The sequence below is a fragment of the Canis lupus genome, chromosome 17 (genome assembly GCF_011100685.1).
Source record: "Canis lupus familiaris isolate Mischka breed German Shepherd chromosome 17, alternate assembly UU_Cfam_GSD_1.0, whole genome shotgun sequence".
NCBI classification, from domain to species: domain Eukaryota; kingdom Metazoa; phylum Chordata; class Mammalia; order Carnivora; family Canidae; genus Canis; species Canis lupus.
In genome coordinates, this window is record NC_049238.1 from 64,891,386 (window position 1) to 64,963,474 (window position 72,089).

The 72,089-nt window shown below is 41.5% G+C and overlaps 1 protein-coding gene and 1 long non-coding RNA gene across 3 annotated transcripts; both read right to left on the reverse strand.

The window, feature by feature from the left end:
- Window positions 1-22,782: 22,782 nt before the first annotated feature.
- On the reverse strand, window positions 22,783-35,729 carry LOC119864014. Its single transcript, XR_005372812.1, has 4 exons — window positions 35,331-35,729; window positions 27,733-29,668; window positions 25,267-25,386; window positions 22,783-22,839 (listed from the first exon to the last, which is right to left on the reverse strand). It is a non-coding gene; the product is annotated as an uncharacterized LOC119864014 (long non-coding RNA).
- A 224-nt stretch (window positions 35,730-35,953) lies between these two features.
- Window positions 35,954-38,593, reverse strand: LOC119864013 (nischarin-like). Of its 2 annotated transcripts, none has more exons than XM_038562391.1 (3): window positions 38,388-38,593; window positions 37,880-37,990; window positions 35,954-37,715 (listed from the first exon to the last, which is right to left on the reverse strand). In XM_038562391.1, the coding sequence occupies exons 2-3, from the start codon at window positions 37,973-37,975 to the stop codon at window positions 37,353-37,355; spliced, it is 459 nt and encodes a 152-aa protein (XP_038418319.1). In that variant the 5' UTR covers window positions 37,976-37,990; window positions 38,388-38,593; the 3' UTR covers window positions 35,954-37,352. The 2 variants fall into 2 exon arrangements, with proteins under 2 accessions (XP_038418319.1, XP_038418318.1); XM_038562390.1 differs by having other exon boundaries at window positions 35,954-37,739.
- Between the last annotated feature and the right edge of the window lie 33,496 nt (window positions 38,594-72,089).

Here is a 72,089-nt window from a genome sequence, read left to right on the forward strand (position 1 = left end):
GCACTTCGCACAGTGAATTCTCTCCCTCCTTCCCTTAGACTTGCCAGTAATCCATCGATCTTCTTGCCCATTTGAACAAATCAAGCCTGGAGTTCAGTGCTCCTTTCTGAGATACAGACTTGGGATAGGGAGGCAAAGAATGGATCTTGTTGCTCTGAATTTTTAAAAATATTTTACTTATTTATTCATGAGACACAAAGAGAGAGGCAGAGACACAGGCAGAGGGAGACGCAGGCTCCATGCAGGGAGCCAGACGTGGCACTGGATCCCGGGATCGCACCCTAAGCTGAAGGCAGACTCTCAATCGCTGAGCCATGCAGGTGCCCGATTTACTCTGAACTTTTATTTGTATTTCACAGTAGCAATAAATGTGGCCAATGAGCATCAATTTTGGAAATACAATGGGATTCTCTCCATGACCTAATGTATGTGTGATGTCTGCAAATATCCTCTAAAAAGTTATTCTTAATAAGGTACAACCCTGTACAATGCATCTAATAAAATGAATTTCCTAACCTTTGTGATAACATCCTTTATATATATCCCAATTAGATTTTGTTGTTGTTGTTGTTTATTACTTTGGACAGAAATTTTGTATCATTGTAGATTTGTAAAATTGCCCTTGTATTCTCATAGGTTGTATTCTTTTATAGTTGTTTTTGAGTCTCTTCTATTTTGTCATCTAAAAGGCAACAGCACTATCATCTAACATACTGTACCTTTCTTTGACAACTGTATTTTTCTGTTGAATGCAACGGTCTCTATTACCTGATATTTTCTAATCCTTGAGTTCCTTTTGCTTGATATACCTTTGTCTATCCATTTGCTGTAATATTTTCCTCTTCCTGACTCATTTCTTTCTCATCCTAAGTATCATGAACTAATCTGAGAATCCCCTTCAAACAGGAAAGTAACTCTGGTCATCAGATGTGAAGTACTGAGGTTTTGGACAGCTTTGTTTTGCTCTTCTTTTAGTCTCTTTCCCTTAAACCAGAACAAGGAAATTCTCTCTTGGCCTCAACAACTGTTCTCCTAGGTTTACCAAGGTCACAAACCCTGAACTCAGCAGAGGAGCAGAGGGCTGCCTGGGGACCAATGCTTTAGCAGACTCTTCTCTGGGGGGAAGAAATCTATTGTGAGTTCCATAGTGAACGATGTCTCTTTGCTCTGAAGCCAATTTCAGCTTCAATTTTTTTTTTAAATTTTCTCCTCTGATTTCTCCTTCACCCCACTTGTTGAACACATTTTAGAAATGTATCGAACTGTCTCATTTTCTGGGTGTATCCTTTCCTGCTTACCAGGATCCTTGCAGCCAGCTTTCTCCGCACATATATTTTTCTGCCTTTTCAATGAGGTTCGTGGAAGCATGGGGAGTTTAAACTATGTGTCACATGCCATTTTGAACCTCAAGCCAATACTATAAATTACATTTTCAGCTCTGAGTTTCCACATAGACATTGTGAAATAAAAACTTTTGCTCAAATTTATCCAAGTCTAGCTACTTCCATAACCAGAAGATTTTAACGAAGAAAATACATGTCCCAATATCAATAAAATGATTCAATTCTCATAATTTTTAACATAATGAATTCCTTGTCATCCATTTAAAGATCAAATGAAGAAATAAAAAGCCTGAATTGGGTGCAGAGAGGAAGCAAAATATCTATTAAAATACAACATTGGAGAATGATATAACAAAGTTAAACAAAATATATTTTTATTTCTCTATAGGAGAAATAAGGAAAATGTGGCATGACATAGGTTCATAGAGTCCTGTAGATAATCAAGCAGTGCAGTATCCTTCCTATCAGCACGTGGCCTAGAGTCAGACTGCACGGGTTCTTAGCTTGGATGCACCATTAGCTAGCTGTGTGACTTTAAGCAAGTACTTAACTTCTGACAGTCAGCTTCATCTGCCATATATAAAATATGGTAGGAGTGTATACCTCACTGTGCCTCTGCTCTTTCTCTCTCCAGGTCTGTCATGAATGAATAAATAAAATTTTTAAAAAGACCATATTTAATAAAAAAAAAAAAACCACTAGCTAAGAACACAGAGACCCAACACTCAACAGCGTCATCAAAAAGATGGCTTTCAATGATTTGTCCAACATGAAACCATACTTATAGTAACTTTCCTGGATATATTTACTAAGGGTTTGGTGGAGTAGAGCTATATTGCACACCATATTCATATTCAGCCCACGATAACAAAAACTTGAATACTGTCATATTCACAAAACACACACATAGATAATAAAAGTCTAGCTTTGGTGTGCCTGGGTGGCTCTGTTGGTCAAGTGTCTGTTCCCAGCTCAGGTCCTGATCCCGAGGTCCAGGGATTGAGCCCTGCATCAGGCCCCCTGGTCAGTGGGGAGCCTGTGTCTTCCTCTTCCATCCCCCTGCTCATGTTCTCTCTCTCCCTCACTTATTCTCTCAAATAAAGAAATTCTTTAAAAAATAAAAATAAGGAAATCTCTAGCTTCTTCCACATAGAACTCTCATATCTACATGCTTCTCTCCCAACCCCACTGCCACTACTTTAATCCATGCTCACACCACATTTGCCTGAATATAGCAGCCTTGTGTCAAAGTCTCCTGATTGTAACCTTGCTCCTGCTCCATGCCTCCCTCACAGTGCTCACGGCATGAGCTTTTTAATTTTTTATGTACATTTTTATTGGAGTTCAATTTGCTAACATATAGCATAACACCCAGTTCTCATCCCATCAAGTGACCCCCTCAGTGCCCAACACCCAGTCATCCCATTCCCTGCCCACCTCCCTTTCCACCACCCCTTGTTCATTTCCTAGAGTTAGGTGTCTCTCATGTCCTGTCTCCCTTACTGGTATTTCCCACTCATTTTCTCTCCTTTCCCCTTTATTTCCTTTATTCCCTTTCAGAACACTTTATATTCCCCAAATGAATGAGACCATCAACACAGGGGTGCCTGGGTGGCTCAGCTAGTTAATTACATGTCTTTAGCTCTGGTCATGATCCCAGGGTCCTGGGGTGGAACTGCTGAGGGGGGAGCCTGCTTCTTCCTCTCCCTCTGCCACTTCCCTTCCCCCACCTTGGCTCCTGCATTCACTCACACACAAGTTTGCACTCTCACTGTCAAATAAATAAAACTTTAAAAAAAATAAAAATTAAAAATTAAACATCAACATCACATCAGTGTCCTGCTTAAGCCGTTGAACTTCCAAACTTTATATATGAGACTCTTCCTGTTTGGTCTTTCCTCCTTTCACCATATACAATCCACTGCAGACATTCCAAAGCTCCGGGGCTCCTTCAAACGCACTGTTTACTTTACAATCCATACCTTCCCCCATTTGTTTATCTTCTGACTCCCTGCTAAGTAGTCTTACAAAATATGGCTTCAATACATTACTTCATTACTTATCCCTCCATAGAGCTCTGTTCAACCATCACCAAGTCCGGTCACATTTGTAATTACCTCCCTCCAAATCTAAGCATAGGTGGATCACAGTGTACTTCATTCCACTGTGCCTGCCAAGTACCCTCCACCAGACTGAAAGATTTTAGAGAGCAGATACTAAAGAGCTGTACTTCTACTGCCTAACCAGCATGAGTAGTTATTTGATCAAAACACACACACACACACATACACACACACACATACGCACACACCTTTAAGGTAAAACAAGCAACAGAATTTACACAGGCCTAAACTTGAGTCTAACTGCTACATTAGTATCACTTTAAACTCATAAGCCTTCCTAAAGAAATAACAGAAATGCTGCCCACCTTGCGATCCTCAAGGCCATGATCTGAGGCTGTAGCGGGACAGGTGCTCTCTTGTTCAGACACGTAAGTAAGCCTACCCACACTGACTTGTGGACACACCAATGGAGATGACTCACTCCCACAGGGGCACTTCTGAGGAGCTGCTGAACCAAAAGACTCTAAAGCTCACCTGAAAGGGAGAACATCTCATGATTAGTCTTCCATTCCCTTATATAACATTATCTCCACTAACAAAAAGCCTTTTCTGTCTGCCCAATGGGCTTGTTCATCTTAGGCTCTGCTCTACCTGCCATATATGATAACTAAACCATGGATTTTCAGTCTTAGTTATCTAAAATTCTAAATCATATTCCTATTGAATGACTATTATAAAAGAAAAAGGCCGTGGCCTTTTAAAAAGTTTTTATTTATTTATTTATTTATTCATGAGAGACACAGGCAGAGGGAGAAACAGGCTCCATATATGAAGCCCAATGTGGGACTTGATTCCGGCACTCCAGGATCACATCCCCAACTAAAGTCAGACGCTAAACCGCTCAGTCACCCAGGCATCCGAAGTCTGTGGCATTTTCATTAATAAACCTCATACATAGTTGCCTAACAATGTTAGCTATTCATTTGGTAAAGACTTTTTTTTTTTAAGATTTTATTATTTATTTATTCATGAGAGACAGAGAAAGGCAGAGACACAGGCAGAGGGAGAAACAGGCTCCATGCAGGGAGCCCGATGTGGGACTTGATCCCGGGTCTCCAGTATCACATCCTGGGCTGAAGGCGGCGCTAAACCCTTGAGCCACCTGGGCTGCCCTTGATAAAGACTTTTTGAATACCTGATATAAAGCTTTGAGTAGAGCATTCAAGAGTTCCTGGCCTCAAGGAGCACAGATAAAAGAAAGAATCATGTAGTAAAGTGCTAAGAAATGCAATCAGTCCTACATTGCTGAGTGGAATATGAAGTGGGACAACTTTTGACTGAGCAATTAAGCAATGCATACCAAAGCCACATCGACTATGACATTTTATGTCTAGGAATTAATCCTAAGGGAAAAAATTCAACGATGACCATAAAGATTTGCCAAAAGGGGAGATATGAACATGTAAGAGAAATTAGGCTATAGAAATTATGGCACAAACATGAAATAAAACACTATTCAGCTATTTTAAATCATGCTGTCAAGTACTACCCTTTGACTCTGAAAGATGTTTAGGACATTACAAAAAAGATTAGAAAGCAACAAATACATTAAGATGCCACATGGATCTCAAATACACACCACCTTCTGTGACCCAATCCCCAGCACAGAGTCTGCCTAGCCCAACGCAATAAGAGCTAAGAGGCAGGACCACCTGAAGAGAATGGCACAGTCCCAAGGGACAGGAAGCACTACTGTTGCTGCTATCAGCTGCTGCACCTGCTGCATGTACACGCTGCCATTTAGTTTCAATTCAGCCCTACTGGACAGAATTTTACCAAAGCCCCTCTTATTGCACAAAGTTCTGAATACCAAGCTGGGCAACAAACACAAAGAGAATCTCATTCTGAATTTTGGATTTTTAAAAAGCCCCAAAATCAAGACAGTGATATTGACAAAATCTAGTTAGTAAATTTCTAACCAATGGACACAGAACATTAACAAAATTGCTTCAGTCCTATTTTAGCATACACATGACATGTGTCTGCATGGGTTCCCATATGTGCATACATGCGTATGCGCAAACACCCAGACACACAGTGTCACACAGACAGACACACAGACACAGACACAGACACAGACACACACACACACACACACACCATGACACAGCACGAAACACGTTCTGGGTTATTGGTGTGATATACGGTATTAGCCTAGTTCTTCTTTTTTTTTTTTTTTTTTTAAAGAGAGAACATGAGTGGGGCTGAGGGGCAGAGGGAGAGGGAGAAGCAGGCTCCTCAATGAGCAGGGAGCCCAATGCAGGGCTCAATCTCTGAAACCCAGGATCACGACATGAGCTAAAGGCAGATGCTTGACCAATGGAGACACCCAGGTGCCTAGTCTAGTTCTTTGATTAAAAGAAAAATGCAGGGATCCTTGGGTGGCTCAGCAGTATGGCGCCTGCCTTTGGCCCAGGGCACGGTCCTGGAGTCCCAGGATCGAATCCCGCATCCAGCTCCCAGCATGGAGCCTGCTTCTCCCTCTGCCTGTGTCTCTGCCTCTCTCTATCATATGTAGTATTTATTTGAGGTTTTAAGCCTTGATATTGGTAAATACTAGAAGAATACTGATAGTTCACAGATTTTAACTGAACCTATAAACTAATTTAACCATCAAGTTATAAGGGCTTTTTAAAGCGTCATATTTTAAAAGGCTGTAATTTGCATTATTCGAAAATTGTCTACATATATAGGTATATGTGTGTGTATCTTTTGAACAGTGTAAATTCATTGCTTTATGAAATGTCTACATGTGTATTTGCGTGTAGATGCACTCGTGCACCTGTTGTATTTTCCTTCGTTACGTGTCCCTTGTCTCCTTGTTCCCGAATCCCTTCCCACCAGGGAATTGCTGTTATTAGTTTCTCAGGTATCCTAGAGTTTCCTTATGCCTGCCTAACCAAATATGAATATATATCCTTACTGTGGATGTTTGGCCATATAAGGTTACTTATTACAGCTTCATTTGTATTATCATCACTTTGGTCATGTGAAATAGGTCTATAGGGTAAGTTCTCAGAAATGAGATTTTTGGATCAAAGAGTATTTGTATTCCTGTTCATATTAAATTAGTAGAACCACTTCATAAAGGTACTTGTTTAGCTTTCCTAGCAACAGTTTTAGAGATGGCCTGTTTTCCCATACCCTCGTCAACAGAAGATTTATAAAACTTTTGCATGGTTGACATTTTGATAGGCAAAAGAAATAGTATCTCGGTATAACTTTAATTCAAATTTTTGGGCTGTGATTTTGAGCATCACTTCCTGTGTATTTGCTATGACTATCCACGTTTGTTGCTCCTTTTTTTTCATGGACTTTTAGTCTTCTTTGGCCTCCAATTTGAGTGATGTATTAGGGAGAATGAATAGCTATTTGTAAAGAAGGAGTTATATTTCCTAGTCTTCAGAAATTTTTTTTTGTTTTACTTTGCTTGTATTTTTTGCCATATAGAAATTTATTATTAAATTTCCCAATTTGTCTTTCATGTTCTTTTTTCTTTTAAAGCAGGCAGGGAGGGAGAGAGAATCCTAAGCAGTCTCTGTGCCTGCGTAAAGCTTTATGTGGGGCTCAGTCTCGCAACCCTGAGATCATGACCTGAACCAAAATCAAGAGTCAGACACCACCTGAGTTCCCTTGGTGCCACTCTTATGGCTTTATAAAAGATCTTTTGTATGTTTCCCTTTGGAAGATTTTAATGAATAGAAAAACTTACCTAAACAGTGACATTATCAAAAATGTTCAGTAATTAGAAACAAGTTGAAATTCAGTCTGACTTCAAGGTTACCTACTAAATTGTTCCCTAGTTGTCATTGGAGTTTTGCATATTTGTCTGAAATGGTATGGATAAGCTAGAATTATTAGTAGAGGGCTAAAATTCTTCCATGGTTCAGTGACACTTAGATACCTCATCTTAACACTTTTTCATATGCACAGCCTCATTTCCGCAATTTAAGTGTGTAACACATTAAAATTCATCTAGCCCAACGAAATTTGAACGTTACCTGTCCTTGACTTGTCATGACTGATGTCATCTACTGATTTTTCTTGGTCTCCCCTCTCATATTTGTCTGTAAAGTTATCTGAGCATTTATCTTTGTACTGTCCAATATGCTTCTGCTTCTGACATTTGCTTTGCCAGATTTTAAGTGATATTCTTTGACTCCCGTTTATTAGTTTCCCATGGCTGCCATAACCAGGTGTCCCAACCTGGGCAGCTTAACCACCTAAGATCTATAGAACGCATACGTCCCCCCCACCCCCCGCCATTTGCAGTCCTTTGCCATTTTCATGAAAGTTCTCCTGCTTCCCCATCCCTTCTCGACCACTCATTTTCTGATTTGTATCATCCTAATTTAGTTTTGGCTCTTACTACATTTGAATGGATTCATACATTTTTCTGTGTCTAGCTTCCTCCACTTCACATGTTTTTGAGATTCATCCAGTGGTTACCTGTACCAGTAGCTCCTCGTGTTGGAGGAGCTGTTGGAGTGCACCGTCGAGTGACTGTGGCCATGTTGTGTATCTGTTCTCCTGTCGCATAACATGCGTTGTCATCTAAGCCTCATTTCCAGCTCTGTTAATTTAGGTTCCTACTGCAGCTTTCTCTCCTTTTTTCCCTTATCACCTTGAAATGCCTGTGTCAGTTTCTTAGTTGGTTTTCCAGGATTATGATAAACTCTATACACAGTTAATTTCTTCAGCTGAGGAAGTTTTTTGTTTTCTGTTACTTTTGGTAATTGGCTGGGTTCCATCTATTATCTCTTCCTTTTGAGGAATGAATGGTTTCTCATTAGTTAACACTCCCTTCTCTAGTCACTTAGGACTGTTTTCTTTTCCCTAATTTTCATTTTTTATACATTCACTCTACTGCGGGGTAGCTATTCAAGGATTCATCATCCTCTGCATCACTGATTTTCTGTAGCACAAATCACGCTTTTTATTGCTGCTAACATCGACTTTGATTTTGTGTTTTTTAATTGAAGCCCTCCTTGTACTTTTTCATTATGGTAAAATGAGTATGGTATCTGTGTGGCTGGCGCCTTGGCAGCTGTGAATTTCTTTGAAGTTTGACATCTCAACTAAAATTTCTCTTTATTTACCTGTTGGTTTTTTAATCGGGGTGGCAGTGGGCATGGAAGAGTATCTTTATTTATTAATTAATTTATTTTTTAATAATAAATTTATTTTTTATTGGTGTTCAGTTTACCAACATACAGAAACACCCAGTGCTCATCCCGTCAAGTGCCCCCCTCAGTGCCCGTCACCCATTCACCCCCACCCCCTTCCCTCCTCCCCTTCCACCACCCCTAGTTTCCCAGAGTTAGGAGTCTTTCATGTTCTGTCTCCCTTTCTGATATTTCCTACCCATTTCTTCTCCCTTCCCTTCCATTCCCTTTCACTATTATTTATATTCCCCAAATAAATGAGAACATACAATGCTTGTCCTTCAATTGACTTATTATTTCACTCAGCGTAATACCCTCCAGTTCCATCCATGTTGAAGCAAATGGTGGGTATTTGTCATTTCTAATGGCTGAGTAATATTGCACTGTATACATAAACCACATCTTCTTTATCCATTCATCTGTCGATGGACACCGAGGCTCCTTCCACAGTTTGGCTATTGTGGACATTGCTGCTAGAAACATCGGGGGGAGGTGTCCCGGGGTTCCATTGTATCTGAATCTTTGGGAAAAATCCCAAACAGTGCAAGTGCGGGGTCGTAGGACAGGTCTATATTTAACTCTTTGAGGAACCTCCACACAGTTTTCCAGAGTGGCTGCACCAGTTCACATTCCCACCAACAGTGTAAGAGGGTTCCCTTTTCTCTGCAACCTCCCCAACATTTGCGGTTTCCTGCCTTGTTGATTTTCCCCATTCTCACTGGTGTGAGGTGATATCTCATTGTGGTTTTCATTTGTATTTCCCTAATGGCAAGTGATGCAGAGCATTTTCTTATGTGCATGTTGGCCATGTCTATGTCTTCCTCTGTGAGATTTCTCTTCATGTCTTTTGCCCATTTCATGATTGGATAGTTTGATTCTTTGGTGTTGAGTGTAATACGTTCTTTATAGATCTTGGAAACTGGCCCTTTATCTGATACGTCATTTGCAAATATCTTCTCCCATTCTGTAGGTTGTCTTTTAGTTTGTTGACTGTATCCTTTGTTGTGCAAAACCTTCTTACCTTGATGAAGTCCCAACAGTTCATTTTTGCTTTTGTTTCTTTTGCCTTCGTGGATGTATCTTGCAAGAAGTTACTGTGGCCAAGTTCAAAAAGGGTGTTGCCTGTGTTCTCCTCTAGGATTTTGATGGACTCTTGTCTCACATTTAGATCTTTCATCCATTTTGAGTTTATCTTTGTGTATTGTGAAAGAGAGTGGTCTAGTTTCATTCTTCTGCATGTGGATGTCCAATTTTCCCAGCACCATTTATTGAAGAGACTGTCTTTCTTCCAGTGGATAGTCTTTCCTCCTTTATCGAATATTAGTTGACCAAAAAGTTGAGGGTCCACTTCTGGGTTCTCTATTCTGTTCCAGTGATCTATGTGTCTGTTTTTGTGCCAGTACCACACTGTCTTGATGACCACAGCTTTGTAGTACAACCTGTAATCTGGCATTGTGATGCCCCCAGATATGGTTTTCTTTTTTAAAATTCCCCTGGCTATTCGGGGTCTTTTCTGATTCCACACAAATCTTAAAATAATTTGTTCCAACTCTCTGAAGAAAGTCCATGGTATTTGGATAGGGATTGCATTAAACGTTTAAATTGCCCTGGGTAACATTGACATTTTCACAATATTAGTTCTGCCAATCCATGAGCATTGAATATTTTTCCATCTCTTTGTGTCTTCCTCAATTTCTTTCAGAAGTGTTCTATAGTGTTTAGGGTATAGATCCTGTACCTCTTTGGTGAGGTTTATTCCTAGGTATCTTATGCTTTTGGGTGCAATGGCAAATGGGATTGACTCCTTAATTTCTCTTTCTTCAGTCTCATTGTTAGTGTATAGAAATGCCACTGACTTCTGGGCATTGATTTTTTTTTCCTGCCATGCTACCAAATTGCCATATGAGTACGAGCAATCTTGGGGTGGCGGCTTTTGGGTTTTCTATGTAGAGTATCATGTCATCTGTGAAGAGGGAGAGTTTGACTTCTTCTTTGCCAATCTGAATGCCTTTAATGTCTTTTTGTTGTCTGATTGCTGAGGCTAGGACTTCCAGTACTATGTTGAATAGCAGGGGTGAGAGTGGACATCCCTGTCTTGTTCCTGATCTTAGGGGAAAGGCTCCCAGTGCTTCCCCATTGAGAATGATATTTGCTGTGGGCTTTTTGTAGATGGCTTTTAAGATGTCGAGGAATGTTCCCTCTATCCCTACACTCTGAAGAGTTTTGATCAGGAATGGATGCTGTATCTTGTCTCTCTGGTTTCATTTGAAAGGGCCTTGAACATGGCAGCAAGTCGGGAAGGATCAGTACTCACTGATGCATCTGCAATGGCTGAAGCAATGGTGCTTATCCTATGTACAGAATCACCACCAGTTGGTAGCTTGTGTTTTGTCTCTTTGGGCTTTCCTACCCATGAAGAAATTGTCCTAGAGAGAAGAAAATTCACATCAGATAAATTTACTCAGTTCCATGAACATGTACATATTAGTGTAATCTTTAGACGTTTACATAAAATTTCACAGCAGCTAAAAGTTAATGGCATACCGATTAAATACCCTCATTAAATAAAGGACACTTGGTAACAACTTTAATGATAGAGTACTGGGTTATTCACAGTTGGATTATCAAGTAAACAAAAATCTTCAGGAGTTAAAGAGATGATAAAGAGGAGTTAAAACTGAACCAGACAGTAATTTAAAGCAAAAAAATTGGGGCGCCTGGGTACCTCGGTTGGTTAAGTGCCCAACAGTGGTTCAGTTCATCATCCCAGGTTCCTAGGACCTAGCCTTGCATTGAATTCCCTGCTCAGGGAGGAATCTGCTTCTCCCTCTCCCTCTGCCACTCCCCTTGGTTGGGACCTTTCTCTTTCTCTCTCTGTCTCTCTGTCAATAATTTAAAAATGAAACAGAAACTTAACATACTGAGATTGAGAAACCACTAAGCCATTGTGATTCCAAGTATAATTCTTGGTAATTTCATTCAATTGTTAGAATGATTTATAAACCAGACATAAATAGGAACCATTGGTAAACAACTGAAATGGAACCAAAAGCAAAGAAACATAAACCTATCTAATACTTAAAAATCCATGGTAAGACTTCTATCTCCAGTACTAGCAGACTAAGCAAGGCAAATTCTAGCTGAGAGCAATTAGAGCTGGATAGCATATCCAGTAGCATCTCTTAAAGGCATTGGAGAGCTAATAAATGAACAAAAAAACACTGGGCCAAAATCCAAGACAAGAAACGATATCAGTATTGTGGAGGCTCTTCCAGGGGCGGGGAGGGGAGACCTGTTGCTTCAAGATGATGCTGTGGATAAGACTTGAAGAAGAAATTCAGCAAAGCTATTCCTATGGGAGTGAGGGTATAAAAACAGAGTTCCATGCCCAAAAATGAGTAGCGGTAAGGAACAGCCGGGACAAACACCCATGCTTTTGGATGAGATCACAAAGGGCTACACACCCTCAGAGAAAAGGAAAACCAAAATTACGCTGCTCCTCAGAAGGAAGGAGGGCCAGTTCCAATCAGCTTCAATCTCAGAACTGGAATGAAGACATCTGAGACTGCTAGTATTCCTCATTCATGTTAGAAGCAAACAGAAGTCCCGTATGGAAGATTGTACTTCCCATGGCCTCAAACTATTTCAGGGACTTTTCACGTAAAAGTCTACCCCTCCATTCATGAATGACACAGGACGTTCCAAGATAATGTTGCCCAAATCCAAGAGAAACAGACTCATGAGCGATATACAGCAATGAAGTCATCAGAATCCAGGGATCCCTGGGTGGCGCAGCGGTTTGGCGCCTGCCTTTGGCCCAGGGCGCGATCCTGGAGACCCAGGATTGAATCCCACATCAGGCTCCCGGTGCATGGAGCCTGCTTCTCCCTCTGCCTATGTCTCTGCCTCTCTCTCTCTCTCTCTCTGTGACTATCATAAATAAATAAAAATTAAAAAAAAAAAAAAAGAAGTCATCAGAATCCAAAACACATCTAAATATAAAATAAGTATCTAAAATATAAAATCTAAAATATACTTAAGGACATAAAAGACAATAACGTGAATCAGAGGACTAGAAATTATTAAAAAGAATTTATTAAAAAGAATTAAACGTGGGATCCCTGGGTGGCGCAGCGGTTTGGCGCCTGCCTTTGGCCCAGGGCGTGATCCTGGAGACCCCGGATCGAATCCCACGTTGGGCTCCTGGTGCATGGAGCCTGCTTCTCCCTCTGCCTGTGTTGCTGCCTCTCTCTCTCTCTCTCTCTCTGTGATTATCATGAATAAATATAAATAAATTAAATCTTTAAAAAAAAAAAGATTTAAACGTAAATCATACAATCCAAACTTACAGTAATAAAATGAGAATCCAGTGGATGGGTTTCATAACAAACTGGATACAACTGAAAAAAGAATGAGACTTAGAATTCTGAAAAAAATCCAGAATAAACTATGAAAGAGAAAGTAACAGAAAATACACAACAGAACAGAAGAACCAGAAAACAAGCTACTCTGAGAAAACCTAACATACTTGCACATGAACTTTCAAAAGAAAAAGCAAAGATAATGGAACAAATGGTTTCTTGGAAGATATACAGGCTAAGAATTTTCTAAAATTTGTGAAAGTCAACAATTCAAGATGTTAGGAGGCCTACACACACTAAGCAGGATAAAACAAAAGATATCTAAGCACATCACAGTAAAATAGATCAAAATCAAAGTAAAAAATTTTGAGACCAGCCAGAGATAGTAAAATACATTATCTTTAGTAAAGTTAACAGGAAGATTGGTAACAGACCTTTAAAATGAAATGTGAAATGGTCTATTCAAATTGTTGAGTTATTTCTAACATGGAAGTTTGTACTAGGCAAACACATGCTTCAAAAATAAAGGTGTTAGCAGCCCCAGTGGCTCAGTGGTTTACCGCCACCTCCAGCCCAGTGTGGGATCTGGGAGACCAGGGATTGAGTCCCAGGTCAGGCCCCCTGCATGAAGCCTGCTTCTCCCTCTGCCTGTGAAATCCATCTGGACCAGTGGACCATTTCAAGCTCTTGTCTCTTTGGAGATGTAGTGTTTAGAAGATCGTTTATTAGCAGAAATTGCTGTGTGGAATTCTCCAACTATTAGTGTATTATTATCTAAGTAGGTCTTTACTTTGGTTATGAATTGATTGATATACTTGGCAGCTCCCACATTAGTGGCATAACTATTCATAATTTTTAGGTCCTCTTGTTGGGTAGACCCTTTAAGTATGATATAGTGTCCCTCTTCAGAGAGATAGCATTCTAATTTGTTTGTACCTAAAAAAAGAGCTTCAAAAATTTTAAAGTAAATACTACCAGACTCACAGTGAATATCAGACAAATTCATCATCATAGTGTGAGACATTAACATCTAAGTAACCGAAAGAACAAGTACAATAATTTTAAGTGTAGTTTCCGCACTATGATTTAATAAGTTTTACCTGAATAAAATATAGAGAAGAGAGCAACCAAGGATCACACCACAGGCATTCCTGTCACATGCATAGAAAATATTTTGAAAAACAGAACAGGGTATCCCTGGGTGGCTCGGCGGTTTAGTGCCTGCGTTCGGCCCAAGGGATGATCCTGGAGACCTGGTATCAAGTCCCACATCAGCCTCCCTACATGGAGCCTGGTTCTTCTCTGCCTGTGTCTGTCTCCAATGAATAAATATTAAAACCACTCTGGAAAACTGTGTGGAGGTTCCTCAAAGAGTTACAAATAGATCTGCCCTACGACCAAGCAATTGCACGGCTGGGGATTTACCCCAAAGATACAGATGCAATGAAATACTGGGACACCTGCACCCCGATGTTTCTAGCAGCAATGTCCACAATAGCCAAACTGTGGAAGGAGCCTCAGTGTTCACCGAAAGATGAATGGATAAAGAAGATGTGGTTTATGTATACAATGGAATATTACTCAGCCATTAGAAATGACAAATACCCACCACTTGCTTCGATGTGCATGGAGCTGGAGGGTATTATGCTGAGTAAAATAAGTCAATCAGAGAAGGACAACCATTGTATGGTCTCATTCATTTGGGGAATATAAAAAATAGTGAAAGGGAATAGAGGGGAAGGGAGAAAAACAAGTGGGAAATATCAGAAAGGGAGACAGAAAATGAAAGACTCTTAACTCGGGGAAATGAACTAGGGTGGTGGAAGGGGAGGTGGGAAGGGGGTGGGAGTGACGGGCACTGAGGTCGGCACTTGACGGGATGAGCACTGGGTGTTATTCTATATGTTGGCAAATTGAACACCAATAAAATAAAATAAAACCTCTCAAAAAATATAAATAAAAAATGGAACCAATTCTGAGCCATTTATCATGTTTCAAAACATTTCAAAAGACTAAAACCAAGGTTTCTCTGCAGGCCAACAAGCCTAGAATCAGTATTTAAAAATTTGGAAACTCCCCAAATGTTTGGAAACCAGGCAATACACCTGTAAAACACAATAGACCAGAGCTTTTGGGAAATACGTTAAATGGAATAAAAACTGTATGAGATATCTAAACATATAGGATGTACAAAACAGAATGGGACACAACATCCTTGCTTTAAGGGAAATGTATACCATCCGATGCTTATATAAGAGAAGCAGAAACGCAGACAAATTAAGCTAAACGAATTATCTCCAGAAGTTAGAAATACGATAAATTAAATCCACCTTAAATATATGGAAGGAAATAAAGAAAACATAATAATAAATGAAGAGAAAACAGAAAAAAAAAATAGTGAGTTAACTAAATTGAGAAATCACTGGTAAGAATCGACTTAGAAAAAAGAGAGGGGGGAAAAAAGCTAATACATAACAATGAAGATGTCCCTTAGAAACCTAAAATGAAATTAGGGACACCAGGGTGGCTCAGTGGTTGAGGGTCGGCCTTTGGCTCAGATCCTCAGCCTGGGGTCCTGGGATTGAGTCCCGCCATTGGGATCCCTGCAGGGGCCATGCTTCTCCCACTGCCTAAGTGTCCTTCATGAATAAATAAATAAATAAACTCTTTAAAGAAGAAATCTAAAATACTAAATGATCAAACAATCATGAGAGAACATTGTGATCAATATTTATCAATTAGAATGGAGTGACACATTTCAAGTTTAGATAAAAGATGTAATTCCTAGGAAACCAAAATTTCCTAAAACTGACACAAGATTTAAACATCAGAATAGTCCTACAACTATTAAAGAAATTGAAGGATACTTGGGTGGCTCAGCTGGTAAAGCACCTGGCTTCCGCTCAGGTCATGATCTTGGGATCCTGGGATCCGGCCTTGATCGGGAGCCACCTGGTGAAAGCGCAGGGGGCCACAGGGCACCAAGGCCGCCCCCACCCACACCCCAAACACCACCCCAGGCCTGAGACCCCGCGTCACTCACCAGCCTCCAAGACACAGAGCGGGCTCTGCCTGCCGCCACCGTTCCCGCGCTCCACCGACCCCGCGGGGTGGTGCAGAGGCCAACTGGCACCACGGCCACCCACACCCACACCCACACCCACACCCCAACCCCAACCCCAACCCCAGGCCTGCGCCCGCGTCACTCACCGACCTCCCCCGACACAGAGCAGGCTCCGCCCGCCACCCGCCAAGGCCGCCCTCGTCCTGACCCCGGGGGATGCAGGGGCCACCCAGCACCTTGGCCGCCCACCACCACCCCCAAGCCTGCGCCCACGCCCGCGCCTCACTCACCGGCCTCCGGGGACACATGCGGACTCCGCCCACTGCTACCGGGCCACCACCCGCCACCACGGGTGACAACGACCCTACCGCCTCGACCCGTGACCAACTGTCCCCGGAGCCAGCCGGGCTCTGACGGGCTTTCCCCTGGTGGCGCGGCGGCGCTCTCGAGGGCTCCGAGTGCGCATGCGCCGGGGCCGCTCCTCCTGTGGCCGGCCTCCCGCATGCGCAGTGGGGGCTCCCGGGCTCCGCGCGGACGGAGCCTTAACCCTGCCAGCCCGCGAGGGGGGCTCGGGGGCCTTGGGAGGGCGCGGCCGGCGGGGCCTCGTTGACCACGGCGGCCAGGCACAGGCTGTCTCGGCCCTGTCGGGGGCTCCCCACGCACGGAGTCGGGCCGCCACCTCACGCCCTTGTCCGGACCCCGGGGGGCCGCAGGACACCATCAGGCACCGCGGCCGCCCCCACCCCAGGCCTGGGACCGCGCCTCACCCACCGGCCTCCGGGACACAGGGCGGACTCCGCCCGCTGCCGCTGCCGCTGCCCCTGCCGCCGCCGCCATCGACGCCGTGTCCCGGACCAGGCGGACAGGGTGACGACGCCCCTCGGTCCTCGGCCTGAGGCGTCCGCAGCGAGGCCCCTAAGGCCCGACGGTGCCCTGAGCCGGACGGGCTCTGACTGGATTCCCAGCCGCGGCCACCGCGCTGGGCCGCCGGGGGGCTCCGAGGGCGCATGCGCCGGGGGCGCTCCTGCAGCCGGCCTCCCGCATGCGCGGTGGGGCTCCCGGGCTCCGCGCCGAGCCTTAACCCTTCCAGCCCCGAGGGAGACTAAGGGGGCTTGGAACAGCGCGGCCCGCACTGCGAAGAGCCCCCGGCGGCCACGCACAGGCCGCCTCTGCCATGTCGGGGGCTCCGGGCGCCCAGAGCCCGGCCGGGCGGGTGGGGCGCGACTTCAGTTCAGAAGCTCCGGAGGCCGCCCCGGTGCGAGCAGCCGCCGCCTCCCGCAGCCGCAGCACCTCGCGCTCCCGCTCCCGCCAGGGCCGGGCCAAGGGAGGAGGGCTCTGGCCGCAGGTAGCGCAGCCGCGGCGGGCGGTGCGCGGGAGGGGCCGATGGTCTCAATAAGAAGGTTAGGCTGCCCAAACCTGTTGTCCACACTAACATCTTTTTCTCCGAGAGCTACCTTGACTCCCGTTTTCCTTCAGCCTGCATCACCGGGTAAGAAACATTCAACTAGATGGCTAATCCTGGAATCAAAAGTAACACTCTGGAAGAGCTTCCTAAAATGTAAGCATCCTTAGTAATTGTCTCAGGATTATGCCTTACTTTTAGGTGACACATTAGCCATTGCTGTGGTGTCACTTAACATCGTGGGATTAGAATAGGAACAAGGAATGGGAATAAGGATGGATTGAATGTGAGAGAATGGGAATATCCTATCGGAGGACTGGCAAGAGGGAAAGAATTGCGGCAATTTCAGAGAAGATCCCCAGACACAGCTTGCTTCTTATTATTTATCCTTGTGCTTGAAGCCTGCCCTGGCCTACAAACATTTACCTAGGCAGCCTGATTTGTGCTTTTCAACATTGTCGGGCTCAACTCCTATGCCTCTTAGGTCCTAGACAATCAATTTCTTGTTTACTTTTAAGATTTTTCATGGAAGACTTCAGACTCCCCAGGATATCCTGTTCTACAATTTAATAACCTTCCTCCATGAAAGCTTGCATTTATTTGTCTCTGTTGGTTTAGTAATATCCAAATCCCCTGCAAGCTAACTTTGTTTATTTCTTCTGCAAATGCTGTTGGCACAGCTCTGGGAACATGCCTAACCTCCCTGTGCTCACAATGGGTTTTATTTTTTTTTAAGATTTTTATTTATTTATTTATTTATTTATTTATTTATTTATTTATTTATTTTTTTATTTGTGATAGACATAGAGGGAGAGAGGTAGAGACACAGGCAGAGGGAGAAGCAGGCTCCATGCCAGGAGCCTGACCCGGGACTCAATCCCAGGACTCAAAGGCCGGCGCTAAACTACTGAGCCACCCAGGGATCCCCTCACAATGGGTTTTAAAGTCAGCTTGCCAGTGTTTATATTCTTCTTTTCCCTTTATTTACCACATCTTTCTGAGAGTTGTACTACAACCAGCAGGGTACAATGAAATATGGAGTTAATATACTACAATCAATAGCAAATGATGCCAGAAGACACGGGGCAGCAAAGTGCCACTGTATGATCTAACACAGTGTAGTTGTTCGTTTCCTCGTATGAGGGTAGGCAGGTGCACTGTGCAGGCTTGACAGTTAACCAAGTTGTGCTGGAAAATATGTTAGATCCTGCTCTGGAATGAGTTTTCAATTTTCAAAACATAGTCTCCAGAATCTCTAATTGGTAAATTTCCAAGTTAGGTTCCCTAGGCCCTGTGGAGAGGAAGTAGGCTAGAAATTTTAAAGAGGGAAGGGCTCACAGCAGACAGAAAGTATCTTCTTTCCCACCTCGCTTGGGATGTGGCAAATTCCAAAACTTTGAGGAAATTAAAAAAGAGTCTCATGAAAAAATTTTGTGAAAATGTGACAGCAGCACAAGCTTAGGTTTTGAATATCCCTGAAACCATTTGTATAAATGTACAGGAAACCAGAAATGGAAGACAATATATACCACAGAACTAACTGACAAATCATCCCTTAGCATCACAAGATGTGTTCAGGTACAGAAAGCCTCAACTGTTCCACGTCCTCTGTGCATTGTTTGGGGTGAAACAGGAAAGGAAGAGGGTGTCTGATGGACCTAAGAGCAGAACCCATAGCAGCCAACTGGTGAACACGGGTAAACCCAGTGGGGCAATTTGAGAAGAGCAGTTGGAACTGGGGTGGCTGTGGCCTGTTTTAATTCATGAGAGAGTTCAGGGCATCTTCTGTAATATTTTAAGGGCTTGAGCAATCCAGGCCTCACCACCTGTAAAACTACCCAGCTGAAGATCCCTTCTGAGATAGAGCTCCACACGGAGGACATAACCTACTGGGAAGAGAGGCCATATGAGGGACAATGGGCAAAGAAATCAGAGGTTCAGATAAAAGTGTGGAAGGAGACAGAGCTTGTTGACTGCAGAAAGCACTAAACCAATGTGTTTACCTCTTTCACTAAAGCAGCAGCAGCAGCAAAACCAACAAAAACAACTGTAGATGTGAAGCTAAAAATGTTCTCCTGAACTCCCTTCTAAAAGTCCATGAAAACCAGTTTCATATAAAAATGAGTTAGAGCAAAGGATGATAGCTGAATCCCATATAATGTTTTTTTATGAGACAAATGCAAGGAACAGGATAACATCCTTACACTCAAAGAAAGAATATCAGAAAGACATGCTTGTAAAATACAGGAAAACTATGACCTCATATTTCAAAACCTATTTCAAAACCTATTTCAAATACTTAAGGAAATGTAAGATATGAATAATCAGTATAAAAAAAGGATTAGAAAATCTCAGAAAGGAGGCAATGAAACTGAAAAAGAAGTATAGAATTTTTAAATGAAGAAAGAACTACAAGAAACAGAGAGGCTGAAAAGGAGAAATTAATCTTAATCTTTAATTTACCGAACAAGCAGTAATAATTTCCAAGATTGTAGATCAAATTGTGAAGAGTAAAATAAAAGAGCTTCTAGCATGCAACATGGATTATGAACACAGGTGCGAAGGCATGAAACACAGAGCAAAAGCCTCATACATTGGGCCACATTAAAATGTTTTTCAGATAGACCATTACCAGAGTGAAAAGGTGGGCCAGACTGTAGGAGAAGATACCTACATTATTTATGTTACAAAAGGCTTTTATCCAGAGTTCATATAGAGCTTTTCAAATATGTAGAATAGAAAAAAGGGGGCAAAGTACTTTGCATAGGTATCTCATAAAACAAATATCCAAATAGATAATAAATATATAAAAAGGCACTCAAACTAGTTTTTCATCAGGGAAATGCAAATTGAAGTCACAATCAGGTAACACTGCGTACTCTCCGGAATGGGTGAAACAGAAAACGTGCTGCTGTCAAGTGTTGAAGAACACATGGAACAACTGGAATTTTCATTCCTGAGGGATTTGGAGTATGAGTTGGTAAAGCCAGGAGGAACGCTGCCTGCTGACCCTACTAAAGTGCGTGTTTCGGCTATGGTGATCCAGAAATTGCCCAGCAGAAACCCAGGAACAGGTACCTAAGAAACTGCTACTACCACCAACGGTAGGGATGTGTATCACCAAGGAAGTGGTGAGAAACAGAAGCCAGACACGGAGGGCAATACACTGCTTCTCAAGATCTAAAACAGCCAAATGAATCTATACTATCTAGTCCTATCACAAGTCAGGACTGCATTACCTGGGGAGGGACTGTGAGTAGTTACTGGGACAGGAGAGCGGATTCTATCTATGGTTCTTGGAGGTGGTTGGTCACATGGGTGTGTTCTCTCCGAAACTCACCTGAAGATGCATCGATCAGTACGCCTTTATGTCGGTACTTTACTCATCAATTTAAAAGTTTAAATAAATAAATAAATAAATAAAAAATAAAAGTTTATGAAAAAACTCATGAACCCTGAAATACAGCTCAGTAACTCTGGGAAACTGACGTGATTGCATACCCTATTATGGACAAAGCATCCAGCCAGAAGTGATTCATGAAAAAAGGTTTTTACTGCTGACCCATTTTTCTTTTGTTTCTACATGCTCAATTGTACTTATGGATTTAAAGTTAGATTCTTCCTCCTACTTGGATTATCTGCTGCTCATTGTAGACTAACCAACGGGTACTGCCATTAAAAAAGTAACCCAGACAGCTCTATTATGTTTCTATTATCGTCCTCCTTAGAATTTAAGCATATATTAGTCAGCAACCCATTAAGAAAGGTTTTTAGATGAAGATTTCAAGGTGTGAATTGATCCCTCAGGGACAATTGAAGTTCCTTTCCTTTTGTAGTATCTTTGAACCTTTGATTGGCTTCAACAATCTAACCATTGATGTAGGTAGAGTCCCTGATTTAATTGTTTGAATGCATAAAAGATCTTAGTGAATGGGCTTAGTGAATGTACAGAGAGACATTTAATGAACTGTATAAAGTCCTGTATTGAACGGACTTTATAAAGTTTCTTTCTTTCTAAGATTTATAAATTTCCTTTACTCTGTGGAATATTTTCTCAAGACGATGGGGGTATGTTCTAATTCAGAGATGGCCACCGGGTCATACAGTGTTAGAAGCTTTAAGTGGCCTTGGAAGCCGACACCCTACTGTAGACTGAGTACATTATAGGATGGGATAGTACACAGCCTCGGTTTGCAAATGTCAGGTCAGTGTAGACACCATGTGTAGGTAACACCATAAGGGATGTGGGCTCTAGAGCTAGGTAACTTTTGCAGTTAATTGCCCTGTGGATCTATTGCCTAAAAGGGATTTATTTTTATATTTCCATTTCAGAAGTAAGATAAATAACTTACAACTGTTCAATAATCATAAACATTTGCAACTCCCTTTTATTTATTTATTTTTGAACAACTCCCTTTTATAAAGCCAAGGCTTCACCAGATTCCGGGGATAGCCAAATGAACAGATCTTGTCCTCAAAATTCATAATCCTGCAGGGAGGACAGACAAGCACCCTTGCAAGTGGGTGCTTGCAGAGTGAAGGCTCTCCCCCATAACGGACTTATATACCATTTAGTCCCCAACTGCTTGACATCCCTCATCATACCAGCAGCATGAAATTTCCCACATTTCAGAGGGTGGAGATGGAGGACTGATAGCCTGAATTTGATACATCCGTGGCCACTTGGACGTTAGCCATCCTGAGTCATGGACCATATGCTGCCTTCCCAGTAATGACACAAGTGCCCTCTTGGAGATGACCCTACATAACAACCCAGCAAACTCATATTGAGTGTCTATTACGCAGGATCTATGTTCGACAAGGAAGTGTGAGAGCGTGTGTTTACAACAAAACTGCATTAATTCTAAAACTTTTTGTATGAATTCTGGTTCTATTTTCAGTCTTGCTGCTTGTAGGTCCGCCTTATGTACCTCTTCCCAAAATTCATATGTAATGTATTTCTTTTTCTTGTCTTAGACACTGATACGATATTCAATAGCAGCAGTCAAAATAGGCAAACTTTTCTTGTTTTATTTTAAAATAATTTACTATAAATATGATATTTGTTTTAGGGATTAGATATACAAAAATGGCAAGTTCATATGATTCAACATACAGCTACAATTTATAAGATCAATGATGCTTCTTTCTATTCCTCATTTGTTAGGATATTTTCCATCATGAATACAACTTATCAAATGCTTGTTAAATTTTTTTTTATTAAAAAGTCATGTAGGGGATCCCTGGGTGGCTCAGCGGTTTGGTGCCTGCCTTTGGCCCAGGGCGCGATCCTGGAGTCCCAGGATCGAGTCCCGCGTCGGGCTCCCGGCCTGGAGCCTGCTTCCCCCTCTGCCTGTGTCTCTGCTTCTCTCTCTCTCTGTCTATCATGAATAAATAAATATCTTTAAAAAATAAAATAAATTTAAAAAAGTCATGTATTTTTTTGGGGGGGGGTTCTGTTGAGTTGCTTAAGTCCTTTATATATTTTGGATTTTAACCTCTTTATCAGATATGTCATTTTTCCCATTCCATAGGTTGCCCTTTTGTGTTGATATTTTCCTTTGCTGTGCAAAAGCTTTTTATTTTGGCATGGTCCCAGTAGTTTAATTTTACTTTTGTTTCTCTTGCCTCAGGAGACATAGCTAGAAAAGCGTTTCTACTTCCAATGTCAAAGAAATTACTACCTATGTTTTCTTCCAGGAGTTTTATAGTTTCAGATCTCACATTTGCCTCTTTGATCTTTTTTGAGGTGTGTGTGTGTGTGTGTGTGTGTGTGTGTGTGTATGATGTAAGGAAATGGTCCGGTTTCATCTTTTGCATGCATTTGTCCTATTTTTCTCAAAATAATTTGTTGAAGAAAATGTGTTTCCCATTGTATATTCTGTTTCCTTTGTCATAGATTAATTGATTATAAAAGCATGGGTTTATTTCTGGACTCTTCTTTCTGTTCTATTGATCTGTGTGCCTATTTTTGTGCTATCCCTGTACTATTTTAATTACTACAGCTTTGAAGTGCATCTTGAAATCAGTGATTGTGACACCTCCAGTTATGTTCTTCTTTTTCAAGATTTATTTGGCTATAAAAAGAATGAATCTTCCCATTTGCAACACCATGGATGGACCTAGAGGTTATTATGCTAAGTGAAATGAGTCAGCAAGACAAAGACAAACGCCATATGATTTCACTCATATGTGGAATTTAAGAGACAAATAAACAAAAAACCAAAGAGACAAAAAAAAAAAAAAAAACCAGAATCAAATATGGAGGACAAACCAGTGGCTTCCAGATGGAAGGTTGGTGGGGAATTGGGTGGAATAGACAAAGGGGATTAAGAATTCACATCTTGAGGGACACCTAGGTGGCTCAGTGGTTGAGCCTCTGCCTTTGGCTCAGGGTGTGATCCTGGGGCCCTGGAATCGAGTCCAACACCGGCCTCCCTGCAGGGAACCTGCTTCTCCCTCTGCCTGTGTCTCTGCCTCTCTGTATCTCTCATGAATAAATAAAACATTTTTTTAGAAAAACGACTTCACTTATTGAATCATTATATTGTACACCTGAAATTAATGTAACACTGTATGATAGTTATAATTGAGTTTTAAAATTATATATTCATATATATTTAATATATATATATTTATATATTTATTCGTGAGAGACACAGAGAGAGAGAGAGAGACAGAGGATTATGCCCTAGGCTGAAGGCGGCACTAAACCACTGAGCCACTCGGGCTTCCCTATATTTAAAATATTTAATACATTTATTAAATGTATATTATATCTATTAAAATATAGTCGATACATTAATATTAAATATATTAATTAAATTAATATAAAATAAATACCAATATTTATTTTAAATGAATATTAAATATTATTAAAGTTCAATTTAAATAATACCAAAATATAAATACTTATTAAATATATTTATGTTAGTATATGTTATTGAATATATATTATTGAATATATATTATTGAATATATATTTATATGTAAATTTTTCTATATAATCTATTATACCTCTATATATTTATAATATTGCATTAGATTATATTCTAAATATATTAAATTATATTATAATATATTATACTTATAATACTATATATATGTATTAGGTCAACTGTTTGCTTGAGACCTCAGTTTTCTGACACATCTAAGAAGAGTTGTTTTCAGTTTGTTCAGCCTTTTTGCTTATTGTGAGGACAGGAGCAATGAATTCTAAACTCTTTATGTGTTGGCCTGGCAACGGAATTTGAATATGCCTCTTTTCTCAAACCCATTCCTGTTCCAGATTTCCTTTAGCCTAGAGAAAGTGATGATTTTTCTTTCACTTACAGGGGGAAAAAAAAAAAACCTGTCATAACCTGGGGGCACCATCATAATTCAACTCATCTATTTTTGCTTGGCAATGGCCCCATTCCTAAGTGTTTGTCCTGGAATTGGGTGCATGGTTTTCCTGCCCACCTGCCCTAGATTTAGCAACTGAACTTTCTATCAACACAGAATGGATTCATTTCTCGAAACTCCATCGCAGTGTAATCAATGGCAGCTTACTCTCAAGTACAATCCCTTCATTCACACTTTACTCTGAGTTAACCAGCTCATGCTTCTTGTTGAGGTGCCTGGGGCTACATGCAGAACATCGTACCAAGTAAACTCATTTTGGTTAATTTTGAAACATTCAGGACCTTCTGAACCCTGTGGGTTTCATTGGAAAGCCAGTTTGATGGCCTAATTTACTAAAATTCACTTCATTTATATCATTAATGAAAATGTTAACTATAAAGAAATATATTCCTTTTGTAACTGACCCCAAGTCTGTCTGTGCAATGTGCAGCAAGGTCAATCACTGAGACATCAGGTGTGCAGTAAGGAAAGGGTTTTTGAGAGGCAGCCAAACAAGGAGAGCAAGCTTCCCCTCTTCTGCCTCCCTGAAACAGGAGAGAACAAGTTTTTTTTATAATCATAGGGGTTTGTAGTTACATATATATTGATGAAAAGGGCAAGGAAGCTTATGATAATTCATGAGGAAAGATGGAGTATGTACATTGAGTCAACATATGTGTAACATATATCCATTGTTCACTCTGGGGTGGACACAACACCAAAATTATGCAAAATTCAGCCCCTGATGTCAGAAGGTTGTCTTAGCATAAGGAGAAAGAGCTGAGGGCATGCTCTGAGAACTAGTATAAACCAGATGGTGTCTTGGGCTGTGTAACAACACCTTAGGTAAGGAATTCAGGGCCTTGCTTGTTCACAGGCTAGGACCATATCATTGACCTTCAGTTCTGGCCTCTGTGGAGACAGCTCATGTATTAGTGGGGTTCAAAAAGACACGATAGGTGACTAGGGAGAAACAGTTCTCTTCGAAACAAGCTTTACATTTTCTACTACTTTCAACCTTCACTTGGGTATAGTTTTTTTCCCTTTTTAATCTTTAAGAGATCTTTGGAAGGCATAAGCCAATGCTCATCCTTTTCCCAAACACCTGCTAAGGTTTAGGGAGCCAGAACAGAAATGTAAATGAGGCTTCTGCTATCAAAGGACCTGAGCATTAGCCAGAGAATTATGGTACAAATGAACACCACAGTCCTAGGCCTCAGATGGGAAGTGATGAATAGGTCTTATAATTATTGCATGTTGAATTGTCAGAAGAGGGAAGATAATTTGTTGTTTTATCTGCTGATCAGGAAGCCTGACCAGTTGGGTGCTGACGTGACCTTTAAAGGACAGGCAACACACAAAGACACAAAGGAGAAGAGACTAGTGAGGACGCAGAAGGCACAGGGTGTGTGTAGGAGAGTGAGGGCCAATGTGACAGAACAGACACTATGTAAGAAGGTTGAATTAATATGGGGCAGTACTTGGCATAGAAGGACTGAAAGGTCTACGGGAACGTCTGTGACAGTCATCATCTGGCGAGTCGGGCCTGCATGGCATGGGGAATCTAGTGCAGCCTAGAGCAGCTGGCAGGGATAAGAGGGCAGGCTCGGGGGCAGAGGGGCCCACACAAGTGTCAAGGAGAAACATTCCCATTTTTCCGTACTGCCAAGGGCCCTCTTGGGAGAAGATACGTGTTTCTGGGGCTGACTGGTTTGTACTTCCTGCTCTCTCTGGGTGACTCTATGCCCCTCTCCACATTCAGCAGCTAAGTGAGTATCTCTGTGAGACCCAAGTAGAGGAAGTGTGCACTAGAGATATGTGGTAGCCCTGGGATGGAACCCCAGACTGACTCCTTAGACCTGCATCTGCAAGGTTACACAGCTCCTTCTCCTGGGTGCCCTCCCTCCCACCCTCCCTCAGCTGCTTGCAGCAGGCTCCCAGCAGTCAGCTTGGGCCCCAAAGACATCTCTCTCAGTTCAGAGGAGCTCCAGTGTGGGGGCTCAACTCCTAAGGGGATGCTAGCTTCCCCATTGGCTGGAGGGCCTAAATGTCTCTATTTTCAAGACATTTTGCTGTCAAGAACACTTTGAAAACACATTATTAGCCTACTGTGCCTGACAGGGATCTAGATACAGTTCTCTATCCCTTCTCGGCAGTGTGCCATCCCTTAGGGATGCTGTGGTTTCCTCCCCACAGCCATGCTCACTCCCTCTCTTACCGGCTGCCCTGGTTAAAGAGGGACTCAGACCCAGATCCCAGAGCAGGGAGCAGCGGCCTGCCATGCTCCTGGCTAACGCACAGTCATGAGCTGTCCACAGAGCCCCCGAGTGCCATCTGTCTCAGCCACGTCACAGGCAGATACTGCATCTGAGAGAGCAAGACCACTCACCCATGATGTGCACACTCGTTGCCTGGAGGCCTGCTGCATACAGAGCCATGTCTGACACCCTAGGGGACAGGGAAACCTTCAGGAAAAGCAGCCCAGGGGTTTCGTTTATTGAGAAGCTAAATCCAGACACTCTGCGGGCATTTTCCCAGCATTCCTTTGGGAAAACATCCAAAGGCCCTCAGGTCTAGCTCAGGGTCCCTTCTCTGTGTTTGTTTAACACCACAGTCTGTGAGAATTTCCTAGCCTTTCACTGTGCTAAAATCTCCATGAGGGCAAGAAGCAGATCAGTGCCTGTCTCAGAACAGATTATTAACACATTTTTGTATAGAGTGAATCTCTCAACAAGTCTGAGTTATGGGTGTGATTAGCCCTACTGGAGACTTGTTGTTGTTGAATACTCTGAGTAGGGACTCTTAGGTGTCTGACTCAGAGGATCAGGCATTTTCATTTGCCTGTGGTGCCCGTAATGAGACAAGGGCCGGAAACAGTCTGGTTATTGTACCTCCAGGAGAGGATGTTGTGGTGGGCTGCCTGGCTGCCTTTGAGACTGACCGCATGTGCAGACGTGTTGGTTGATATTTCATTGACTCTCTCCAGTAATGACTGTCTCCTGAAGGAAGCTGGCCCACTCAAGATTATCCCCTCCCAAGGGGACAGATGCATCCAGAGATTCATGAATCCAGCTTTACAAAGGCCTTTCTGGTTTCTGTGGGGACATCTCTGAAGAGCATCTCAGCTCCAGAGCTTCCCAGTAGGATAGGCTGATGAGATCCCTCTTGCAGTTGCATCACTGTTTAACTTTTGCTTGTACCCACAACAATTTCTCTCATCTCTTAAGGGTGTTGTTTCAGAGCACCTCTCCATAAACTTTCTGTATGCAAATCTCAGAAAGTTGGTGTCTGTTTCCCTGGGAACTCAACACACATCAGTTGATACAGGATGTGATCTTAGGATACCAACTCTAAAATGGGATTCTGGAGATGCATCATCCCCTGGAGGCTGCCAGCGAGGGCCCACTGTAGTGAGATATTAAAACTCTCACTGGTGATGATCTGCGCTGGGATGCTGGAAGAGAATACATTTGTGAGAACATTTGCACACACTAGAAATGGCAGTATCAGGTATTATAAACATTTGGAAGAAATAACAATTATTTTGAACTATGGAATTTGATAGCCTTTGTTGGGATCATTCAGTGCATTGGAAGAAGACAGTTAAAGGTAGGTGGTGATTAATCACAGTAGAAAGAAACACGTGGAAGCCAGAATGTCTCCTTGGCACCATATGCAGACACTTTTCCTCTATAGGCAGGGGGCAGGAAATGGTAAAAATCAGACCCAGACTTTCTTTAAGGAACAGAACTCCAGAAAAGTTGAAATTCTCAACACTGGCTGAGCTTTTTTTACCCTGTTCACGTTGTCTTGGCTTGGTAGGACTTGATTAGAAAGGCATGGGGCCCTGAAATTGGGAGTCGGGATACGTAGGTAAATTTCATTCGAGGTTCCTTTGAGCCTTCGGACTCTGCAGAAGTCTCCCATTCCTCCTGGCAGAAGGCTGGTACTTGAAAACATTATAAAGGCTGCTGCCTTGCAAGGCAACAACTCTAATACCTCCTCATCATCATACCAGGCACTAGGGTCCAGTCCTGATGCGGAAGTGTTGGAATGGCTAAAGAGAGAAAAGTACTATATGCTGAAGTAGCTGCCCCCAATGTGTATGGTAGGCTCTGGAAGTCATGAGACCGAATCAGAATGGATTGAATCAAGGGGGATTGCATGCAAAGTTAGTGAGGAAGAACGTAATGAAATGGGAGTAAACTCCTCTGGTAAGAATCTCACATCAGGGCTCAGGGTCCATGGTCCTCCTTTGCTGCTCAATTTGCTAGAAGTTTTGGAAGAGTGATGGTCCACGTGAAGAGAATTGAAGTGTCAGGATTTCAGAGCATGTAGCAGAAGAAGGATGAAAGACTCAGAGCAGTGGGAATAAAAGTGGATAAAGCAAAGAGGTCAAAACCCCACCAGTTGACTATGTTTGAAGAACACTCCAAGGACATTAAATTTATTAACCTAATAAGAAATGCACTAGTGAGAAGGTGTTCTGAAAGACACTCAGTGTTATTTAGGTGTCTAGAGGTCTAGACGTGCCTGAGCACCATCTCCAAAATTAAGAACAACTTATTAGGACAGTACTTCCCAGCACCAGGAAGAAACACAACACTTGTCAGGTTTCCTCAGGCTCTTCAGGCAGCAACTCCACACGTGGAAAGTCCTGTTCTTACTCAGTACTGAGTGTGGCCCAAAGAAAGGCTGTATGTGGTTCTTCGCAATGCTCCATCATGATGGGGACACCCAGGATCTGGGACCAAGGACAAACCATCTGCAGCACGGAATCACATGCACATTTGAAGAAGAGATTTTATCTGGGCTTGCGGCTGTACCCTGGAAGAGACGGGATGTAACTGTGGGATAACAGATGGGCACTCGCCGGGACCAGCCAACATGAGCTGGATCTCCTTAGATCCACCAAGTCCTACCGTCAGGCAGAACCAAAGGCAGACCCCGTAAGATGGATCGCCCTACCATCTGGACATGGTGCCCCCAGGACCAGGTGAGAGCAGGACCGGAAAGTGAAAGCGAGCTATGTAAGCAGGCCAACCGCCATATCAGGCCCCCAGTGTCCTACCTGTACCTTCCTTCCATATCACACCCAAGGATACTCCTGGGTGACCAGCCAGTGGAGTCTGAAGAGGTCAGAATTGGCTCACAGACCCTTGGGTAAGTGCAAGATAGAAAAGGACCATGATACACTCTAGGACCACATAAGGTGTCCTTGAAGAACAGTGGTCACAGAAAAGGCTGGCGCTAGGAAAAGCCTTCAGTGGCACACCTGGTCACCTACCTTGTGCGGAGAGGAGAGGCCGGGGAAGATACATGGCTGCACGTCCTGGGGCAGGGGCCTGGAGCATCTGCCACAGAAGAGACTAGCACACCATGCACGCCGGCGGGGGGGGGGGGGGGGTTCTCCATCTTAAACCTGGCTTCCCAAACAAATTTATATTAATGAAATCATTAAATGGTACTATAGCAGTTGTTTTACCCTTTGAAAAATATCCACAAGTGTACTAAAGTACAGATGAATCAAAAAATAAATATTTAACCAAAATTACTAAATGGGCATCTAATTTAAATATTTGTTTGAACTCATTGTGGCTAGGCCATTTATTAGATGAACTAAAAAGAAACCATGATAGGTACAGTCTGAGATCTAGATACATAAAACTTTCTGGGCAAATGCTTTGGTTTCAACCTCTTAAAAAACTGTCGGAATGAAGACATTTTATTTGCTATTGCTCATATTTTACTATTCTAATTAAATGTTATTTTGGAACATTTTGTTGTGACGTCTTTTGCATCCTCTTTTCCAGAGTGGAAATAGAATGACTAGGTTTGTTCCCATGTGAGATAAAGCTTGGATAACTTTCTTCACATTTATAAATTCATTACCTTGATTGTATATTTAATAAGTGCCAAACACTAAGCACAAATAATAACTTATTTAAAACCCAGCCACAGTCCAATTTAAGTGAGGGACCTGAGTGGGGAAAGACCACGGTATACCCATTCAGAGTCTTGTGGGGAAAAAGTGTGTTTGGGGGACATCTCTCCCCACCCCTTCTAAATCGTCTGGAATGCATGGTCAAAGGAGAGACAGGAGATATGATAGGTGTTAAGTAACAGGTGATGTTAAATGAGATAGGGATGAGAGGGTGGTGACTCTGAATTGGTTCTGTATGTGTTTGGAGTCTTTGCCAAGAAAGGAATGTCCTCAGTAAAGATAAGAGTATTTGGGGACAGTTTTCAACTTGGTTTCAAGCCCACCCCTCATTTCGTTGGAGAGTAGCAGTTTTGTCTCCCTTTGGTCCCTGTCAGCTAACCACACCGTTGTCCCTTCCCAGTATGAGTTGCTCCAGTAGGACAGCCTTCTTCAGAAATGTCCAGGTGAGAAGAAATTCTTAGCATGCTTTTCAGCCAACTTAGAGAAATGGGATAGTAGAAGGAGAACTGGATCCGGTGGTATTGTGCAGTTTTGGCACACTTGACTAGTTGGGTGGAAGGATCTAGCCCTGTTGCAAGTAATTCTCTTTAAAATGAAAATTACTTACAGCTTCCTTTGGGTTTTCATAAAAAGTTGTTCCTATGCTGCCAATTGTTGGCCAAAGGAAAAAGTTCTGCTCAGCATCCTTTAAGTTAGTAAATAGTGACAGTTTAATAGAAAACTCTGCAGGAAGAAAAAGATTTAATTGACCAAAAACACAAAATGCTTTGAAATAACCTTGAAGAGAAATGTTAGGACCTTTATTAAGAGCATTGTAAAAAATAATCGGGTGGCATTTATTTATTCATTTCATAAATGCTTATTGACTGTTTATTATACAAAATTTGAATGCTGTTGTCCTGGACAAGAAGAGTGAATATTAAAAAGGGAAAACTTTTGTTCAAAGTGATCTCAAAAATTAATGCAATTAACTAATCAAAAATTAATCAAAAGCACAGTAGACCATACAGGCAGTTATATAATCAATGAAATTTTGACACACTGCTGTGTCATAGTGTGTAGGGCACAGAGTGTATCCAGTTTGTTAGTTGAAAAAAAAAAGAGTAAAGAAAAAACTTAGAACAAATAGGTTACATATCTTTATATACCATATATATTTATACTTTTAAAGCAACCTTTAAAAAATCTCTAAGCTTTCCTAGTGTATCATGAGTGCTCTATTGTGAAAGCTGAAGAATCTTTTGAATTCTGTTGAGAAGATAAATTAGAAATTTTCTAACATTGTTTCGTACATCTTGTAGGACGTTGCTTTCACAGTAAAACAGTGGTTCTACAGGGTAAACCCCCTGTTTCAGAGTAAAGAATCTTTTTTTTTTTTTATTTTTAAGAATCTTTTCTTGTTAACAAAGCAACTGGGACCTTTCTGTTTTCTCATTCGTGTAGGCACAGTTATTGGAAGTTGATGTAAACTCTACAGAATTTTGTTTGGAATTAAGCATAGTTCTCCATAATCTGGTGAAGAGATATGAAATAGTTTGTCTGTCATCTACTTTGCCAGATCCTATGTCCACTTGCCTGTCATATGACATAGTGAAGCCACACAAAGGACAATAAAAGCTTCATTATAGATGTTATGGACATTAATAATGATCTTAACCAATATTTATTGAGCTCTTCCTATGTGTCTCATATATTTTACTGCTTTACATTCTGTGTCTCCACCAACCCAGGCAGTATCCACAAGTTAGTATTATTATTATCATTCCTGTTTTTCAGATGCAGGAATTGATGTTGGTAAGGACGTCACGTTAACTTATTAACCTAGGTTACACAGCTAGTAAGTAGCTGGAACTCACACTACCAAGTGGTGTGTTGGGATAGCTTATGAGTTTCATATATTTAGTAGTGGGGAGGGGCAGTCCACCCTCATTTTGTAAGCCTGTTTACCCACATTAGCCCCTGTTTCTGCTGGCATAGTGGTCTTTCCAAGCACAAACCAGGGGAAGCCCTCTGAAGCCTCGACCCAAAGAACAGCTGCAAAGAACCCACCGCCCATGACCTCTCAAGATAGAGCGTGTGGTTACTCAACCTCTGAGGTCTGCTCTACTTGTATCCCAAACAGAGTTTTTCATCATACCTGGAATCACGGACCAGAGTCCTCTTTCTATTGTCTGATACTTTCTATACTCTATTTGGCAGAATTTATTTAAGATCCAGAGTTTAATTCATCCCCCCAGCTTTTTAAATAAGTTTTTGCCTACTTCAGGGAATTCTGGTAGGGTGCAGGTTTAGATAGATGTACTAATTAACCACTATTCAAGACGTATTTGTTATTATTTGGGACCTGTTTTATAAATTGCTGAGCAAAATATGAAATAACCTGTATTTGGTGTTGATATTATCCAGTGAGCTGAATCAGGTTTCACATTAAGATTGAAATATGTAACTCTTCATACTGATCTTGTCAACTCAACCTTTTTGCCCTCAGTACAAGGTGTTAAGACTCAGGGATGGCTTGAGTTATAAACTCTGATGGTGTCAACTGGCACCTTCCTCATATGTAAACATCATAAATGCATTGTCTCTACAATATATTCCAAAATTGAGCTTACTTGCCCTGGATGAATAGTCACAACTTCACAACTTGTAGCTTTTAAAGATGTGTGTATTAATTAACTGGTAGTGCTGTCTACAGAGCTGCCCCTCACTGATCAATGACCACATGTCTCTTTAAACCATGTCATGAATTCTTGTCTTATCACATTCTCTCCCACCCTGTCATTAATGCCTCAACACTTCTGTCAGGATTATTACCTGATACACATTATTTTAAAGAAGTAACTTAACTTTTTAAATTAAATTATTTCACTTTTTAAATGTCATGATTTCCCATGTTTTTTACTTAAGTGTCTGACTTTTTATCAAAGATGACATCGCTCCATTCCAGGGGGACAGATGTAACTCCATACATTACTAGCAAAGCTTTCAAATAAATATAGAGTGCCTGCTATGCTAGTCATATAGGTCACAGTGAATGTATAGAATATAAAGAATAATGTCTGATAAGAGAGGAAATCCTTCAATATATTACATTAATAAAAATTATTTTTCCTTACTTCTCAAACATCACAGCCATAAATAGATAGGAGAGTTAAAGCAGGCACCATGACTTACCCAGAAGCAAGGCTTGTGTATTTATGGCATGTTGAATATGCAGGACTAGCTGCTGTCCCCCCGCCCAGAGTCAGGCAGATCTGAGAAGAGTTGCCTGATTTCACTTCTATTTGATATAAACATTTCCTTGAAAGCCATATTTCTCTATAAATTATTTTCCTGTATCATTTTTTTCTCCCTAAGAGGTTCTTCTTAGCTTTTTCAACATATGTTTCAAATTTAGCTCAGTCCTAAAAAGGTGACTACACATGTTCTTAAATCTGTAGTAGACAATACTTGGGAAATAAAAAAAAAAAATCTCAACAGCTACCTCTGTTCAAACATCAGTATTAATAACTGGTAATAGCAGAAATTTCCAGCATATTTTATTCAGGTCTTTATTTTTACTCCTCTCTTTTTTCTTTTAAAAATTGCGTTAGATATTAATATTGATTACATAATTACCTTTCTACACTGTTCTTCTTTGTAATTTATTTATAGGTTTTATACAAATGCCTATGTTCACCAGAAATAGTCAGTGCTGGATTGATGGAAAATGTATGCGTCAACCCAGATTGACCTTACGTGTACATATGCATATGCATATATGAAGTGCTCATGCATTTTGACTATGAAGAGACCCCCTCCCTGTCTTCCTTATTCTCTGCACTTGCTTCCTTCATTCTACAAGGCCATGGAAATTTTGTGGACGGAGTGGGAGCGTAAAGTGATAGAGCCATCTTGGAAACTTCTCCAGCAGGAGCTTTGGGAGGTAAACTTTATGATCTTCATACTTTCAGAACCAGTAGTTCTGCCCCAGGATATATAGCCAGTGTATACTCTTCACCAAAAGACTAAAATATTTGTAGCAGAGCTGTGTGATAAACTCCAAATGAGAAACTCCCAAATTCTCATTAATGATAGAGTGCTTTGTGTTTATTCATACATTGGAATGCTATGTAGCAAAGGGAATGAATGATGTGTAGCTTCTCGTAGCAGCAGGGATGGATTTCACGAGTATGTTGAATGAAGTAAGGCAGACTCAGAATACTGTGCTGTATCTCTTTGTATGTTTCATATGTGCCCTGCTCTATGGAGTCACAAGTCGGATAGTGGCAGACCTCTTCACGATTAGTTTATACAGTGATTAATTGTTCTGATGGTTTCAGATAAAACTTCACCTGTATTCACAGTGACTACTTTAAATCAGGTGTGCCAAACTCTTGAAAAGGTAAAATTAATGTGAATCTTGTACAAATGGAAAGCTTATATTTTAAGGCCTTTGTGAGTTAGGACAGTTAACTGATAAAATCATTAACAGTAGAGTTCATTACCAGATGATTGAAAACTACAGACTTACATTTTTTCTAAGGCCTGGCCTGAGATTATTACCTTAGGGCGCCTCCTGGCAAACACCCTGAGGCATGGGGTGTGATGGTGAAACCAAAGGCTACAGCATGTGAAAGAGCCACCACGTCCCTGGGCTTTCTGGAAGCCATAGCCCCGGGAAGTCAGCAGGCAGTAATAGAACATCTTTCACTAGCAGATGTCTCCAGCCAAGTGAGCCTGATGTGAGGCTGCAGTAGAATGTGGGTGCCTGGTTGCAGGGGTTCCGAGTTCTGTTGGGCTCTGTTGTCAAAGAAGTGACCTCACTGCCCTACCTGTGTCCACTCCTGGTTGAACCTTCAGTGTTGTCTTTTCACTTTCCCTCTATCCCTACACTGTGGAGTTTTTTCATCAAGAAAGGGTGCTGTACTTGGTCATGTGCTTTTTCTGCATCTATTGAGAGGATCATATGGTTCTTGTCCTTCGTTTTATTTTATTTTTTTTAAATAATTATTTATTTATTTATGATAGTCACAAAGAGAGAGAGAGAGAGGCAGAGACACAGGCAGAGGGAGAAGCAGGCTCCATGCACCGGGAACCCGATGTGGGATTCGATCCCGGGTCTCCAGGATCGCGCCCCGGGCCAAAGGCTGGCGCCAAACCGCTGCGCCACCCAGGGATCCCCTGTCCTTCGTTTTATTGATGTGATCTCTCACATTGATTGATTTGCAGATGATGAACAACTCTTGCAGCCCAGGAATAAATCCCACGACGTGGTGGTGAATAATCCTTTTAATGTACTGTGGGATCCTGTTAGCTAGTTGTTTGGTGAGAAATTCTGCATCCATGTTCATCAGGGATATTGGCCTATCATTCTTTTGTTGTGGGGTTTTTGTCTGGTTTTGGGATCAAGGTAATGCTGGCCTTCTAAAAAGAGTTTGGAACTCTTTTCCTATTTTACTCCATTTCTATTTTTTGAAACAGATTCAGAAGAATAGGTAGTATTTCTTTAGATGTTTAGTAGAATTCCTCTGGGAAGCCTTTTCTTTGATCAGGAGGTTATCGATCTTATTCTCTTCAAGCTCACAGGAATCTCTTATAAGCAGCATATCAGTCTTGTGATCTTGTGTACAGTCTTTGTTTTCTGTTTCATCGATTCCTGCTCAAGTTTATTATTTGTCTTCTCTTGCTGGTTTTTGGCTTTTTTTTGCTGTTCTTTCTCTACCTCCTTTTGGTATAAGGTTAGGTTGTGTATTTGAGACCTTCTTGTTTCTTGAGAAGGGCTTGTTGCGGTATACTTCCTTCTTAGGACTGCCTTATCTCCCTGCTGACTGTATTGAACAGTTGTGTTATTATTTTCATTTTCTTCCATGAATTTTTAAAATTCTTCTTTAATTTCCTTGTTGACCCTTTCATTCTTTAGTAAGATGCTGTCTAGCCTCCATGTATTGCAGTTCTTTCCAAATTGCTTCTTCTGATTGAGTTGCTTCAAAGCACTGTGGTCTGAAAGTACACTGGTCTCCCTGTGCAACACTGGCAATAGACCTAAAGTACCACGACGTGTAATTTAAAAGCATCAGAGTTAGTTTTTGTCCGAAGTTAACTTATCCTTTATTACAAACAAAATGCATGAAGGAATTATAGACGTTGATGACAACCACAACAAAAATTAGACAGCGCAATGAGAGGGGAGGGGAAGCCTTCTGTTGGGGTGCAGCCATGATCAGCTGCTGCTTGGGGGCAGAGGCTGGCTGCTCCAGTAAGGCAGGTGGATGCACCGGCCCTTCGATGAACTCGAGGCCGGGCACTGAGGCCTGCCTCACATTTTGGAGGGGCCAGGGGTGCAGGCAGCACCTCCAGGTGGGGACAGTGAATCAGAAGTGTGACCAACACCTGCAGTGGCTTCGACTCAACAGGTGCCATCTCGGCCCCTGGCAAGCACTCAACTCCAGCAGCCTTGACTGGCTCAATCACCTCTGGCCCTGAAGCTTCAGCAGGCCCCGTGGTAGGAGCTGGGGCAGGCTGTTGAGGTGGTTTGGGATCTTGCTCAGGAGCAGAAGCTAGTTGCTCCCCTGAGACAGGTGGCTGCTACAGCATGTGGGAGAACCAGATTGCATGTGCCAGGACGTGATCTACCTCCAGGGTAGCCAAGGTTGCAGGTCGGTCCTTCTTGTCGGGACGCTGAATCAGAGGTGTGACCGCCTCGTGCATTGGCTTGGACTCAGCAACTAGCATCTCGGATCGGGCCAAGCACCCAGCTGCAGCAGCCTTGACTGGCTTGATCAACTCAGGGCCTGAAGCTTCAGTAGGCCCCACAATAGTAGCTGGGGCGGCTTCTTGATGTGATTCAGGGTGTTGCTCGAGGGCCGAAGCTGGGTGCTCCACTGAAGCAGGTGGCTGCTCCAGCATGTTGGGTACCCCAATAGCCTGCACCATGGTGAGCTCTTCCTCCTGGGTCGCCAAGGGTGCAGATAGCTATTCAAGTTGGAACAGTGAGTCAGAGATGTTACCATCACCTGAATTGGCTTGGACTCAGCACCTGGCTTCTCGGCTCGAGCCAGGCACTCAACTCCAGCAGCCCTGCCCAGCTAGATCACCTCAGGCCCTTCACTCACCTCGAGTCTGCGCTGGTCTCTTTTAGCTGTGCAGGGCACTATCCCATTCCTCAAGGAAGTGGAGCAGAGGTTCTCTTCCTCACACTCCTGCCCCATCTCCTGTGTGGAGCTCTGTAACGACAGTGCCCGGCACCCAGGCAGGAGGCCTCATCGCCCGGTCTGGCTGCTTTGGCTGGGCCGCCACACCCAGCTGACTCCATTCCAGACACACCACTCCACAGTCAGCACACATCTCCCCCAAAGAGAGAAAAGGGATGCAGCTCTAGGACCTTGGGTTAACTCTGGGATGGGTAAGAGGCACCTCAGGAGTCGTCTTTCCACCCTCCCCACCATGACATCAGTGTGACCATGCAGGGATTACTGGGGAACCTGCTGCCCTGCAACCTCCTCCAGCCTAGGTGGGACCTGCCCACACATCCCTGGTCCCCTGAAACTGAAGAGGAAGGGATGGGGCTTCCCAGGATACTGGCACAGGTGGCCTGGCCTGGCCTGGGCTGCTCTATATTACCTAGGGCACCTCCTGGCAAACGCCCTGAGGCGAGGGGTGTAATGGTGGAACCAAAGTCTACAGCATGTGAAAGAGCCACATCCCTGGGCTTTCTGGAAGCCAGAGCCCCGGGAAGTTGGCAGGCAGCAAGAGAACATCTTTCACTAGGGGATGTCTCCAGCCAAGTGAGCCTGATGTGGGGCTGCACTAGAATGTGGGTGCCTGGTTGCAGGGGTTCCAAGTTCTGATGGGCTCTGTTGTCAAAGAAGTGACCTCACTGTGTGGGATCCCCTACCTGAGTCCACTACTGGTTGAACCTTTGGTGTTGTCTTTTCACTTCTGTGTCTAATGGACATCTCAAATTTAACTTATGGAAGCAAAATGATTCTCCTCCACCTCAGGCCCCCCACCCCAGTGTTCCATGATAGACTTCTTTATTCCACTTGTGCTTATGTGGACCATCCAACTTGGAGGTGTCCTGGGTTTCTCCCTGTCCACATCCCACATCCTGTCTATGAGATTCACAATATGAATTGTGCCCTTGTGCTATCCACATCATTCTTGCCTCGTTTCCTCTGTGCTGTCCGCATCATTCTTGCCTCGTTTCTCATGTCATGATGTGCCTGAGCCAGCTCGGACAAGGCAAGCTGATGTGAAAGTCCAAGGAAATTTTGTGAGCTGGTTGGCATCATTTTGGGAGCTTAAAATAATTAATAATTGTAGAACAGTGCACTTTATGTATTTGTTTCCTATCTATGGTCTGTGTCCACCCAAGTGCCTACAACAGTACCTGAGGCAGAGAAGGCCCGCAGATTTTTTTCCTAAAGGTACATTGTTGTTTTGGGGCCTTGTGCACAAGTTTTGGGAATTTCAGTGATGAAAGTCACTGAGAAAGAGATATAGGCAGTCCTCCAGATTTCCTTTTAGATGCAAGTATCCCAAATGTCACTTAAAAATGTCAGGTTCAGTCGAAGCTGGGTCCTTCATTAGTATCTCACGAGTAAATTTGCTCCCTGTTGCTAGGGCTGCAGTCCTAAAATTGTAAATGTTGTTTCTCTCATCATAAAAATGTACTCTCCAGATTATAATTGTTTATTATGTCTTGGACAAATTTCATAATTTTTCTTCATAGTCTATTGTTTTAGGAATTAGAATTCTTTAATCTCTGGGTTGTTTCATTTTTTATTTTATTTATTTTAATTTTTATTTATTTATGATAGTCACACACACAGAGAGAGAGAGAGAGAGAGGCAGAGACATAGGCCGAGGGAGAAGCAGGCTCCATGCACCGGGAGTCCGACGTGGGATTTGATGCCAGGTCTCCAGGATCAAAGGCAGGCGCCAAACCGCTGCGTCACCCTGGGATCCCTAATCTCTGGGTTGTTTCATTCAGCCATTGATGCATTACTATTTTTTGAAAAAGTTGCTTAAGATTTTTTTGTTTACCTAATATGCTAAATTCTCAGCTCTTTGAGATCTTCTTTGATAAATTGTTGAATTGCCTAACCACCTAGCAAATGTGATAGAAATGACGGTATCTAGTAAAAGTATCCTGAATCTAATTCAATAACCAATTTCAGTTTTATGTATTGGCCCATAAATTTACAGCCTCTTCGAAACTCCATTATAACATTGTTACATGTACTTTTTCATATTTGAAATACATTATTTCATAATTGCTTATGTAAAAAAAAGTACTGTGCCCAAGATTTAAAATTATTATTTACGAATGCATTCACATCATTCTCATAATGATATACGGCATTTAATGTAGTAGTGAAATTGTTCATGTCGGTGTCTCTGGCACCTTTTCCTTCTGTACTTGTGTTGTTCCTGTTTATATCATTTGGATATCTTTTGAAAAACAATGACATTCTTTAGACCCCTGAAGATTTCCCTGGTTGTCTTTATGTTTTTAATGTCATTTATTTCCATCTATTTGACTTGTTGAATACATCAGTTAAACAAATGCTTGCTTATTTTACATAAACGGTTCTTTTTCTTGTTGTACAATTTCATAACTAAGTCTTAGATAGACAAAGATGGGCCTTAGATAGGAAAATTCTTCTCCCATCAGTCTACAAAGCTGAGCAAAGTGGGTGATGCTTTAAAACATAACCTGTTGTTGGATAACTGTATCAGGCTTATGTGTTTTATATTTTTGTTTTTGTAGTAATTTAATTACCACTTTTGGAGCACTTGCTACTTCATCTTCATTAGAAATTAACCCTCCAGGCAGCCCCGGTGGCCCAATGGTTTAGCGTCGACTTCAGCACAGGGTGTGATCCTTGAAACCCGGAATGGATCCTACCTTGGGCTCCCTGCATGGATCCTGCTTCTTTCTCTCTCTCTCTCTTTCTCTCTCTGTCTCTCTCTCTCTCTTCTCTCCGTCTGTCATGAATAAATAAGTAAATAAATCTTAAGAACAAAGAGAATTTAACTCTCCACTGAGGTAAGCCAAAGAGCTTAGTAAGTAAAAATAAATATTAATTCTAAATTCTGTATCTTTTGATCAACTTTAATTTATCAAATCGAGATTACATGGGGTTAAAATTAATTTCCAACAGGGAGATGTATCTTTTCTGATAAATTAACAAAATAGAAGATAGTCTTCCATCTTTACCTTTTTATTTGTTTAAAAGTAATAATTATAAGTGTTTTATAGACTACAGTAGCCCAGTGAAGGATTTCTGTTTTCCACATTCTTCATACGCAGATAACTACAAAATCTGATTTTATTTAATAGTATGGTTTACTCAAGTCTGTAAAACTTTATATCTACCATGGGTGGAATGAAATTGTACTCAAAGAATCCCAAAATGTTGCTTAGGTCTTTCTCTCCCCTTTTCCATGACCTGGGTCTGGGCTAGAACAGTTTAATAAGTGTTAAATGTCTGAATGGATGTGCAGATTTCACCTTTTAGGGTAATAGCTCCTCAAAGAGATAAGCTTTGTTTTTCCATTTGAGTTTATTTATACCTCAAATAATAAATGTGACATTGCCTCAGCAATTGCCTGGCCAAAAAAAAAGTTAATTTCATCTTTTGTTAAATATACTGTTTAGCCTAAATAATAAAGGTAGGTCAGGAAAAAAATCAGTATAGATAGAGGTATTCGATTTCAGGAAAATGAACTTGGTTTGTTTTAGTTACAAAATGAAGAGTGTAAAATGGTTACACTCTTTATTACCCTCTCAACTCAAGTGATGGGCTAAGGAGCTTTTGTGATCTGACCTGTTTACCTCTTCATCTTCCCTTTCATTCCTGCCTTCGTCCTCTCCCTGTTAGCTAGAGCCATGCTAAATTCCGTCCAGTTCTCTTACTGTGCCTTGTTTTCTTCTATGTTCTTGCATGCCTAAATTCTGCTCATCTTCCAGAAATGCTTCTCAGAGGCCTTCCCTGAGCTTCCACAGATGGACAAAGTGCCCGTCCAAGTGCTGAGTGTTCCTGAGTATGAGGTGTGTCACCCCCTCTGCTGGGGAATGCAGTCTCTCTCTGGACCCTAGGTTACTTACGATACAGATGATTTCTTTTCCTCTTTCCTTCACGTAACATGCATTCATATCATTAGACAGACAAATATTTTTGAGGAGTGACTAAATTCGTCTGGATGATACATTTAATATTTGTCTATATGTTTATCTTAGAATGGATTTTGGAATAGGTATTGCCTTATTTCTCAGTCAACCTACACTTCGAAAAACATGGATGTTAAATATATTAAGTGATGGTAATCTATTTTGTAAGAAATACTGAAAACAAAATCTTAACAGGTTTACAAAAAATTCCAATTTCTTAAAATGTGCTTAAAATTACAGATTCAGAATCCTATGCTTAGAATTGTCAGCATGGGAAAGTATGAGAAAAAGCGATAAGAAGATGTTATTTTAAGGTCCTCATTCATAAGGAATGTGAGAGGACCCAGCAGGTACACCTTCTGAATGAATGCTCAGAAGGCAGTTTTGAAAGTTAGCCAGTAAAAGATATTCAGAGTTTTGCCAACCCTGGAGGGTTGGCCCTAAAGCAATGGAGGGGGGATAGGACTAGGATGAGTCTAAGGGCATAGAGTCACAGGACTAATGATTGAAAGGCAAGGTCTGCAAGTGAAATACCAGAAGGAAGAAAAGCCAAGTGGTGCTGGATAGATGACAGTGGAGTAAAGCATGTGGCTCAGGCCATCTGTGACCCATATAAAGAGAACAGGGTGCTCTACTGCCTTCAGGGGGCCAGGCTCAGAAGGCGACAAGAAGGGCAAAAGAGATCCCTGAAAGAGTGGAGGGGCTTTACTTCATTTTAGTCAACCTTCAATCTCTGCCTTGTAACTTCAAATGTCTAGTAATTGAAAAGAATTGGAGAACCATGAAATGAGAGTGGCCTTTGGTTCTACTTGTTGGGTTCATGTTGTTGTACATGTGTGTGCAGCCAACCAGCAGTGCTCATTATGTACCAGATCATATACTAATAAGGGATCTTTTCCTGAAAATCAGGAAAGAGGAGAGAGAAAGAACTAGTTTCGATAGCTTTCTGATTTGGAAAAGCATTATAAAAATCATGATTTAAAAAAATAAAATAAATAAAAACCATGATTTTCATTATACAGTAAGGGAGTAGCTTCCTTTCTGTGTTCATTGTCGTGAGGATTAACCATAGAGCGAGTCCTGTGAAATGAAGAATGGTTGTATTCTAATTTAATTCCTTGAATTTCTTGTTTCCTGTTTTTAAGTGGAGATTTTGGGGGTTTTTTGTTTGTATTTTTTATTGGGGTTCGATTTGCCAACATATAGCATGACACCCACTGCTCATCACATCAAGTGCCAATCTCAGGGCCCATCACCAGTCACCCCATCTCCTCACCCACTTCCCCTTTCACTACCTCTTGTTCATTTCCCAGAGTTAGGAGTCTCTCATGTTTTGTCATCCTCTCTGATTTTTCTCAGTGATGTTTTTATGTATTTATTTTAATTTTTTTACTATTTTATTTATTCATGTGTGAGAGAGAGAAATGCAGAGACACAGGCAGAAGTTGAAGCAGGGTCCATGCAGGGAGCCCAAAGTGGGACTCGATCCCGGGTCTCCAAGATCACAACCTGGGCTGCAGGTGTCGCTAAATGGCTGACCAACGGGGCTGTCCCTAGGTGGAGATTTTATTTTATTTTATTTTTACGTTTTTAACATTTTTTATTGGAGTTCAATTTGCCAACATATCACATAACGCCCAGTTTTCATCCCACCACGTGTCCCCCTCAGTTCCCATCACCCAGTCACCCGAACGATCACCGACCTCCCCTTCCACTACCCCTTGTTCATTACCCAGCGTTAGATGTCTCTCATGTTTTGTCACCCTCACTGATATTTTCACTCACTTTCTCTCCTTCCCTTTACTCCCTTTCACTAATTTTTATATCCCCCAAATGAATAAGACCATATAATGTTTGTCCTTTTCTGATTGACTTATTTCACTCAGCATAATACCCTCCAGGTCCATCCACGCTGAAGCAAATGGTGGGTATTTGTTGTTTCTAATGGCTGAGGAATATTCCATTGTATACATAGACCACATTTTCTTTATCCATTCATCTTTGATGGACACCGAGGCTCTTTCCACAGTCTGGCTAGACTTTGGACATTGCTGCTAGAAACATCGGGGTGCAGGTGTCCTAGTGTACGACTGCATCTCTATCTTTGTGGTAAATCCCTAGCAGTGTAATTGTTGGGCCATAGGGCAGATCTATTTATAACTCTTTGGGGAACCTCCACACAGTTTTCCAGAGTGGCCTGTACCAGGTCACATTCCACTAACAGTGCAAGAGGGTTCCACTTTCTTCACATCCTCTTGAACATTTGTTGCTTCCTTTCTTCTGTTTGGTTTTTACACAGTTTTTACTGACATTCAAAAAACATAAAACTTCAGGCTCATAACTTTGTTGCATTTCTAAGTCCTTTCAACAACAAAAAGAAATCATGTATTATGACTAGAAGTTTAAGTGAGTCCTAAACTATTGGAAGAAAATTCTAAAATATACATTGATGTTCTACAAGGAAAAGATTGATTTTAAACAAAAGAGCCAGAGCTCATTCTTCCAGAAGGTTTGTTAAGTTGAATACAGAGCCCTTTTACAAGTATATTAGAAAAATAAGTAGTCCCACAGTATCAGTCAATTCATGTATAAATGAGAAGAGAGCTACCATTAGTGAAACTAACTCTGAAGTATTTGACTGCCAAGCTGATTGTTAAATTGGTTATTATTAAAACAGGAGAACAATCCCACACACTTAGAAATGAGGTCCTAGATTGGAAGAACTGGTAAATGTAGCTGCTCATAATCTAAGTTAAATAATTCCATCACAATTTTAGTAGATATATATCAACATGGCAGTCTTATATGTAATTTATGGTGTTTAGGAAATTATCTAATGGACTTCATGTTTCCCTAGAGCTTATTTTTTAGAGATGCTAGTGAATATGGAGGGAGAAAAATGAATGCTCAAAAAAGTCCTATTGCCATCTTATACATTTGGGGAAACTGTAAGAATATGTCCAAAGAATCTTGGTCTTCAATACTTTTATATACAGTAATAACTAACACCATAAAATAGCACCCGTTTAGATAGAATTGATGGTAGACGTGGCAGTACTACATCCTTTTCTACAATGTCTGAGCCTATGTAGTACTTAAGACCTTTCCTCCAGGCATCAACATTATATATTGAATACCTCTAGAAAGCGTGAAAATAATTTTGTCTTTGGAAGTAGTTTACGTGAAGTTTTCCTTCATATCCCATTGGAGATTTGCGAGGAGCCTGCTTCTACCTCTGCCTGTGTCTCTGCCTCTCTCTCCCTCTCTGTGTCTCTCATGATTAAATAGATAGAGGGATCCCTGGGTGGCACAGCGGTTTAGCGCCTGCCTTTGGCCCAGGGCATGATCCTGGAGACCCTGGATCAAATCCCACGTCGGGCTCCCTGCATGGAAACTGCTTCTCCCTCTACCTGTGTCTCTGCCTCTCTCTCTGTGTGTGACTATCATGAATAAATAAATGAAATCTTAAGAAAAAGATAAATAAATAAATAAATAAATAAACCTTTAAAAGAACTAAATAAAATAATCATCATTATTTTATGATATTTATAAAATGCAGTAAAATTTAAGGAAATCATCCTGAGAGGCAGGAAGCCTCTCATTTGGCCATCTTTTTAACATGTTATACTTATTTTCCTCCCTTGTTTAAGGCTTTTTTTTTGTACGTATGCCATGACTTTTTTGTTAGCTATACTTTTGAGGAAGAAGCTCTTCAATTTAGAGGTGCTGTATCCTTCTCTAGCTATTAATTCATTGTCTTCTAGAAATACACATTTGCTTCAATGTATCCCTTAGAGTGCAACAATCCTGAACTCCTATGGGATTTTTCACCAATGACCGATGAAAGTTGTTTTTTCAACTTCCCTGTTTTATTGAAGCAGGTCTGAAGACCAGGAAGAAAGCTGACTAGTGATCTGAATTGCAAAATGTTGAGAACTAACCAGTGAATTGTCATGGTGCCTAATGATTCTTAAGCACAAAGGAAGTTTATTAATTATTTGAAGTAAAGACAACACAGTCATTTGTCGGAGATCCTTAGCTAGAAAGTTTTGATATTCTTTGAAGAAAATTAATACAACAAAACCTTAGAAAGTTTTAGAAGTTACAAAAACATCAAAACCTGAGCTGCACAAAAGAAAATCACGTATCTGTGGTCACAAACGTAAAGGAAGCAAGTAAGTGCAGGAAAGCCGGGAGCTTCTCGATTGGTTGTGGCCATAGAGAGTGTGGACAAGACAACAGGATGCCACTTTTATTTTGTAGGGAAGTGTCATTTGTGACCATCATTTGTAAATGGGTTTTCCATTGGTTTTGACGTCCACAGTGTTTGCCACTTTTCTGGTCTAACTGAACTAAGACATCCCTCACTCCTGTTACCACTAGTCCATGTTTTCAGTGCTGTTGGTTGGCTTTGGAAATGTGACCTTTGTGGATAAAACAGGGAAGTTTCTCTGGCATAGAGTGGAAAACAAGGAGCTCACACAAGGCTCTGCACAGTTGGTGTGTGTGCATGCATGCATGAGATACTTTCATAACAGGATCTGTTATGAAATATTTTTACATATATATTTATATATACAAAATATACTGTATCTTACAATGAAGTGAGCTGTGGAAAAGACAATGTTATTAAGAAAATCCGAAGGAAGAGGGGCGCCTGGGTCCTAGAATCATTGGGCTCTTGGGTGATGCAATTGGTTAAGTGTCTGACTCTTGGATTTGGCTCAGGTCATGATCTCATGATCTTTGGATCAAGCCCTGCATCAGGCTTCATGCTCAGCAGTGAGTCTACTTGGAATTCCCTCCCTCTGTCCCCTACTCATGTTTACACACTCTCTCTCATTCTCTCTCTCTTAAATAAGTAACTAAATCTTCAAAAAAGGAAAATCACAAGAGTAAAGATATATATGGTACTGTAATGTACAAAGAAGTGGACCCATGCAATTCCAACACCTGTTGTTCAAGGAACAACTGTATTCTTATCTTTACATCTCCCACTTATTAAGCCGCGATCCTTAGAAAGCCATCAGCAGTTGTCCCTAAGACTAATGACCTCTTTTTTTCTCTCTCCTACTCCTAGTCTGCATAGCAGGAATGCTGCCCTTGTCTTCTGTATTAGTGGGAAAAGATCTCTGAGGGCAATTTAGAAGACCCGGTATCTGTTTCCATGATTGCCCTTTCAAGCTGGGTCACCTTTCCTCACTCCATGGGGCCTTTGTTCTTTTATGTATGCTTGAATAGTAGATGGTCATCAAAGATTCTCACACAGTATAATCTAGTTGAAAAATTGTGCGTTTGCCACTCTGTATGAAGAGGTAAAACATGGATGTGCAGTCACATATGACTTTGGATTCCTGGAGTGGCCCTTGCTGTAGGATTTGTTTTGCTAGAGCTCGTGTTCATCTCTAAGTGTCTGCTGTATTGAGGACTGTGGGGAGTAAATGAAACCATATGTGGAAATTTCCGAGAGTGTCTACCTGGGAGGAAGTACATATGATCCCGGGTGGGGCCGTGGGACTGGTGAGGTGGTGGGGGTCTTGACAGCAGTCAGACTTGGTGCATTGAGGTTTCCTCTGCAGCAACGAGCAAAGCAGAACAACAGAGGTGCCACGGTCCCCAGTAGCCCCACTGTCCTATGTCTTCAGCATATCCCTAAATGTTACTGGGCACCTACTTGGACAGTAATCATCCCAAATAGGTGGTCCTGAGCAAGCAGCTGTAGGGGTGCTCTGCAATCTTAGCATGATTAGCCTGTTTTCCTGGGGTCATGGGTGCTATTTTCCAAAGAGAATACAAAAGTGGAACCTGCTGTTTGTACCCATAAGCCGTGACATATTGAAATTGCTTTGTATGACATTGAGTTCCCTTTAGTGCCTTTCACGTAAGCTAACTGTCAAAACCTATTTTATTTTTACTGTTCTTGGCCTATTTCTTTAATGAATAAGTAATTTTTTGTCCCTAAAGAGGCTTATCGTGAAAGAGGGAAAGCTTTTAGGCATCAACTCTTATGTTAAAATTAATGGAAAAAAGAGAGCCACATTCATGAAAGTATCTTAAAGCTATAGAATATACAGTGAGAAATAATTTACAGAGAGACGAAACTAGTGGCTTAATTAGGTTTAGATACATGAAATTGCTGACTTTGTTTTTCCTATAAAAACCAGTTTTATTTAGTTCAAGGTAGTATTTTCCATAGATACCCTGATTCATGCTTTATTCAATTTTGAATACCTGTTGATGGTAGTACTCAGCTACACTCGTGGCTGTTTTGTTTAAAGTAATGTCAGATGTCGAAAATAATCATCTTCTTGGTGGACCCTTTTATTTTACAAAGAGTGATGCCGTTTTATTTATTTATTTATTTATTTATTTATTTATTTATTTATTTATTTTCATCCCGAGTTGTAGAATGTAGCTTATGGTGTTTATTCTCGTAGATTTTTCTTTTTCCTTCTTTTTTTTTTTTTTCTCGCAGATTTTTCTACTGAAGCAACTGAGAAGCTACATCTCTGCTGTCCTAATGTCTTGTCTGGTAGCCCCTTTTCTGTCTTGTAAGTGTTATCTATATTTTGTACAAAAACTCATGTGGTTACCTTATGCATAGTATGTCTTCACCATAGTTCATGGCTGAATTTAGAATACTTAGAGACATCGAGGTCAGTTAGGATCTTTCTTTTAATTATTCAGAAAATGGATGATGAAATCATTAAGTAAGGGAAGAAGGATGGATGGGTAGAGGAGGAGAGACCCAGGGGATGTGGAGCTGAGACTTTCTCACTGTTGCCATGAGTGTGACGTGGCATGGTGAGGGTTGACTTTAGATTTGTGATTTGGATGCATCGTTAGAAAGTGGTGTTTTATTAACCAAGATAGAGAACACAGAAGAAAGAGGAAGTTACAGGGATTACGGATTACAGTGTGGGATAGAAGATGACGCTTTCAGTGTTTGTGCTGGATTTACAATGACCGCCGTGTATTCAGATTGAAGATACATAGCAGGCAGCTGAAAACCAGAGTTGCAAACTTGAAAGATGGGTTTGTCTGTTTGTATGTCATTTTTACGTGGTGTGGATTCACCATATAGAGGAACGATATTAAAAAATGAGAAGAGCATTTTTTTTCTCTTTGATACTCATTTTGAAGGAACATGAATGTGTTTGGTCAGGGTTTAAGCTGTCATAGGAGGTGTGTGTGTGCGTGTGTGTGTGTGTGTGTGTGTGTGTACAAGGCATACCCATTCTTGTTGATCGTTTTGGTTACTCATTAGTTAAATGCAAGATCATATGATACTCTGAAGTTTTCATATTTATAATATAGGACATCCTCTCTGAGGTTTTAAATTACTAAATCAGATGAGGACCCTTGGAAGTTTATTGGAAGTATATAATATTCCCAATAGGATAGGTAGCGATAAAATCCTAATGAGTTGTCACTGTTTTAAGATCTGTGAAGTTCCCTAATTGGTATTCATACAGGTATTGTTAATGGAAATAACCTCTTGCACTCTAAAATGTTGTGAAAGAAATATTACTACCCTCCTTCTGCCTTTATCTGGAATATTCTGCCTTTTTAGGTATTTGTATATTATGTCTATTGCCCCTAAAAGCATAGATATATTATGATTTATTACCTCTTCCTGCTTGTAAGATATGGTTTTTCCATATTTTAACATTTTTGAAATTGTGATGTGTTTAGAGTCACCTGGGACATTAATTTGAGTTTTTTCACCTTTGGAAAAGATATTAGTAAATTAATTATGTATCTCAAAATCAATACTCAGAATCAGAATCAAGTAAATTCTACACACTAAATTATCATAATGCACTACCCCAGGCATTTACTATTGTCATGGGGCATTTTCATTAGTTTTTCCAATTTTGGCTCCTTAGTTATTTTGTAGTACTGAGTTTAGTGTTCAACCCCTGGCTAGAAACACTGATCTTTCTGATCTTCAGGCAATAGATTAACACTGAGAATTTTTTTTAATTTTTATTTATTTATGATAGTCACACACACACAGAGAGGCAGAGACATAGGCAGAGGGAGAAGCAGGCTCCATGCGCCGGGAGCCCAATGTGGGATTCGATCCCGGGTCTCCAGGATCGCGCCCTGGGCCAAAGGCAGGCGCCAAACCGCTGCACCACCCAGGGATCCCCAACACTGAGAATTTTTTAATGAACTCATGATTCCTCCAACAATCTTTGTCTATCTGTCACCTACTTAGGGAAATGATCCCTCAATTGTTATGTGCTGACTTCCCTTCTGAAGCTGGGAATGTCTGTTCATCTTTGTATTTCCTGAGCGAACCTCGTGAAGTGGCACATGCTAGATGTGAGCATGGAAATGGGCTGGTAGCTTGACTCACAAATTTGACCTGACCTATGGTCCAGTACCTGCTTTTCTTTTTGAGAGTCCAAGATCCTATGGACTCACTGAACCTTCACCCCTGTAGTGGACAGTGCTGGAAGGGATATCCAGAAAAATTCACTTCTTTTATTTATTATGTTTTTAAGATTGTTGAATTAAGACACTAATTAGAGAATATTTGGAAATTAAAGAAAATCTTTAAAATTCTAGCATAATCTTACTGCACAGCAGTTGTAACGGTGAATATTTAATTGTATATGTATTTATTAGATAATTTTGTCTACATTTACATATAACATAAAATTGAAAAGTCATTTTTTTCCAAATTATTCTAAAATGTTTCTTTAGTTCTCTTTAACTAAAACACCACACATTAATATATTCTTTCTTATAGAAGTCTAATTTCACTTGTCTTTTTTTTTGGTCTGAATAATAGGTTTATTTATATTTATATTTTTATTTTTATTTTTAAAGATTTATTTATTTATTCATGAGAGATGAGAGAGAGAGAAAGAGAGAGAGGGGGGGGGGCCAGAAGGAGATATCAATGAGTGTACATTTTCATGAGTATGTTGCACAAAATAAAACTACTATTTCTTTCAAAGAAATACAGCAGTGGGAATTATTATGAGTATTTGTTGAAATATTGAATTCTGTCTCAGTGGATGTATGTGAGTGTGACTTTTCCTAATTTAAGAATGTACATTCAAGTTATTGCTGTCCCTTTTTTACTTCTTGACTGAATAAAAAATGTTGATTTTCTTACTACAGAGTGTCAAATAAATAGGAGGATGAAGTTTTCTCTTTGGAGGGAATTCCAGTTTTACTTTGTACCTACTCCTTTTAATCTGAAAATTGAAACAAAGTTGTGTTCCGAATCCCCATTATTGTAATCGGGACTAGTTAGAGTATACTGTACTTGAGGCTATTAGGTCTACAAATGCCATCCTATAATTACATTATAATTATTATAATATTAGTAGTAGTAGTAGTAGTAGTATGGCTTTGGAATTTTTAAATGCTAGGTTTCTCCTTTTGAAAGCAGATGTGGATGTCGTAAAGGACTGGCCGGATTTGTTTATTGAAGAGGTACAGTTTTTTTTTTTTTTAATTTCAGGTTTCAGATTCAAGTAGAATTTTGAGGAAAAGTATAATATGTGGAATTGATCTTTTTATTCTTCTGGTGTTATTGGTGTTTCAATATAAATTACAGCTGAATTGCTGTTACAGTTTTTCTTTTTTTAATAATAAATTTATTTTCATTGGTGTTCAATTTGCCAACATACAGAATAACACCCAGTGCTCATCCCGTCAAGTGCCCCCCTCAGTGACCGTCACCCATTTACCCCCCACCCTCCACCCTACTCCTTTTCCACTACCTGCTAGTTCGTTTACCAGAGTTAGGAGACTTTCATGTTCTGTCTCCTTTTCTGGTATTTCCTACTCATTTCTTCTCCCTTCCCTTCTATTCCCTTTCACTATTATTTATATTCCCCAAATGAATGATGTTTGTCCTTCACGATTGACTTATTTCACTCAGCATAATACCCTCCAGTTCCATTCACATCGAAGCAAATGGTGGGTATTTGTCAGTTCTAATGGCTGAGTAATATTCCATTGTATACACAGATCACATCTTCTTTATCCATTCATCTTTCGATGGACACCGAGGCTCCTTCCACAGTTTGGCTACTGTGGACATTGCTGCTAGAAACATTGGGGTGCAGGTGTCCCGGCGTTTCATTGCATCTGTATCTTTGGGGTAAATCCCCAGCAGTGCAACTGCTGGGTCGGAGGGCAGATCTATTTTTAACTCTTTGAGGAACCTCCACACAGTTTTCCAGAGTGGCTGCACCAGTTCACATTCCCACCAACAGTGTAAGAGGGTTCCCTTTTCTCCGCATCCTCTCCAACATTTGTGGTTTCCTGCCTTGTTAATTTTCCCCATTCTCACTGGTGTGAGGTGGTATCTCATTGTGGTTTGGATTTGTATTTCCCTGATGGCAAGTGATGCAGAGCATTTTCTCATGTGCTTGTTGGCCATGTCTATGTCTTCCTCTGTGAGATTTCTGTTCATGTCTTTTACCCATTTCATGATTGGATTGTTTGTTTCTTTGGTGTTGAGTTTAATAAGTTCTTTATAGATCTTGGAAAATAGCCCTTTATCTGATATGTGATTTGCAAGTATCATCTCCCATTCTGTAGGATGTCTTTTAGTCTTGTTGACTGTATCCTTTGCTGTGCAAAAGCTTCTTATCTTGATGAAGTCCCAATAGTTCATTATTGCTTTTGTTTCTTTTGCCTTCATGGATGTGTCTTGCAAGAAGTTACTGTGGCCAAGTTCAAAAAGGGTGTTGCCTGAGGTCTACTCTAGGATTTTGATGGAATCTTGTCTCACATTTAGATCTTTCATCCATTTTGAGTTTATTTTTGTGTATGGTGCAAGAGAGTGGTCTACTTTCATTCTTCTGCATGTGGATGTACAATTTTCCCAGCACCATTTATTGAAGAGACTGTCTTTCTTCCAGTGGATAGTCTTTCCTCCATTATCGAATATTAGTTGACCATAAAGTTGAGGGTCCACTTGTGGATTATCTATTCTGCTCCATTGATCTACATGTCTGCTTTTTTTCAGTATCACACTGTCTTGATGACCACAGCTTTGTAGTACAACCTGAAATCTGTCATTGTGATGCCCCTGGTATGGTTTTATTTTTTAAAATTCCCCTGGCTATTCGGGGTCTTTTCTGATTCCACACAAATCTTAAAATAATTTGTTCCAACTCTCTGAAGAAAGTCCATGGTATTTTGACAGGGATTGCATTAAATGTGTAAATTGCCCTGGGTAACATTGACATTTTCACAGTATTAGTTCTTCCAATCCACGAGCATGGAATATTTTTCCATCTCTTTGTGTCTTCCTCGATATCTTTCAGAAGTCTTCTATAGTTTTTAAGGTATAGATCCTTTACCTCTCTGGTTAGGTTTATTCCTAGGTATCTTATGCTTTTGGGTGCAATTGTAAATGGGATTGACTCCTTAATTTCTCTTTCTTAAGTCTCACTGTTAGTGTATAGAAATGACACTGACTTCTGGGCATTGATTTTGTATCCTACCACACTGCCAAATTGCTGTATGAGTTCTAGCAATCTTGGGGTAGCGGCTTTTGGGTTTTCTATGTAGAGTATCACGTCATCGGCGAAGAGGGAGAGTTTGACTTCTTCTTTGCCAATTTGAATGCCTTTAATGTCTTTTTGTTATCTGATTGCTGAGGCTAGGGCTTCCAGTACTATGTTGAATAGCAGTGGTATGAGTGGACATCCCTGTCTTGTTCCTGGTCTTGGGGAAAGGCTCCCAGTGCTTCCCGATTGAGAATGATATTTGCTGTGGGCTTTTCGTAGATGGCTTTGAAGATGTTGAGGAATGTTCCCTCTATCCCTACACTCTGAAGAGTTTTGATCAGGAATGGATGCTGTATTTTGTCAAATGCTTTCTCTGCATCTAATGAGAGGATCATATGGTTCTTGGTTTTTATCTTGCTGATATGATGAATCACGTTGATTGTTTTATGACTGTTGAACCAGCCTTGTGTCCCGGGGATAAATCCTACTTGGTCATGTTGAATAATTTTCTTAATGTACTGTTGGATCCTATTGGCTAGTATCTCGTTGAGAGTTTTTGCATCCATGTTCATCAGGGATATTAGTCTGTAATTCTCCTTTTTGGTGGGGCCTTTGGTTTTGGAATTAAGGTGACGCTGGCCTCATAGAACGAATTTGGAAATACTCCATCTCTTTCTATTTTTCCAAACAGCTTTAGTAGAATAGGTATGGTTTCTTCCTTAAACGTTTGATAGAATTCCCCTGGGAAGCCATCTGGCCCTGGACTTTTGTGTCTTGGCAAGTTTTTAATGACTGCTTCGATTTCCTCCCTGGTTATTGGCCTGTTCAGGTTTTCTATTTCTTCCTGTTCCAGTTTTGGTAGTTTGTGGCTTTCCAGGAATGCAGTCCATTTCTTCTAGATTGCCTAATTTATTGGCATATAGCTGCTCATAATATGTTTTTAAAATCGTTTGTATTTCCTTGGTGTTGGTAGTGATCCCTCCTTTCTCATTCATGATTTTATTAATTTGAGTCTTCTCTCTCTTCTTTTTTTTTCTTTTTTTAAATTTTTTTAATTTTTTTTATTTATTTATGATAGTCACACAGAGAGAGAGAGAGAGAGAGAGGGAGGCAGAGACACAGGCAGAGGGAGAAGCAGGCTCCATGCACCGGGAGCCCGATGTGGGATTCGATCCCGGGTCTCCAGGATCGCGCCCTGGGCCAAAGACAGGCGCTAAACCGCTGTGCCACCCAGGGATCCCTCTCTCTTCTTTTTAATAAGGCTGGCTAATGGTTTATCTATCTTATTAATTCTTTCAAAGAACCAACTCCTGGTTCTTTTTATCTGTTCCACAGTTCTTCTGGGTCGATTTCGTTGAGTTCTGCTCGAATCTTTATTAACTCTCTTCTTCTGCTGGGTGTAGGATCTATTTGCTGTTTTTTCTCTAGCTCCTTTATGTGTAAGGTTAGCTTTTGTATTTGAGTTCTTTCCAGTTTTTGAATGGATGCTTGTATTGCGATGTATTTCCCCCTTAGGACTGCTTTTGCTGCATCCCAAAGATTTTGAACGGTTGTATCTTCATTCTCATTAGTTTCCATGAATCTTTTTAATTCTTCCTTAATTTCACCCTCGTCGTTAGGACTTCTAGTTTGGATTGCATCTCATTCAATTGATTTTTAATTTCTGCCTGATTGAATCTAAATTCTGCAGTCATGAAGTCTCTTGAGTCCTTTATGCTTTTTTCTAGATCCACCAGTAGCTGTGCTTCTGAATTGGCTTTCTGACATTGAATTGTAATCCAGATTTTGTAACTCTGTGGGAGAGAGGACTGTTTCTCATTCCTTCTTTTGAGGTGAGGTTTTCCTTCTAGTCATTTTGCTCAGTGCAGAGTGGCCCAAAACAAGTTGTATTGGGAAAAGAAGAAAAAGAGAGGAGAGAAAGAAGGAAAGAAAAGAGAAAAAGAAAAAAAATTAAAAACCTCCTAGAACCATTGAGTGAGTTCAGCAAGGTTACAATATGTGGTAGTCTATTCAGGCTGCTAACAGAATTGTTATAGACTGAGCTGCTTATAAACAAACAGAAATGTATTTCACATGGTTCTAGAAACTAAGAAGTCCAAGATTAAAGCACCAGCATCTTTATTGTCTGGTGTAGATCCACTTCCCGGTTCACAGATAACCATCTCTTCGTGTGTTCTTGCATGGCAGAAGGGGTAACAGAGCATTTTGGGGGTCTCTGTTATAAGGACACTACTGCTAATCAACCTCCAAAGGGCCCCCTCCAAATACCACATCTCTCGATGGGGGTGGTAGAAACTGTCTATATTACAGTAGAATATCAATATAAAAATATCTATTTGATTTCTGTAGACAAGCAATGAACACATAAACACCCAAATTTAAAAAAAAAAACAGAAACATTTATGATCAATTAAAAATACTGAGAAGTAAATCTAACAAAACACATACAGGATCTGTATGCTAAAAAACTACAAAATAGGAGGAGGAGCAAGAAGGCGGAAGAGTAGGGTCCCCAAGTCACCTGTCCTCACCAAATTACCCAGATAACCTTCAAATCATCCTGAAAATCTACAAATTCGGCCTGAGATTTAAAGAGAAAACAGCTGGAATGCCACAGTGAGAAGAGTTCACGCTTCTTTTTTTTTAACTTTTTTTTTTAATTTTTATTTATTTATGATAGTCACACACAGAGAGAGAGGCAGAGACACAGGCAGAGGGAGAAGCAGGCTCCATGCACCGGGAGCCCGATGTGGGATTCGATCCCAGGTCTCCAGGATCGCGCCCCGGGCCAAAGGCAGGCGCTAAACCGCTGCGCCACCCAGGGATCCCGAGTTCAGGCTTCTATCAAGGTAGGAAGACGCAGGACGCTCCGGCCCCGAGCTGAGCAGATCAGGGGCCCCGCCCCGGAGCCTCCAGGCCCTGCAGACGGAGAGCTCCATAGGGTGAACGAGGTGGAAAAAGAAAAAAGAAAAAGAAAGAAAGGTGAAAAAAAAAAGGGGGGGGGTTTATTTGTTGCGATTTTCTATATAGAAAATCATGTCTGAAAAAGCAGTTTTATTTATAAAGCTTTTTTTCTGATATGAATGCATTTTATTTTCTTGCATAATTGTACAGTTATGTTTCTTGAGCTTCTAGCACTCTGTTGAATACCACTTATTGGTGTGGATTTTTTTTTTTTTTGGAGAGAGAATGCATATGAACAGTGATGGGAGGGGCAGAGAGAGAGAGAGAATCTCAAGCAGACTCCCCGCTGAGAGGCGCCAGATTCAGGACTGGATCTCACAACCCTGAGATCATGACCTGAGCTGAAATCAAGAGTTAGGCGCTCAACCTACTGAGCCACCCAGGAGCTCCTGGTGTGGACATTTTTCCTTTCTTCTCCTTTCTTAGTAGCATTTAGTTGTTTGAACATTAAACATAGCATTACATATAGTTTTTGTAGAAGTTTTTTATAAAGGTGACAAAATCTTTCCTCTATTCTTATTTTTCTGAGTGTTTTTATTATGAATGGATATTTATCAAATATTTTTTGGTATCGATATGATAAATTAATTGTCTTGGCAGGCTAATATAGGATTATATTGATTGATTTTTAAACATTGAGCTACCCGTGCATTCCTGGAATAGTTCTTTTTATATGTAGTTGCATTCTATTTGCATATATTTGTTAGAGATTTTGGCATTTGTATTCATGAGGGATATTGATCTGTCGATTTATTTGGATTTTACTGTTTTTATTTGGGCATTAGGGTAATATAACTTCATTAAATGAATTTTTTCCTTCTATATTTTGGTAAGGGAATTATTTGGAAATTTGTACTTTTTTTAAAGAATGTATTTATTCATGAGAGACAAAGAGAGGCAGAGACACAAGCAGAGGGAGAAGCAGGCTCTATGCAGGGATCGCGATTTGGGACTCGATCCCAGGTCTCGAGGATCAGGTCCTGGGCTGAAGGTGGCGCTAAACCGCTGAGCCACCCGGGCTGCCGGGTATTAATTCTTTTAAAAATATTTTGTAGAATTCTGTGGTGCAAACAGCCTGAAGATACCTATTTTAGGAGTTTTTAACTAGGAATGCAATTTCTTTACAACTAAAATACTCAAATTTTCTATTTTCTTTTGTATTAGTTTATTTTACTATTATTGTTTTTTAAGACTTTATTTATTCATGAGAGACACAGAGAGGCAGAGACATAGGAAGAGGGAGAAGCAGGTTCCCTGTGTGGAGCCTGGTGTAGGACTTGATTCCCGGTCCGCAGTACCACACTGTGAGCCGAAGGCAGATGCTCAACCACTGAGCCACCCAGGCATCCCGTTAATTTTTTTTTTAAGGAATTAGTCCATTTTATCAAAGTTGTCAATCTTTTGTGTGTAAAATGTTTGTAGTATTACCTTATTAACCTTCTGATGTCTACAGGGTCTATAACGGAGTCCCTTGTTTTGTTACTGATATTGGCCATTTGTATCTTCATTTTTTGCTCGATCTTGATGAAGATTTGTCACTTTTATTGATCATTTTAAACAAACAGCTATTTGTAACGTTTATTTTTTTGAGTTGTTTTACTGTTTTCAATTCATTGACATGTGCTCTTTATTATTTCTTCTCTTTTGGTTACTTTGTTTTTTGATTTTGTTTTTTGTTTTTCTAGGTCCTTGAGATAAGGTACTTTGCTCTTTTCTGATATATGCATTTCCTGCTGTAATTTTGAGTCTAGCATTGCTTTAGTTGTCTTGGACTACATATGATACATTGTATTTTTGTTTTCATGAGTTCAGTGTACTCTTTTGATTTTCCTACAACTTCCACTTGACCAATGAATTATTTAGAAGTTTGTTGTTTCACTTCTAAGGATTTGGAAATTTTCTTGTTATCTTTTTTTTTTTTAAGATTTTATTCATATGAGGGAGAGAGTGTGTGTGTTGAGTGAGAGAGCACACGCAGGGGGAGCATCAGAGAAAGAGGGAGAAGCAGACTCCCCACTGAGTAGGAAGCCCAGTGCAGGGCTTGGTCCCAGGACCCTGAGATCATGATAGGAGCTTAAGGCTGATGCTTACCTGACTAAGCCACCCTAGCTAGAACCCCTCCTTCTCTTTTTCCAGTCGCTGATTTTTGGTGGTAGTTGGTGCACACATGATGCATGATGTCAAATTTCTCCAAGTTGATGAGGTTTGTTTTATAGCCCAGTGTATACTCTATCTTGGTATAGGTTCTGTGGGTCCTGGAAAGGAATGCATATTTTGATGTTGATTGGTAGAATATTTTGTAAATGTTGATTAGATCCTATTGATGAATGATGTTTCTAGTTGTTCTGTATCCTTCTTACACACCTGTGTAGTTATTTTACGAGTTGTGGAAAGAGGGGTTTTGGAGTCTCCAACTATAGTTGTTAATTTGTGTATTTCTCCTTTTAATCCTATCAAATTTTGTTTCACGTAGTTTTCTTTTTTCTCTTTTTTAATGTAGTCTTCATCTATGTTTGTTACATACACATGAAGAGTTGTTAGTCTTCTTGGTGGATTGGCTCTTTTACCATTATTTGATATTCTTCTTTGTCCCTGGTAATTTTTATTTCAATTATTGTGTTTTCACTTCCAAAATTTCATTTTATCTTTATAGTTGCTGTATGTCTGCTGGTACTCCCCTACCCCCTCCCCCCCCCCCCGTATTTTCAAGCATTTTATCAACTGGTCATTCAAGAATTATTAGGATATCTGCTTTAGATTCTTTCTCAGATAATTCTAATATGTCTGTTTTTTTTGTTTTTTTGTTTTTTTTGTTTTGTTTTTGTCGTTGTTGTTTTGTTTTGGGATCTGTTGGTTGTCTTTTATCATTCAGTTTGAGACCTTCCTGGTTCTTGGTATGACTAATGGACTTTTTATGAGACAAGGGTTCTCACTCACCCTATTGTGACAGTGGAGTGCCCTCCTTACTGCTAGGCAGGGATTGCAATTCTGTCCCCCCTACTAGGCCTCCACTAATACATCCATGGCTGGGAAGTATAGGAATGCCAGTTTCTTGCTCCCCAGGTGGCTTCTACTGACTCTATGAGCTGAAGGGGTTGTCATGGTTACTGATGAAAATTCTTTTGAGTAGGCCTCCCTGACATTATGACACTACACTGTGACACTCTCACTGCCATCACAAAAGAAGGAAGGAGGAGGGCACCTTGTTACTACCAACTGGGGGTAGAAGTCCAGGTTCCACATGTGGTCTCCTCTGACAACAAGGGTGAAGGTGGGAGGCATCTACTCAGTTTTCTGTGTGACCTCTCTAGCAGGAGGTTGGGGATAATTTGTTAGCATCCAATAAGGATGGAAATCTAGGTTCCTCACTTAATTTTTGCAGATGCAAGTGGGGCAGAACAAAAGTTTTTCGGTGATGTTTGACTCTCTGTCTTAGTGGACTGCCATTGTCCTTGTCCTTTGGCTAGAGAAAGCAGACTTATTTTGGGGTGTTTAATTCTGTGCCCATTGGAGTTTCTCAGTTGCCAGTTCTTGGCTTCAAGTCTGGAATATATGCAGCAAGGAGAAAACTCACTGAATTGGGGCACCTGGGTGGCCCAGTTGGTTAAGTGTCTGCCCCTGGCTTGGGTCATGATCTCAGGGTCCTGGGATGGGGTCCGAATCTGGGCTCCTTGCTCAGCAGAGATTCTTCTTCTCCCTTTCCTTCTGCCCCCACTTGTTCTCTCTCTTGCTCCCTCACTCTCAAATAAATAAGTAAATAAATAAAATCTTAAAAAAGAAAATAAAGGAACCAACACTGAATTAGTTGGATGTCTTACTTTGGTCCCTGGGATCCACTGCCATTTTGACTTTTTCAGTTTCTCCAGCTTTCAAGGATTTTTTGTTTTCTTTATATGTAGTGTTTAGTATTTCGAGTTATGTTCAACCAGAGGAGCAGGGTTAAGTATATCTAGTCTGAACTTTTTTTATTTGTAAAATGTATTTAGTCTAACCTACTTGCTGGTTGCCTCTCAGGGAAATTCATGAAATGTTTGATTTTTTTTTTTTTGCATTCTTTGTTTTAAAATTTATTTTTTATTGGTGTTCCGTTTGCAAACATATAGAATAACGCCCAGTGCTCATCCCATCAAGTGCCCCCCTCAGTGCCTTGTCACCCACTCACACCCAACTCCGCCCACCTCCCCTTCCACCACCCCTAGTTCGTTTCCCAGAGTTAGGAGTTTCTGATGTTCTGTCTCCCTTTCTGATATTTCCCACTCATTTTTCTCCTTTTCCCTTTATTCCCTTTCACTATTATTTTTATTCCCCAAATGAATGAGACCATATAATGTTTGTTCTTCTCCAATTGACTTATTTCACTCAGCATAATACCCTCCAGTTCCATCCACATCGAAGCAAATGATGGGTATTTGTCGTTTCTAATGGCTGAGTAATATTCCATTGTATACGTAAACCACATCTTCTTTATCCATTCATAAAGATTCGATAAAGAAATTTTTTATTCTTAGACGAACATATACTGAAATGATAAAGGTGTTTACTAACATTACTTCGTTTATCGCTACTGGTGGTAAGGGTATACATACATACATTATATATGTGTGTGTGTATGTGTGTGTACACACACCCATATATTTCTGAAATTTATTTATTCTGAAGATGATCATAGTGGACACAAGAATATTCATTAAGGCTTCTGAAGCAATATAGGAAATTAATAAGCTGCAAACTCTTTCCTTGGTTGTTTTGTTGCTATAACTTCCTGGAAAATCATTGGGAAATAAATTTTACTAAGTAATTACACCATGATTTTTATGGGCAAGTTTTTATCTAAATGAGCAATAATAGAACATTATTTTTTGTATGATAATTGCTATGTATGAAAATTGTAGTACTTTTTCATTGCTACTTTCACTGGTACTGCTTTAGAGTTGTACTCTAGTCTATTAAGTAATAAATGGACTGAAAATACTGTCTCTTTTTAGAAGTCACTATTATACTTGTCATGAAATATATGTCTTTTGCACTATTAACATTTACTCCTTTTACTCATTTATCAGTGTGATTAGGGCAATATTCTCTAGTTCTTATAGAATTAATTGCAAAATAGGAGAGCTGTGAGATATAAGACTAAAGAATTCTTGGGGAGGGAAATTAAGAATTTAATTAGTATTCCTACTTCACATTTTTTTGCTTATCTTTTCAAAAGAAAACTTACATAACAAGGTGTGTCTTTAGGAAGAAGATTAGTATACAAAAAAGAAGCTTAGTATACAGTAATTTTTTCCCCTGTGGACCATTTTTAAAAGATTTTGTTTATTTATTCATAGAGACACACAGAGAGAGAGTGAGACAGAGAGACAGGCAGAGGGAGAAGCAGCCTTCCTACAGGAAGCCCAACGTGGGACTCCATCCAGGGTCTCCAGGATTACACCGCAGGCTGCAGGTGGTGCCAAACCGCTGCACCACCAGGGATGCCCCTTCCCTGTGGACCATTAAACAAGAATGAATCTTAGGGGATTGTGCTCAGATTCTGGAAAGCGAGGGTGGAGTGAGGTGGTAAGGCACAACATTAGTGTTTCTAAAAGTCTGAGCTTTCTTTATACTGCTCCTCATCTGCCCTCCTATAAGGAGAGGATTTACAATTTCATTCCCTGTGTTTCAAAAATGTTATTGCTGTAATTTGAAAAGGACAAGTAGCCCAACATGGAATACTATCTCAAGAGAAATGGGCTTTATAGCTGTAGGTCATAGAAATGGCAAAACTTTGAGCCCAGAACTCTCCCAGATGTTTGATGATGTGACTTGTAGCTCCTGGGAGCTGAATACCAAGGCTCATGGCTTTGGGAAATAAAGTGAAAGATTCTAGTGCCCCAGGCAGGAAAGGAGTTCATCTTCAAATGAACTGCATGAACATGGTCAGAAAACATCGCTGCAGCAACCAATTCTCACTAACCCCAAAGTTCTTCAAGTTTTCTGGGCAAAATATGGCTCCCTGGGATGTTAGTAAAACCCTAAAGATCATTGAGGGTCCTTACCTCTACCAACTGCCTTTCCAGAATACGATGCATGACTAAGAATTTCCTGTCATCTCTTTGTGACAAGAAGAAACCATGTTAGATCTCTAAAAAGGACGTGGCTGGATGTTATCTTGAGTGCCAGCAGAAAATATTACTGAGTACAGACAGAACATTTTGTTGTACTCATAGTGATAAGATTTTTTTAAAGTGTGCAATTGCCATTATAAAAGTAACAGAAGAAAAACTATTACTTTTCCTTTTCTACATCAATAACCAGTTAGGAAATGGGATGGGGGATCCCTGTGTGGCGCAGCGGTTTAGCGCCTGCCTTTGGCCCAGGGCGCGATCCTGGAGACCCAGGATCAAATCCCACGTCAGGCTCCCGGTGTATGGAGCCTGCTTCTCCCTCTGCCTGTGTCTCTGCCTCTCTCTCTCTCACTGTGTGCCTATCATAAATAAATAAAAAAAAAAATTTAAAAAAAAAAAAAAAAAAAAAAAAAAAAAAAAGGAAATGGGATGGGAAAAATCAAATCCATTCATAATAATGACATAAACTATAACACAAACTACATAATACTTATAAATCTAAGAAGGAATGTGGAAGGTACACAAAAAATATGAAACTTTACAGAAGGATATAAGAAAAAGTTGAAGAAATGGAAGGAGACGTATTTCTGTTTAAAACAAAATCCTGATGTAAAATAGTAGTTTGCTAAAAATAATCTATCTAGTGCATTCTAAATCATAATATTAGTTATAGCTTAATACTGGTGCAGGCCCCACCTCAGCACCGGCCCCCAGGCCCGCGTCGCCCCCTGGGCCCCTCAGACAAGGCGCTCAGGCCAGAGCCCTCTGGTGCCCTTCCCGGGAGGGGCTCCGAGCAGCCGCGCCACTGGACACGGCCTCGCCCAGGGGAGCCGCCCTCAGCCCCGTGCGGCCCAGTCTGCGGGGAACAGTTAATGCTACGGAGCTTCTGGGCCGGCCTCCGCGGGGTGGGGGCTGCACGCATGTGTGGCCAGGGAGGCGCTGGCAGTCGCTGCAAGGCCCGCTGGTGTCTCCTTGGCCTTGGGGAGTGCGGGCGTGCGGCGCCTGGTGCCCCGAGCCCCGCCGGGAGGGTGGCCGCCCCTGCGCTCCGGGCCCTCGGCCTTCCCTGTGCTCTGATCCAGGTCAGGATCGGCCCCCTGAGGCCCTGCTTGGCCCTTTTCAGGGCCGCTTGCCCCTCGCAGCCATCACGGGTGTCCCGGCGAGGTAGGTTTTGGCCTGTGAGATGGGTCCTGTGTGCAGTGTCCCTCGGCTGGCGGCCCCCAGGCCGGGATCGGAGGGTCCTGTGTGCCGCTGCCACTGCATGCTCCTCGGAGATGCGCACCCCGTCCGTCCGTGTCCCTGCAGTCTCAGCCAGAGCTCGTGCACCCCGCTTCTCAGGATCTGGGCAATGTCGGTTGCCGAAGTCTCCTAGCGTCAGCCTTCGCCACACAGCGGGTTACTTGTTAGGTGCCCCGCGTGCAACCAGGACTAGAGTGCAAGGGCAGCGTCTTCGCAGCGGGGGACCTGGCCAGAGGGCTCGGGCACTTTGGTGACCCTCCGAGGTCACACAGGCCAGGAAGAGGGGAGCGCTACGCTGAGCGCCACGCAAGCCAAAGGAAGTGGAAGTGGACTTTTGCTTAGGAAATGGCAAAGGTCGCCCCCAAGGGAGGAGACCAAGAGGCAGGAAGGCAGACCCAGACAGGGAGGGAGAGACAGAGAAATGGAGGGACAGGCAGACACAGGGAGGGAGTCACAGACAGGGAGGGAGAGATAGAGACCAGGGAGAGACAGGGAGACAGCTAGGGACAGACAGGGAGGGAGAGGGAGAGACAGGGAGTGAGAGACAGAGACAGGGAGGGAGACTGGGAGACAGGAAGGGAGAGACAGACAGGGAAGTAGAGTTAGAGGAAGGGAGGGAGAGACAGAGAAAGTGAGGGAAAGAGACACAGAGGGAGAGACAGGGAGAGGAGATAGAGATGGGGGAGAGACCGAGAGACAGGGAAGGAAACAGACAAGGAGGGACACACAGATACAGGGAGAGAGAGACTGACAGTTAGGGAGGGAGAGAGCGAGAGACAGGGAGAGAGAGAATGAGACAGGGAAGGTGAGACAGAGAAACAGATGGACAGACACAGGGAGGGAGACAGCGAGGGAGAGATAGAGACGGGGGAACAGAGACTGCAAGGGAGAGACGGAGAGACAGGGAGGGAGAGACAGAGACAGGGAGAGATAGAGAATGAGTCAGAGACAGGGTTGGAGACTGAGAAATGTAGGGAGAGACAGAGGTAGTGAGGGAGAGATAGAGGCAGGAAAGGAGACCGAGACAGAGTGATGGAGACCAAGACAGGGAGGGAGAGATGGAGAGACAGGGAGGGAGAGACCAAGAGACAGGGAGGGAGACACAGAGAGACTGGAGGGAGAGACAGAGATAGGGAGGGAGTGACCAAGACAGGGATGGAGAGACTGAGACCAGGAGGGAGACCAAGAGATAGGAAGGGAGACACAGAGACAGGGAGAGAGAGACATGGAAGGAGAGGGAGACAGAGGGAGGGAGAGATAGAGTTGGGGGAGAGACAGAGAAAGGGAGGGATGGACCGAAAGAGGCAGGGAGACTGAGACAGGAGGGAAAGAGATGGGGAGGGAGAGACTGAGAAACAGAGAGGGAGACAGCGAAGGGGAGAATGAGAAACAAGGATTGAGTGACAGAGACAGGAAGGGAGAGACAAGAGACAGGGATGGAGAGACCGAGACAAGGAGGGAAGGCCAGAGAGACAGGGAGAAGGAGACAGACAGGGAAGGAGACACAGAGTCAGGGAGGGAGAGATGGAGACAGGGAGGAGACACAGGGACAAGGAGGGTACACTGAGAGATGGGAAAGGAGAGACCGAGAGACAAGGAGAGACCAAGAGAGAGGAAGGGAGACACAGGGAGGGAGAGATAGAGATGAGGGGACACAGAGAGATGGAGGGAGAGAATGGCAAGACAGGGATAGACAGGGAAGGAGGATGGAGACAAGGAGTGACTGAGAGAGGGAGGGAGAGAGACAGACAAGGAAGGAGAGTCAGAGAGACTGGAAAAACAGAGACTGTGAGACAGAGATGGAGAGACAGGGAGGGAGAGCCACAGAGACCCAGATGGAGACACAGGGACAAGGAGGTTGGGATCTAGACAGGGTGGGAGAGACAGATAGGGAGGGAGAGACCAAGACAGGGAGGGAGAGACTGAGCTACAGGGAAGGAGACACAGAGAGACAGGGAGGGAGAGATCCAGATGGGCAGGAGAGACCAAGATGGTATGGTGGGAGACACAGAGACAGGGAGGGACAGACCGAGAGATGGGGGGGAGAGACCAAGAGACAGGGAGGGAGACACAGAGGCAGGGAGGGAGATAACTAGTGACAGAGGTGGTTAGATAGGGAGGGAGGGAAGTCAAGAATGGAGGGAGAGTCAGAGATAGGGAGAGAGACAGGGAAGGAAACAAAGACAGGAAGGGGGAGATCGAGACAGAGAGGAGAGACCGAGATGGGGGAGAGACCGAGAAGGGGCAAGACACAGAGACAGGGAGGGAGACACCAAGCAACAGGAAGGGAGAGAAAGACAAAAATTCTGATCTAAAAATTGCAACAATTTGAAGGACTTTGAATTTGTGGAATTGTGAAATAACATTGAAACAGAAGAGGGATCCCTGGGTGGCGCAGCGGTTTAGCGCCTGCCTTTGGCCCAGGGCGCGATCCTGGAGACCCAGGATCGAATCCCATGTTGGGCTCCCGGTGCATGGAGCCTGCTTCTCCCTCTGCCTATGTCTCTGCCTCTCTCTCTGACTATCATAAATAAATAAAAATTAAAAAAAAGAAACAGAAGAAAAGTTTATTTGGAGGGATTGACCTCTGCACATGTGTTTGAATGAGCAAAAATAGTGATGTAAAAGTAAACTTTGTCTATTTCTTCCTGTGTTTTTTGTTTTTAAAGCGGTAGTTTCAAATTCTTAGTGTACAAGTAAACATTGCTGACACTGAAAAAGAAATACATCTTGTGTCATCCCCGAAATAATACTATAGTTGCCGTGTCATGAAAAATAACACAACGATTATGTCCTCAACAGCCAGGCTTTCTTTTTTCCCTGCTACTGTATCATAATTAGCTTCTTCACATAGACTGAATTCTATTAGGTGAGCAGAAATAGAGCAAAGTCAATAGGGGAGTATGGCTACCTCTAAAATGTTTGAATCTGCAAAATGTACAACTCAGAGCTAGTGAAAATTCCTCTCTCTTTCCTTCAAAGACAGAGGATATTTATCCCCCCACCCACCCGATGCTCTAAGATGGCATCTGAAACTCTACAGAGACTCCTGGAAACTTTAGGTTCTTAGTACATTTTCAAGATGCCAGTAATGATGCAGTTTGTTCTACAAGTCTGCAGCTTAGGATCTCCAAGGACCTCTTCCTTATTTGCAAGTTTCATTCCCTTTTTAAAAAACGTAAAATGGGGATCCCTGGGTGGCGCAGAGGTTTGGCGCCTGCCTTTGGCCCAGGGCGCGATCCTGGAGACCCGGGATCGAGTCCCACATCGGGCTCCCGGTGCATGGAGCCTGCTTCTCCCTCTGCCTTTGTTTCTGGCTCTCTCTGTCTCTCAGTCTTTCATGAATAAATAAATAAATAAAATCTTTAAAAAAAAAAAAAACGTAAAATGCTCTTACCTATATTTTCTATGTTTAAAAGCAGTTAAACTTGTCTCTTCTTTGAAGGCATAATATTCTCTTTGGCATGTTAGTTTGGACGCGACCATTTTGTCAAAGAATTGAGCGTTATGTGTACCTACTCCTGATTTTTGATGTCTGGTACTTTTGCAGCATTATATTTAATTTGGGCCAAACTCTATGTAGTGAACATATCCTGAGTGCATTATTCTTCAAATCCACAAATTCTTTATTACCTAAATGCTAAGTTGGAACTTGTCAAAGTTTTGTTTCGTGAGTGTATAAGGAAGTGGAAGCAAAACATTTACAATACTGTTTTTGTTGCTTTCATGTGCATGATCTCAGTAGTCACTCTGCATTGTTATTAGCAGTGCAGCAAAGTTATCTGCCCTGACAGCATCTCCAGGGGGCTTTTACGCCCCAACTACTTTTTCCACTAGAGGGTTTTAAATTGGATCCATGTGCCGGAGAGTCTAAGAGCTAAATAATTTCATAACAAAGGAAATGTACCTATTTCTGAGTGAAAATATCAGTGAGGGTGACAAAACATGAGAGGCACCTAACTCTGGGAAAGGAACAAGGTGTAGTGGAAAGGGAGGTGGGTGGGGGTGACTGGGTGATGGGCACTGAGGGGGGCACCTGTCAGGATGAGCACTGGGTATTACGCTATATGTTGGCAAATTGAACTCCAATAAAAAGATTTTAGAAAAATCTTTTGCCAAAATGTAAAAAAATAATGTACCTCTTTCTTTCAAGTTGCTAATTAATGAATATCTAGATAAAAACCTTAGTATTTGCTTAGGGAAGCAATTTGGGAGGCATCTACTCAGGTTGTGTAAAAGTCAAATAATGTGTGATGGTTGACATGGGGAGTCTTTAGGCCCCAGGGTGAGCCCAGGATTGATTAGGGCCTTTGTTCAGGTGAATGAGTTTTCCCTAGGCCTGTTTCAGATCCCTGAGCTCTTTTCATTGATGCTGGCTCTGTCTCTTTTTTACCAGACACTTGGGATTTGTGATTAGCTGTCTTCCTTTTCATAGTATCTTTGATCTTATTGATAAGTAAAATCTGGCCCCCACATTTTTATCCGTACCAGGTGTGACCTAGACCAACTGTGCAATAGAAGTCCTGGTGGCTCTGATACTTGGTTCTGGTTTGCTGTAAGCCATTAGGACCAGACATGAGACCTATAGGGCTTTGGGGTCTTGCTTGTCTCCTTTCCTTTCTCTCCTTTTTCAGAAATGATTACATTGAAATGTTAAAATTTTATGAAAGCATCATTTTTACCTGCTTTTTGGTGTAGATGGAAACATATTTTTTTTTTTGAAAACATGAAAGTGTCCCAAACTTAAACATTCCTAGAGAAAAGCATATCGATGTGCACATGCAGTTGTCTTTGCAAGTTTGCTAACAGTAATTTGGGTTGGTTAGAAACTTCAATGACATTTATTTATTGAAAGATTTTGTTAATCAGAGAGAGTATAGCAGGGAAGAGGGGCAGTGGGAGAGGGAGAAGCAGGCTGCCCATGGAGCAGGGAGCCCCACGTGGGGCTGGATCCCAGGAACCTGGGATCATGACCAGAGCCAAAGGGAAACACTTCACCGACTGAGCCACCCAGGCACCCCATAAACTTACATTACCTTTAAATGAGAGGATAATAAAAAAATAAATGAAAGGATAATACAGTTTATAAAAATCCTGAATTATGCTTATCTAAAGAGATTCAAGTTTTTCCTATCAGAAGAGTATGAGATTAACTCCTGTTATTGTCACTTGATTGTCCATTTGAAAGAACTATGTTCCTTTGGTTAAGTTGTCATCATTGCTTTCATTCTCTGTATTAAAGGATCATCATCAGGGTGCCCGGGGGTGGGGTGGGGTGGGGTGGGGTGGGGTGGGGGTGGAGTTCAGAGGATTAAGCCTCAGACTCTTGCTTTCTGCTCTTGATCTCAGCATCTTGAGTTCAAGCCCCACATTAGGTTCCATGCTGGGTGCTGGACATGGAGTCTACTTTAAAAAAAAAAAAGGTTTGTCATCTTCCTCAGTGTTTATTCCTTATGAATGCCTGTAGGGTAAATACCGTTTTCTGTTGTACCACTGAAATGGGTACCTTATTCTCATGGATGCATTGAGGTATTTTACTCTGTGTTGTGTTACCATCGTGTAATGTCTATGGAGTGTTCTTGGTAAAACTTGTGGGTCACTTTATTCCTTATGGCCTCAGGCTGTCACCATGACTCGCCCACTGCATATTGGTCTTCCCCTCTCATTTCTTCTCTTACCCTAATGGTTAGCAATATTTTTTTCTTGTCTATCTTTTTTGTAATGATGGCCCATTTTAAGAAAAATAGAGTGTTTATAGGCTCCTTTGTATTGTAAAAAAAATACATTTATACCAGAAATAACTCTCGAGCCAAAATGGAGGAAAACATATCTTCTTTACACCTCGGCTTGCTTATTTTAAGGAGTGAGAGGTTGTCATATTTTATTGCCTCACTATTGCATGAGCTCAGGACTTTTTTCTTCTGTCTTTTCCCATTTCTCCATCTGCAGACAGTATCCAGGGTAGAACAGAATTAGTATCTTCTCATCATTTGCCACGGTTTTATTGTGAACAAATAGGATTGAGCAGACATATAGCCCTGCTAAGTTATCACTTCTATGCGGAGAGATAGATAGATAGAAGTCACGTCAATTCATCTAAAACCAAGGTTATTTATTAGTTTTAGAAAATTTCCTTTTCTACGTTACTGATATGAACTGACAATTTACTAAGGTGCCTACAGAGATAAGTATATATTTTCCATGAAAGCTATCTTGTCCGTGTCTGGGAAATATTTCTCAATTAAATGGGTAATTTAAATGTTCTATGGTTGCTTCCTGACAACTGTTTTCTTGCTGAAATGAGTACTTTCTAACTGTATCTTAATGAATTTTCCTTGCGGAAGTGGACAGAGGTGTCAGTGGTCTAGAAGGTCAGGTTCTCAAATCCTCATTTATTGATTGAAGTCTCCAACTTACTTTTTGGCAAGGGATTTGGACCGAGTTAGATTTAATTCTCAGGGCTCATCCCCAAGGAGATGGAAATCCCTCTTTCAGGCTCCTGCCTGCCTCTGGCTCCACAACTTCCATGGAGCAGTGGTGGCCCTGCTCCTCCTTCAGCAGAGTGTTCAGGAGCTGCAGGGAGGTGCTGGCCTCCGGACCCCTGTGCCATGGTTGACCGTGCTGTCCTGAGTGCATATTCCTTCTATTCCTTTCTTCATGTGCTTCCACTCACCCTTCCATTAGCACCGTCGCAAGAGAGCCCCTTGCCCTCACTGCCTTGCTTTTGTTTTCTAAGGTGGAATGGACTTGTTTGTTTTTGTGGTAATGACTGACACTTAAAGATGTTTAAAGAAGTAACCTTATAAAATGCATATCTTTATTATTGAGATAGTGCTCAGGTTGCTGCTCATGAAGATAGGTCAGATGTTCCAGTGAGTTTCAGGGGCCAGTTTCTGTATGGTTTTAATTCCAGGAAGGGTTGTGCTTTTCTGAAACAACCTGTCATTTTGGTCTTAAGGACCAAAATGTCTGTGGACCATTACATATCCTCTATAAGTGAGTTTTCCTCTTTATGTTTAGTGTTGGGAAGCTCATTGCTCATTATGAGGCTTTTTTTTTTTTTTATGATAGTCACAGAGAGAGAGAGAGAGAGAGAGGCAGAGACACAGGCAGAGGGAGAGGCAGGCTCCATGCACCGGGAGCCCGACGTGGGATTCGATCCCGGGTCTCCAGGATCGCGCCCTGGGCCAAAGGCAGGCGCCAAACCGCTGCACCACCCAGGGATCCCTTATGAGGCTTTTTAAAAATTGTTCTTGCCCTCTGGTCTGAAAGCATAGTGTACTTCTTGTACTGGTTCAAATGATGCTTTTTATTTCTCAAGATTATTTGTTATTTTGAAGACTGCTTGCTCCTGAAGTGTGCTGGTCCCACAGAGTTAGTGTGTATTCCACAGGGAAAGAGGTTCGTGTACCTTTTATACCAGGATGTACTCAGTCAGGAATGAGGGCTGCTCTTACTGCATTGTGGTTATGTTGATCAAATACCATACTCACTACTTGAACAGAAATTCTCATGTTGGTAGCGGAGGAATTTTAAGTGTTAATGGGGTATATATTTGCTGGGCATTTAAAAGACATGAGTAGTATATGAGCTTTGCATTTAGAAGAGATTGGTTACTGTACAGCTGTCCGTAATGTGTATAAAGGAAGGGATGAGCTACACAGTGATGCAAAGAAAAGTTTTATGAGAGGAAACAGTCTTCCAAAGGGTTATGATAGAGGGTGCTGATAAAGGCATCTCATTTATTCATTGACTTATTCTTGTCAGCATTTACTACCCTGGTTACTACGGTGTTCCCTAATTCAAATGGTATTGATGTTTAAATAGGATGATACACCTTTGTTCTCCTTCCCCTCAGATTTGGGGCTGATGGTCTGTGGTTCAGGATAGAAGGTGCTGTTGGAACGAGAGAGGAGTCCTCACATGAGGTGGCATGATTCAGTGTAGCTTGTGTGAGGGACCTGAAGCAGAGTGGAGGTTGTCTGATCCGGTCCCTGTTGTGACTTGGTTGTGTCATCTCACATATACTTACAGTCAATATTGACAGTTTTCCATATTTCCATGGTGGTTTTGAGCAAATTGCTTCAGAGAAGGACTAGGACAATCTAGATTGCCTGTCCTTAATTATGATTGTATCCATTAGTCTTGAACTCAATTATGAATTTCCAATCATATCTCCAGAAACCTAGGATTTAAATCCTGGCTATTAAAATACATATGTAGACATGGGGGTATGTGGACATAGTTTTCTCTGTCTGATTTGAAATCAGAATGAAAAGTTAGAGAGTCTCATTAACAAGCTATCTATTACAATGAAGATATGTTGTAGCATGGAAATGAAATGTAGTCA

Excerpts from the sequence above, each read along its gene's own strand:
- LOC119864013 (XM_038562390.1), bottom strand. The coding sequence starts at position 37,975 with ATGGGGCAGGAGTGTGAGGAAGAGAACCTCTGCTCCACTTCCTTGAGG. Across the intron at positions 37,740-37,879 it reads GAGACCAGCGCAGACTCGAG|CTATCTGCACCCTTGGCGAC; the intron begins GTGAGTGAAGGG and ends CAACTTGAATAG.